Raw genomic sequence first — 72,089 nt, forward strand, 5'->3', positions numbered from 1 at the left:
TTTAAGTGTCATAAACATTTAATTATTAGTTTTTCAATTAAACTCATGGATGGTATTGTGTCTTAGGGCTCTTTGGATCATTGTAATCAATCTCAGACACCTGTGATAATTAGTTTGCCAGGTGTGCCCAATCAAAGGAAAACTACTTAAGCAGGATGTTCCACATTATTAAGCAGGCCACAGGTTTCAAGCAATATGGGAAAGAAAAAGGATCTCTCTGCTGCCGAAAAGCGTGAAATAGTGCAATACCTTGGACAAGGTATGAAAACATTGGATATTTCAAGAAAACTTAAGCGTGATCATCAGACTGTGAAAAGATTTGTGGCTGATTCAGAGCACAGACGGGTTAGTTCAGATAAAGGCATAATGAGGAAAGTTTCTGCCAGAAAAATTAATAGGATTAGGAGAGCAGCTGCTAAAATGCCATTGCAAAGCAGCAAACAGGTATTTGAAGCCGCTGGTGCCTCTGAAGTCCTGCAAACCTCAAGGTGTAGGATCCTCCAGAGGTTTGCAAGTGTGCATAAAGCTATTATTCGGCCACCCCTAAACAATGCTCACAAGCAGAAACGGTTGCAGTGGGCTCAGAAATACATGAAGACTAATTTTCAAACCGTGTTGTTTACTGATGAGTGCCGTGCAATCCTGGATGGTCCAGATGGATGGAGTAGTGGATGGTTGGTGAATGGCCACCATGTCCCAACAAGGCTGCGACGTCAGCAAGGAGGTGGCGGAGTCATGTTTTGGGCTGGAATCATGGGGAGAGAGCTGGTAGGCCCCTTTAGGGTCCCTGACGGTGTGAAAATGACCTCTGCAAAGTAGGTAGAGTTTATGACTGACCACTTTCTTCCGTGGTACAAAAAGAAGAACCGTGCCTTCCGTAGCAAAATTATCTTCATGCATGACAATGCACCATCTCATGCTGCAAAGAATACCTCTGTGTCATTGGCTGCTATGGGCATAAAAGGAGAGAAACTCATGGTGTGGCCCCCATGTTCCCCTGACCTCAACCCTATTAAGAACCTTTGGAGCATCCTCAAGCAAAATATCTATGAGGGCGGGAGGCAGTTCACATCAAAACAGAAGCTCTGGGAGGATATTCTGACATCCTGCAAAGATATTCAAGCAGAAACTGTCCAAATACTCACAAATTCAATGGATGCAAGAATTGTGAAGGTGATATCATGGCCTGTTACGTTTTTTTGGATTGAAAGAGCTTTTGATTTCTGTAAATATGACCTCCTGATGCTGCAAATTCAACAAATTACCATTTTAGTGCTCTTTACACAAAGACAATTAGTACATGAGGTGATACATCATTAAGATAAGCCGGGCTTATCCCTGGCTTATCTTAATGATGTATCACCTCATGTACTAATTGTCTTTGTGTAACATCTAAATGTTGTGCTTTTTTCTAAGTCATTCATTTGTAAACTGCCTGAAGAAGGAGCCTCTGTGCACTGAAAGCCGCATATAGAACTTTTATGGTTAGCCAATAAAGGTATCATACCTATTATACTTTTGTCTTTTTTGACACAAAAGTATTTAACATTTCATATTGTCTCTGGCTAACACGGTACTACACAATTTTTTACTGTACTTCATAATAATTTGGAATGCGGTGTATAAGATGAGTGGGACAATGGCTCACAAATAACAGAGGAATATTCGGCATGGAGACATATTTTATTGACATCATTCTGTAGGTTACCATACTGACACATAGAAAACGGCACATTATATACTTCATATATACATATTTACAGTTTTAGCACTTTCATAACGATACGTAAACCTGAGAGGATATTTTTGGCAACTTACCCCAAAACAAACAAAAAAAATTACAATTACATTTTTTTTTAAATCTGTTGGTATATACCCACCATGGACATAATCGGTTTTCATCCAATCTGTTCAACATTTGTAATAATGGTACCCAAACAACCAGATCCAGCCAATACAATGTTTAATTTAAGAATTCTATTAGAAATGGAAAAAACTCAGTAGTTGGTAAAATTTATTATTTTTCTGGCATTTTCCTTTGCATACATTGCTAAACTTTGATGTTATCATGACATACACAAAAGTGGCAGAGGTGAATTGGTCATTAAGTTCTTTGCGGCTGCATGGATTGTCCCAACTGGACAGTCCCAGTCTATATTCAATATTTGGATATAGACCCCATTCAGAACAAATGTTTATTAGCCAAAGTGTCTCCCAATATCGAGGACTTTGTGCCTATACATTACATGTTCTCCCATTAATTTAGGCGATATATAATATATTTCTCCCGAAGAAAATGTTTGTCCACCCTCGTCTTCCCCTGGTGATCGCTGGGAGTTTCTGAAACGATCATTCGGATCAACAACAGTAGAATGACGTGTAGTCCTATATATAAATAACCATAGATTTTGACTGATTTACACCTGACAAAGTCAGCTCTGCTACATCTTTGGCAGCCTGTGAAGTTAAATTAACATCTGTTTGTGAATATCTGTGCATGAGATCATTTAACTTTTTGTGGAAAAATCTTTAGGTCTATGGCCAGCTGTACACATCACGCAATGAATCAGGTTCTTTGTATCTTCAGTATTTATCTGTGGTGCTCATCTTTAATACTACATCCAGGGAAGGGGTTAACCATGTATTGGACTGTGGCTCTAATGACAAGGAACATGCCAGAAAGGTTCATGGTCATGAGGGGAAGGACTGTGACAGCGATTGGACTCCGCCCAAACAGGTCTCCCCAGAAGCCGGTGACAGAACTTAAATTTAGGAGACTAAATGGAAGGGTGAGCAGGAGGGGGTCATCTCTGAGACAAGCCAGCGCTGGAATATTGGTGCTGATGGAAAAAGCAGAGATTATCTCAGACAACTTTGAGTGGGCTGTGTGGAGAGGAAGAGCAGACCAGCAACGTGAGGTGCTTGCAGGGTAGCAGGACGCAGAACTGCTCCTCCAGATGTAGAAATGCAAACAATATGTGCAAGTTCAAAGCAACGTCAACACAGCCATACATTACAAACCATATCCACCGACATACGTCTCCCCTGACACATTTTGGGATGAACAGTCTTGTCTCTATGAGGTTTGAGGGTGCCCCCCTAATATTTACACAATGCTGACAAGGCCACAAGATATACAGGTTTGCAGTAGATTTTTTTCATATAGAAAATCGAATTAAATAGACTTATTCATCATCATACGCAGGAAAATAAAGTCAATTGGAACGGTTAAATTAGAACCCTCATTGGAGGAGGGGACAGTCAAGAAAATAATTTAATATATTTCACAGTCACATAGTGTGCGGGGGTTATTTGTGTGTCTTTTCATTATTCTGATGCATCCAAAATGTAAAAAAATGGAGCAAAGTTGCAAATAGTCTTGAGTAAAAATATCTTGTCTTTTTGTTTAACTCCATGGTAACAGACTACAAACATTATGTGTAGTCTGATCCTGTAGTCATGTCTTCTATTCCTGCCACCTCTTCTACTTTCTATATCGTAGCAAGGAGTAGGAGCAGATGGAAGAGAGTAAAGGTAGTATTCCCGGGCCCGACACGCGCCGTGTAAACGAGCGCTGATCATTGATCGGCGCTCGTTGGCTCCTTTCACAAGGAGCTACTATTGGGACGAGCGCTCGTTACTCCGATCGCTCGTCCCCATACAGTTCTATCGTGTCGGCAGCGCGTCTCCCTGTTTACACACGGAGATGTGCTGCCGACAACGATAATAGTTTATGCATTTAAAACGATGCGATCAACAGACTACACACAGGGTATTTTATTTGCAATCTGTAACTAGGGAGACACGTAAGTCTGAATAGGAGCTATAAAGACACAACAGTAGGATAATTTTTAACGAAGAATATTTGCAAAGTTGCTTCATTTTTTTAAATTTTAAATACATTGGAGCAATGCAAAAAAAATGGTTGCAAAAGTGTACATACCCTTTAAGAAGTCATAAAATACTAGCTACAAATAAATGCCTGAACTAGTGGCGGACGTGGTGGATCTAGGCTTGACCTTCTGTCACATGTTCTGTTATCTTTATCATACCCATTTAGGTTCACTTATTTTTATCCGCACATTAGGCTGGATTCACGCCGGACAGAAATGCTGCAGATTCTCCGGATTTTGCTGCGGATTCAAAAGCGTGAAATCCGCAGTAGACATCCAGAGCAGAAGGAACATGCTGCGGTTTTGAAAATCGCAACATGTGGATGAAATTTGTTTAAATCTCATCCACATGGCTCGGACTGTTTTTCTGGACAGAAATTCTGCGCAGAAAATTTGCAGCATTTCGATCCCATGTGAATTCAGCCTTAGTATGTGCCTGATCCGTCACCTGAATCGGTGATAAATCTGAGTTGGCTTTTGAAGAAGTTTGGAGAAGAACTGAAAGCACAAAGAGGCCAGTCCAAATTATTCATTAAACACTGAAATGACTAATGACCCTTCGTTCATGTCCTAAAACCTGTTCTAAATATAACAGAGTGCGCCCTATAATTTAAACAGGGGCCCTGCCTGCTGTTTGCTATACACTTTATGCTACGATTAGTCATAACATTAAAACTACCTTCCTACTATTGTGTACTACATGGCTACGCAATCTCAAACTCAGCAAGCTGCGATGCTCTGCGTGTCCTGCCACCTTTCTATCATAGCCGGCAGTAATTTTTTCAGCAATTTGTTCTACAGTAGCTCTCCTGTGGGATTGGATAGAGCGGGCTAGCCTTCACTCCCCATGCGTATCAATGAGTCTTGGGTGCCGATGACCCAGTCACCGCTTCACATGTTGTCCTTCCTTAGACCACTTTTGGTAGAAACCAACCACTGCATACTGGGAACACCCAACAAGAACTTCCACTTTCGAGATGAACCGGTCTTCTAGTCATCACAATTTGGCCCATGTCAAAGTCACTCATATCCTTAGGGTATGTTCACACGCAGTGTTTTCAGACGTAATTCTGGCGTCTTACGCCTCGAATTACGCCTGAAAAAACGGCTCCATTACGCCTACAAACATCTGCCCATTGCTTTCAATGGGTTTTACGGTATTCTGTTCCCACGAGGTGTAATTTTACGCGTCGCTGCAAAAGACGGCGCGTAAAAAGACGCCCGCGAAAAAGAAGTGCATGTCACTTCTTGGGACGTTTTTGGAGCCTTTTTTCATTGACTCGCCTTTTTTCTGCTTATAACACATCAACTTAAAGAATTAACTGGTCACGTTCTGCTAATATATCTCACCCCTTGACAGGCGCCATTGTAACAAGATAATGTTATTTACTTCAGATCGGTGTGTGTTATCTGTGCTTTTACATAGGACTGCAGTTCAACGGCAAACTAGGCTCTGCTACATCTGTAAAGACACACTTATTGTATGTGAACTTAGAATGGCCACTAGCAGTAATGAATATTGTTTATGGGGTTTTAAGTTATATGTACCAATATATTGGTATATGGGTAAGAGTGGACTAGAAATAAGTGGGGCATAGTAGTCACTTAAAGAGAACCTGTCACCCCTCCTGACATGTCTGTATTAGTAAATACGTGTATCATCCATGAAATAACAATGCTGGAGCACCGGTTCTTAAAACCCTGTCTGCTGGTGTCTTGCCTCTATAATTCCTCCTGGAAATGTATGGCAAATTGGCAGCCGGGCGTTACCATTCTCCTTGTCAATAGAGTGTGTCCCTACACAGCGTGACACTCTCAGCCTTCATTGGACAGTGTCAAAGTATGTAGGAACATTGATCAGCGAATGATAACACCATGCTGTCAATGTATTCATACAATTCCAGGAGGAATAACAGAGGCAAGGCACAATACAAAGTTCTAAGTAAAAATACTCCAGCATTGTTATTTTATGTGGAATGCATGAATTTACTCAGAAATGTCAGGAGAGGTGACAGGTCCTTTTTTTTAGTTCCGGATAGGAGAGAGGGGAAACCAATATACAAAATGACATATGCAACTTTGCCGAGCAGTTTAAATAAATGACTGCAGAATTCCACAAACCGACCTTTGGGTTTCTGACAATCACAGCAACATAAATGTATTCTTAAGTTATAATAAAAACTTCCTATGAACTTTGTGTATACATTTGTTGTATCCATATATTCATTGGGTTCTGTTGATCTTGTTCAGGAATCAACATACCTACAATCAATGTCTTCTCTATTAGTTTATAGAGTTGAAAATCTTCATCAGTAGGAAGGACTTGATACCCCCACCTCTGGGCAATGAGGATCGGGAGCCATGCTGCGGAGGGTTTGGCCAATGTAACGGAAAAGAGGTATATATGAGTACTTTCATGTGTTGCGTATTATCCAGATCAGGTTCTCTAAGAAGACACCTCAGAACATTGGTCTAGTCATATAATACTGCTGATTTCTGGATCGTCCAGTAGTTCATTAATAGTAATATTTTCTAAAATGTTCTGAAGTGCTACGAAAATCCTAGAATCTAAAGCTTATGTCCAAAAGCAGAGGTACAGTATTTCACCTTGGGGTTCTCGTCTCTTGGTCTTTCTCAGAACAGTTCCTTTGCTACGTTGGCTGATAGATGTCTTTTTATTCCTTTACAACATATCTCAAAATCTGAGCTAGACCTTGTTCATGGTTTCCTTCCACCCCCACAACCATTTCTACTGAACATCTCCATTACTCCACGTTCACTAATGTTGATCCCTCTCGAAGATAAACTTGGACCTTACGGCCCTAGAGAACAAAGATAAATTTGCACCTTGAGTGCCCTAGAGAACATGCTCCGAGCTGCTATCAGGATACTCGAAGCTGTGCTGACGTTCACTCAGGGTGATGTGCTCCGTGGTACTGCTGCCCATCTTCTCATGGTACCACATGCTGTCAGTGTTTCGTGATTTTCCGGCTCCGTTGTTACAGCTATCAACCAGTTTGTGTTTTTCACAGATACTTCCGACCCCGGGTCGTGGAGTTTGGCTGTACGTATGTTTATATTCCTCTTCAATGTCTTTACCAAGTTTCCAACGTTTCCATTTTTTCAGAAGCTCGGACTGGACCTGTGGGTGGACAAATTGAGAGATGGTTAAGGATAAAAAAGGAACTTATGTCACTAGTTCTGTTCTAGCCTCCTCACAAATCACTGTAGTGGACTGCCAACAATCCAACACACGTTTTCCTCATCTACTATTTCTTAACCGGTATTATATGTGCCTTCCTGTCTGTCTCTTCAGCTTTCTTCTCGTGCTAATCCCTGGTGATTCTGATCTTCAATTCCCTTGCAAAAATCTTCTTCCTTTCACTCTGTGGGGATATTTTCCCTGAATTCTCTCTACACCTTTCCTACTTGGTTTACATATGGCGAACGTCTTCTGGATATAGACATATTGGATATGTGGAAATATCTAGCACCCTTTTGATTTCGGGAAGGGTCAAGTTGTCTTTCTTAGCAACATTATATAGAAGTACAGCAAATGCACGCTACTTAAAGGGCATTTTAACATGTATCAATGGGCCTGGGGGCTTAAACCGTGACCATGGCTCTTGACACCAAGCCCAGTGGATTTGCCACATGGGGATTAGCGATCAAAGTAACAATTGTTCGTCCCACACTAAACAAACATTTCTCCATTTAATGGGAGCAATGAGCGCCAATCTGTATTGTTGATCGATACTCGTATAAAAGTGGTAAACACGGGCGATAGTCCTGCATTCTGACTAAGAGGGTTGCTGAGAGGACATCAGCACTGGTTGCATAGGGTGATTGGTATTTGTGCATTTCTGTGCTGGGGCTATTGATAGGTAGAGCACAACTCAACATGCTCAATAGTTCTTGTTTTTAGGAATCTAGCTTATAGTGGCCCGACAATGTTTGCAGTCCTTGACATGGGCCAGACAACTTTACAGTAGGTAAAGATACAATGACAAGTGATTTCCAGCTTTTTAATATTTTTATTTATTTTCTTAGGTTTTCTCCATAATGTTTGGTTTTAACAGTAGTAGATCAACAGATCTTCAAAGCCTTAAGGCCCTTTCAAGGTGATATTACAGGGCACGACGTGGGCCGTGTAAACGAGCGCCGATCAATGAGACAGCTCATTGATTGGCGTTCGTTTGCTCCTTTCACAAGGAGCTAGTGTGGGGACGAGCGATGGTTACTACAATTGCTCGTCCCCATACATTTTAATCATGTCGGCAGCGCGTCTCCGTGTTTACACAGGGAGATGTGCTGCCGATAAGGATAATAGTTTCGCCATTTAAAATGATGCAATCAGCCGATGAACGAGCGTTTGCTCATTCCCGATATATTGGCCTGTGTACAAGGGTCCAGTGATCAGCCGGAAAAAGAGCATACATGTAAACAGGGGATGTGCTGCCGACAATAATGCAAACTGTTTGGGGATGAACAATCTTGTTTGTCCCCATACAGTACAATGATTGCTCCATCAATAAAGTTAAACAAGCGCCGATCGATGTGCTATATTGACGATCGGCATTTGTTTACCGCCATAAATCTGACAGTGTAAAACCACTTTAACCCCACACATAAACTAAAAATATAGGTGTGAGTTAAACACTATATATTATTCTCCCATGTCACAAGGACTTAAGGACCCACTGTTTGTGATAGTCAGGATAATAAAACCATTAATGACTACCCTGGTCCTACCATGTCCCAGCCAGTAACAGAGACGACTAATGAAGCCCTACAGTGTTAGGATCTCACCATACAGCTTCTCATATCTCAGCTTCCTGGGCTCTTGTAAGTGGACTTAAGAGGGAGGAATATAGAGGTTAACAGTAGTCATGCCTGAATTTTCAGATTTTGGCTTGACTTTTATTTTTCCTATATGGATCTCTTGCAGGTGAGGCTTCAGCATCTGGCAGCCCAGCCTGTCTTCCCTGCATTGTCTCACGCTGTAGTTTTTAAACTTCGGGTGAAAGCGCTTGTATGCTTCATAAATGGAGCTAAGCTTTAATTTAATGTTTGTTTTTTTTTGCAATGGGAAGGTTCCAATAATAACCTGCACAATTGTGAAGAATTCAGAATTCTAAGACTTTGCTGTCTAAGCTAGCCATAGACATAATATAGTTGCCTAAGTTGACATAAGATAGTTCCTTGTCTCCCCCTTTAACACGCCTGTTTGGCTCAGTCTGTAAGAAGGAAGAAAAGTGTCACCGCTTATTTCTATAAAAAAAAGGAATCCAACCCGTCTGACCATCAGGGAGCGTTCAGGCTGTTCCCATAGATATTGTGGGATAATAGGTTGAAGTTGATGGATTTGCCTTTTTTTCAGCCTTATAAACTATGTTACTAAATTCTTATATGTTTTTAGCAAGACACATTAGATTGTTTGCTGATTTTTTTCAATTCTCCCGACTTTTATCTAATGTGTATTGGGGGTCTCTTGACTGTCCTCCGACAGCAGATGGGGAGAATTGGGCATGTTGGATTGAAATAGGAGGTCTGATAGCTGATCATTCCACTTTGCACGTTAAAATAAGCATGCACACTTGGCTAAACTGAGCGTGCATGTATATGGTAGAGTCGGGTGCAACACTATTACTAGGGAATTCAACTTTTTATGACAATTTACTGAGGTAGTTATCTCTATCTAGTCTAAAATGTCCCGCCACCCATTCTAAATTTCACTTATTTACCTCTTTGTTGACAAAACAATACAGCACAGCTACCAGCATACCCTGCAGACAAGATAGTCAAAATCAATGACAATCATGGTACATTGAACAATGCTGTGGGGTTCTGGTAAAGAGGCGAAAAGATTTAGAGAACCTACCTGGAATGAACTAAAAAAAAGATCGAAAAAGAGTTTGACCAGCCTCAGGGTCCCTTGTGCAGTTTCATCTGTGATCAATGCAAATACCACCTCGTGTATTCCAAGCAGGGGGATTAGGGTGAGTGTCGACCTGGCCAACCTGAGGAAAGACATGGTAAGAAACATGTGAAGCTCTAGCTTGCACAACTAGGTGTCTTCCCATAGAAATGAGTCCGTCAGTTGTAGACATAACACTGTGGCCCGGTAGTCTCAGAGCAATGCTATCGGCTCATGGTATCATTCTGCTGAGCTCACATATCTCTCACCTGAGTTTATAGTCTGTATACCTCATCTGATGAGCTCTCATCTTGGACAACAGAATCTGGATAATCCTCATGAATATTAAGAAGTTGATCTAAAAAAAATGAGAAAACCATAACTACACAGGTAAATAGTGTGGTACCGGCGTTTCCGGGGTACACCAGAGGAAAGAACTGTGATGGTGCACCCTCCACATATTTGCATGTCCACTTTCAATTGCATTGTAACACTTGATTTTTTTATTGCACACATTAGCAAGAAGATCTCGAAAGGGGGTTTTAGACTGACAGATATCGCCCGTGTTTACCATTTTTAAAACGACCCCCAATCGACAATACAGTTTGTCGATCGGCGCTCGTTGCTCACTTTAAATTGAGCAATGATCGTTTAGTATGGGGACGAACGATCGTTACTCTGATCGCTCGCCCCCATGAATTTTCATCATGTTGGCAGCACAAGACTCATTACCGCATGTGCTGCCATCAACGTTGATATCTAGTGCTGCATAAAAGATGTGAATAGACGATGTACAAGTGTTTGCTCGTTCATTGGCTGATCTCTGCCCCATTCGTATGAACTCTCATTCACCCAGTCATTGCTCCGTGTAAAAGGGCCTTACTTTTTTTTTGTGAATCAAGAAAGAAAAACCCTAGTGGCATGTGATTGGCTTGAAAGTTATCTCCAAATGGGGTGGTCGTCTACTGGACACTCTGGACCAAACTGTTTCAGTGCCTGGGCCTAGCGATGTATCCTTGAACATTCACGAAAAAGAAAATTTGGGGCATTTTTTACATAAAATGAGCTAGTTTAGTGAAAAAGACCACCAAATATAGAGGACACGTCAGATGACAAAGCCGCTACCCACTGACAAATGCTCCATCTCACTTTCCTACAATTCTTCTACGACACACCACTGGTACATGGATAAAAGTATGTAACCGCTAGATCATCACTAATGATTATCAGATTACCAGAGATGGAGGCCTAAACTACTAGATCAACAAAAACGATATCCCTAAGAGCAAGTTCCCACCAGGGTACTATAAGGGTATGATCACACGCAAAACGAAAAATGGCTGTAAAATATCACGGAAAAACAGACGCTGATTTTCAGCCTTTTTTAAGCATCAAACGTTTTTTCATGCGTGTTTTGCGGCCGTTTTTGGAGCTGTTTTTCTATTGAGACAATGAAAAACAGCTAAAAAAGTGACATGCACTTTTTTTTACGGGGCGTTTTTTTACGCAACGTTTTTTTTTTCAAAAGGCCACGTTAAAAAACGCCCCGTCAGAACGAAACACAGTTTTTCTCATTGAAATCAATGGGCAGATGTTTGGAGGCGTTCAGCTTCCGTTTCTTCAGCCGTTTTTCGGGGCCGTGTGAACATACCCTAATACTGGACTGCAAGGGTTTGGGCACCATAATTTGGGGTCACTGTCTAATGCCACTAGGCAACTAGAGTCTATTTTAAACTAATATTGGAAAGGTACCCATCTTGCCAACTTTTACTTGGGAATGAAATGATTGTAGCTACTTTAGCATCAGAAATATTTGTTATTGAAGGTCTACCCGAGGTTCACCAAACTATAAAGCGAAGGACCATGATTTATAAATAACAGTTTGTATAGAATTAGATTGGGATTATAGATATGTTGGGCTTGCATGAGGAGTTAAGAGCGCTGGTGCCTGGTGGCATACATGGGTACAGCGTGATGATTGGAACAAAGCTTAACCTTTTGAAAACCTAAATTGAACTATTAGCCCATCAATGAATAATCACTAGTCACATTTTATTGGGGAGATTTTCAAGGTTTTTATAAAGTACATATATAATATCTCACTATTACACTGGGTACCGGTTGAGAGAATAGGGTGGTAGGACGTACACTGGTGGGGACACCACTGAAGCCTGTAAACTCAGTGGACATAGCTTCTACTGTCTGATAGAATGAGATATAATAGAATAGGCCCTTCTGCATGTAAGGGAGCGTTTCTAGGATGCAATGTAAGGTAGCATGCTACAGCCTTCTTTTACAGATGTCAATTTGCCATTCCCTCTACAGGTCCCACCATCTGTGCATAGATATGGTGTCAGTATGGGTTCTACATTAGGAAGTTGCACCCTGTCCTGATTCCAGCCCCTTGGACACTATTTTATTATAATGAAGGACCCCTATTTGAGCACCCTCTTTATGACCTCCATGTAGACACTTAGGTTACAATTAGATTTTACACTCATGGAAAATTTTCTGGTGTGCCCAATGTATGTGGTATAATTTAAACTATTTCTATTACCAATATAGCAAGGAACACAGCAGACCGTAGGATCCACCAGAATGCCATGTTGTTATTTGTGGTCCAACACCTATGGAGGAATAGAAAAACCATAGTTAATGGCTGCTTTTCGAGAGTAGTGAAGAATACTGCTGGTATGTAAAGATGATTTATATGATAAAACTATAAACTTTGGTGCTAAAAATCTGTGTTCCTATTCTAAAAATTCAATCATATCTCCTCTGGTGGCAATCCATAGAAGTAAGCGGCCACATGGCAACAATTACATGGAGACCCCTCTTCTATAACTACAAGGCCTGATTCAGACGAACATGCCCGTTTTGCGTCCACAAGAAATGGACCGTATTTTATGCATTTCAATTCGGTGTGCCATCAGTGTGCTTTCCGTGTGGCATCGGTGTTCCTGTTTTTTTTTTTCTTCTCTTTATTTTTTTAGCAACTGGTGTGTGAAAAACACGGACAGCACACAGATGTCATCCATGTGCTGTCCGTGTTTTTCACGCACCCTTTGACTTCAATGGACGACGGGGTCCGCAGAGTTTCACGCAATGGACCCATTCTGCGTGAAAAATTGAAAAATCACGGACGTGTAAATAACCCCATAGAATTGCAGAGGTCCGTTTATTTTAACGGACAGCACACGGACGTATAATACACTCATCTGAATAAGGCCTTACAACCCTTCATCCAGATATGATAGTGCTTGCTTGTTCTCATTCCTTAGGGATGAGGACAGGATGATGTGTTCCTTCCCTGTCTGTCCACATTGTCTATGAGGTAGGAGAAGGGGAACCTCAGCTGGGGACCTCATTCACTGGATCTCATGCAATGGGAGCTGCTTATAGGGTATGTATGTTCTAGTCTCGTGTATCCTAGTAATGAAACTTGGTTTGTAAAATTATAGGAATGTCTTATAATGCTTTTCCGCCAAAACATGTTACAAACTGTGTATATATTTGCAAGAATACCTCCAACGTAGTTAAAAATAATGTGCACTGCAAATTAGCAGTTTTGCATATTTCTAGGTAGAACTTAAGCTAGTTATAGACATAAGAAAACAGCTATCTTCCTTGTCCTGTCTGAGATTATTGTGCTGATCCTATCCCAGTCTAAACAGCAAAGATCAAAAGTGAGCTGCAGAAAACAGGAAATGTCAGCTTATTCTGTGTACTCTAGTGGCTATTGAGAAAACGGGAACATTTCAATATGATATATACTGTATATATACACACAGTCGAGTCACATTATTATGACCAGCAACTGATATCCAGGGCAACCGCCATGTGCAGCACGGACAGCAGCTAGATGGGCTGGGAGTGACTCAATAAGGTGCTGGTGGGTTGTCTCAGGTATCTGGGGCCGTGCTCACTGCAGTGCATCCCACATTTATTGGAGGTCGCGTGGGGGATGGGGGATCCATAGAGCGAACAAGACGATCGAGGTGGTCCCACAGATGCTCAATTGGGTTCAAGTCTGGCGAATTAGGGGGCCAGGGAAGTACTTGGAAGTCTTGGTTGTGCTCTTACAACCACTGTCAGACATTTCTAGCTGTGTGACATGTCGCATTGTCTTCCTGGAGGATTCCATCTACCCCAGTACGTATGGGTGAACGCGATCTGCAACGATGGATTCATACCCAAATTGGTTCAGAGCCTTCCACATGGATGAGTGGCCCAGAGAATGCCATGAAAAAGTTCCCCAGACCATAACACTGCCGCCACCAGCTTGTGTTCTTCCAGCAATGGTTGCAGGGTGTTTGTTCCCTGATGTTTCTCGCCTGACACGCCAACGTCCATCCGTTCAATGAATCAGAATATATGACTCATCGAGAAGGCAGCCCATTGCCAATCATCAGTGATTCCGATACTGCCCTGCAAATTGAAGCATTTTTTTCCGATGCCCCTTTGTTATCACATGAGCAGTGACCATCCGTCTTTTTCGGAGCCCCATACGCAGTAGGGTTCAGTGAAACGGTTTATTTTCATGGTAAGCTGCTCCACTGTAGCGTGTCGTTCAGCCCTTGCACATCTTCGTAGCTGACGTTAACCTAACATGATTGGCACGTGGTGCTCCACAGTGTCCACGTCGGTCATTCCCAATGTTGCCATTTGTCCACTCAGTGCTGTACACTTTCACCACAGCAGCATGTGAACAGTTCCCAAACTGCGCTGTGTGAGAAATCCCGCCACCCTTGGCCCGAAAGTCAATAATCCCTTTTTTGCAACTCTAATAAATCCCCCTTTTTACCCATGGCAACAACGAGTGATATGTGATCAGACAGCTTATCGCACACCTTATAAACACACCAAACCCACGACACATCACTTCCTTCATGGGCTACGCGCTACCGACGTTGAAAGTAGGAGGATCTCATAATAATGTGACTCGACTGTGTATGTATATATATATATACACACACACAAAATATATATATATATTTATATGCTGTATATATATGTATACATATATATGTATATATATATATATATATATATATATACATATATACATATACATATATATGTATATATAGAACCTGATTTAAAAAATATGACATTTTGTGATGATATGGTCCCTTTAAGGGTTACATGATGAAACAGCATTGCCTGCTATTCATAGTAAAAAAATTTGCAACCATGGTAAAAAAAAACATATGTGGCAATTTTACCACCACACTTGGGCAATGCTGCGGAGATCTAGCACAGTGCAGAAGTGCAGTGGAGAGATGTGCTAGATAATATCTGTACTAGAGATTCATGGCTTTGAGAGACGTTTGTTGACATTTGGCTGCGCTCCAGAGCTGCTCAGGAAATGGGCCAGTCCCTGTGACAAGCAGTAATGAGTCGTATCATCCGCAACGGCTTTTAAATAAACAGAACTCTTTTATGTGATCCCTGCATTACGTCTCGGCTGATATTATTTCACTGCTTATACCAGATCTTAGGCATAGGTAGAAGTTGTAGAAGGGGCTCAATGTATGGAGACACTAGTGGCGTTGAAATCCAGGGTACAGAGTTTGTAATCGAATCTAGGTCCCTGTGCCTTCCGCTTACAGGGACACATTAAGATCCCTTTACTGTGCAGATGAGTTGCCTTAAAGGGTCAGTTCACACGTTGCGTAAATACTGCAAATTTTCCACATCAGATTTTGTTATACAGTAGCAGCAAAGTAGATGAGATTTGAACAAATCTCATCCACACGCCACGTAGATGATAAGCAAAAAAAAAACGCGCAGAAATTGACCTGCGCTGCGTTTTTTTAATCCGCAGCATGTCAATTGTATTTGCGTAGTCGCTGCTTTTCTGTTGCAGGTTTTCGCCATTGACTTCACTGGCGAGGTAAAACCCGCAACAAATAGCAGATGTTGCAACTCAGGAAAAAAAAAATCTTATACTTACTCAGAATTCTGTGCTTCTTCATACAGGCCGTCCTCCTGGGATGACGTTTCATCCCTGAGATGTTTCATCACATGGGATGAAACGTTAACCCAGGAGGCCGGCCTGGATGAAGAAGCACAGAATTCTGGACAAGTATACCCAGGGGATGGCCTGGAGGACGGCAGAGGGACGCGTTTTCCGCAGTGGACATTCCAGTCGAAAAACTGCACCACTCTGGAATTCCCTGCGGCGCCCAGGGCGGATAAGCTGTGTGTTTTTACGCAGCATATCCGCCCTGCGTGAACATAGCCAAAAGATTGTTTTTGGGCTTTTCCTGGCCAGAACTTGGCAGAGCTCTAAATGTTCAATGAAACTTTAATGAGATGACCACCAAAAATTTTATTGAAAAAGGCCTTCTAGAGAAGTGAACAAGAAGTTTGAAGAAAGATTGCAGTTTTCGGAACACGGCACCTGACCAGTAAGTAATCAAATCGATGTATAAGATTTGCAGTATTTTTATTTTTATAAAAGACACTACGCGTTTCAGGATCGGACAGGTCCCTTCCTCAGGTTATAACTGCAATCTTTCCTCAAACTTCTTGTTTTCGTCTTCCCGGGTATAGAGGTTTTCACCCGTGGGATAGCAGCGGGTGGCAGCCGACACTGCAAAAAAAGATCGTCTTCAGTATCCATGCAAAGCAGTAGCATTGTGCCTACACTCACACAACGCTATTAGGTGAGTAACCTAACTCACTTTCTATTACTGTTGTAATTAATTCGATACAGTATTACCTTAGAGGAGCGCCGTTGTCCCCCCCCCCCTTTTTTTCCCTCTTTACACATATTCTAGAGAAGTGGGCCTCTATTAAAACCATAGCTATAGTATAAGACGGAATTAAAAACCTGACAAAAAAAATCTGGTCTAGTTAAAAAAAAAAAAAAAAACAAATCTTATTCACTGTATGATGAAGAAATTCAATATACATTAGGCCTTATTAAAAGAGTTTAAGAAAAAATCTGGCCAGTCAATGGAAATATTCTTAATTTAAGTTCACATACAAAGTGACAGCATAAATCTAAATTGAAACACAAAGTATATTAAAAGATTGCAGAATTTTGTATTAAACACTAAATAAAGCTTTGTTTATATAAAAATGTAGATTATTCATTTTTTTTTAAATAATGCCGTAATGGGTTTCCATTTCTAATTCGGTTCATGAGCCCAGATCATTTTAAAATAGCATTGGAAGTATTTTTTTACTATTAGAAAGTAAAAAAAATCTGAATCAAAGTAAAAAAAATAATAAATATGCAGAAGACCTCATACATTTACTTACAGTACATTTTCATATGTATATTTCACAGCCACCCAAGGAATGATGAATAAAATAGGAGCCCCTGCAAAAAAAGATAATGGGATATAATATGCAATATTAACCCCAAAAGGATGAATCAAAGATTTTTTTTTATTCATAAGGAAACAGAGATTAAAGGGGCAGCGTTCCCAAATGCGATCTCCTGATTTAATATAGAGACGTATAAGAAAAAGATCCCATTGGCGGAGATCATGAGTTTGGACTTCCTCCAATTTTCCAAGCTTGTTTCCCTCCCTTTCCATCTCTTGTAGGAGAGATGTCTGGCATGATCCTCAGGCTAGCCACCCTGCCTCTATTGTCATGTTAAATGTGGCGAAGAGAGCCCTGCGCAGGTTGAAGGGGAATAGGACTGGACATAAAACCATAAAAACCTGCAGAAATTCACCACCTTTTCTTTGTGAATCCTTCAGCAGAACACAGACACCATTATGGCAGCCTTTATTCTGCAGGTGGAATGTTATAATAGGTATATATCAGAGAATTGCTGATTGTGCAATTGTGTTGTGGGACCCAGCTGAAGAATCGGTAATCCAGGGTGAATTGCTATATGGCTAACTTAAATTTCTCCAGGATTATTTCATCTAAATCGTAGAATACGTGGTCAAAAGTATGTGCACCCCTTTTAATTAAGGGGTTTAGTTTGAACTAGCAATCCTTGCTAACAAATTCATAAAATCATGCATACAGCCATGCAATCTTCATATGAAAACATTAGCAGTAGAATGGGTCATACTGAAGAGCTCAGTGACCTTCAATGTGGCACTGTCACGGGTTGTGACTTTCCAGTAAGTTCATCAAATGTCTGACCTGCTAAGGCTTCCTGGGTTTGTACGTTTTATGAATTGGAAAGTTAAAGAAGTCCAATAACTCAACGAAATAGCCGTTTCCGTTTCATGGACTGGATTTCCATGGGAAGCGCAGAAGCCTAAAATAGCCATTTGCAATACAAAGCATTGGCTAGAGTGGTGTAATGCAGCGGTGGGATGCAGCCGGATCTCCTGAACCGTTTATTGAAACAACAACCGGTTCAGAGTACTTGGAAGAAGTGGTATGCCACCCCGGTCCCCCATGGATTCAATTGTATCCGCGTCCTTAAGATGGTGCAAGGTACCTGAAGCCGTGTTCGACTCCCTATACTGCTGTATGTGGCCTTCTTTGCGACACACGCAACACAATGACATCATCATGCCTGCTCCATTCCGCAACAGAGTGGCTTGAAGAAGCCAAGCCTTCCCTGTGTGGCAGAGGCGTGGGATCGTTGGCAGGTAAATATTCCCAAATGGGGGACTTTTAATTGAGGGGCAAATTGAAGAAAACTTTTTTTATTAAGGGTTTCATATTGTGGGGCATATTTTTATTCAGGGACACTGTGTGGGGCATATTTTTATTCAGGATTACATTATAAGGTATTTTTTATTCATTGGCACAGTGTGGGGCATATTTTTATTTTTTATGCATGTGCACAATGTGAGGCATATTTATATTCAGGGTTACAGTGTTAGGTATACATTTATTTATAGGCACAGAGTGGGCATATTTTTATTCCGGGTTACAGTGTAAGGCATACATTTATTCATTGGCATACTGTAGGGCATATTTTTTCTTTGATGGACACAGTGTGAAATATACATTTATTCAGGGGCATAGAGTGGGGCATATTTATTTAGGGGGCACTATATGTGACATTGTTATTTTCAGAGGCGCAGTGTGAGGAGCAGAAGATATCTGGGCAGTAAACTCTGCAGAGACGAGTAATGTCCAGGATACGTGGGTATGACTGTCAGAAGGAGAAGAAAAAAGAACGACTTGATTCAAGGAAGACATCACCTGTGAGTCACTGAATGCCAATATATTATATATATAACCACAATAAACACTTATGTTATCACGACTGACAGTATACCAGGTAATGCTTAAAGACCAGTTGCATCTAAAATCAGGATTGCTTGTAAATAAAAGCCCTTAAGTCATCTTCTGCCAGGGTGTTAAAAATACTATAAACTCCTTGGTGTCGCAGCCATTTTTTTGATTTTCCTTTTAGTTTTTTCCTCTCTCTTTTTCTTAAAGCCATAACGTTTAAATTTTTTTCATCAACATAGCCATATGCGTGTTTGGTATTTGTGGGAAGAGTTGTAGTTTTTACTGTCACAATTCAAAGTACCCAATAATATACTGGGAAACTGGGGTGGGATTGGAAAAAAATATGTGAATCCTGCATAGTTTTTTGGGTTTTGTTATGGCATTCACTAAATACTATTTATTCTGCAGGTCAATATGATTACGACGGTACCAAATTTATATAGTTATTTTTTCTTATGACGTACTACTACTTTTTTTAAAAAATATCTCTTTTGTGTCACCGTTTTCTGAGACCCATAACTTTTTTATTTTACTGTTGATGGAGCAATATGGCTTATTTTTTGCGGGCCAATCTGTAGTTTTTATTGGTACTATTTTGGGGTCTGTATGTCTTTTTGATAATTTTATTACATTTTTTTGGGGGAAGCAAGGTGATCAAATAGATGACAGAAGGTTACCACATAGGAACGGCATTAGTACTCTTCAATTCTGACTTTTTTTTTTGCAAATCTCTTTTTATGGAACGTGAAAGTAACATACAATGAAATGACATTCTGACCCTAGCAGCATTATGATCTTGGAGGACGTAGGTCTATAGCTCTCTTGAATGACCTCCTTACTCACCCCATCCGATGCAAACGTACAAAGCAAAGTAACTTCTCTCTGAGAACACAGCTAAGACCAGCAGGTTGTGTAGATATATCCCCTCCACCAGCAGCCAGCAGTAATTAGCAATGATTCCATATTGCATGAGAACAGTAGCAGCTCGACACCCAGCCTGTGAATGTATGGGTAAGGGGTGGAAGAAAAAAGAAATGTTATAGAGATAAATGGAGAAAACATGAGAACTAACAATCATAAGTGATGGCTTAGGCTTCGTTCACACCTGCGTCGGTGTGTTCCGTCGTTCTGCTCTGTCAGAGCGGACACCGCCGGCGGCCGACGAAACCCATTGACTTTAATGGGTCCAGTGAGCTTTCCGTCGGGGTGTCCATGATTTTACCGTTGAAAATAAAGCGGCATGCTCTGCTATTGTCTCCCATAATCTCTGCCGGATCTGCGACGTAGACCCTTAATGGAGCCTCCAATGCATGTGTGAACGAAGCCTTGCATGTGAAGCAGGAAAAGTTCTACAGGAACTTTTTTGTTTGGGCATTCTGAGGCAGCTTACCATGGTGTTGAATCAAAGAAGTATTAAGGGGTCTATGATCAATACTTTCTGCCTGGTGTGTTACCACACTGAAGGGAGGGGATCACTCCAATCATCTCCCATGACTTAATCCACCACTGATCAGAGGTAATTTGCTAAACAATAGGGTGGACAATATTTAAGCTTGTTCCCTAAAAATTTACCTTTGAAAAGATTTTAATACTGCAGATGTGATGAGGGATTGCGAGGACCTACCCTGCTGTCCGGATCATGCAATACAGCTTTGAGCTGATCAGCCGGGTTATATCTGGCAGTCTGGTTGCTAGGGATACACTGCTTAAAGATGGATACTACTGGCCGCGCCAATCCAGTACTGAAACGTTTTCGAGAGACTTGATAGGAAACAGTGCCCAACAGCTACAGCCTTCATATAAGGTTGTCAGGCAGAGTCCCCGTAGCAACCAGTCTGGTTCAGACTTCATAGGTCTACAGCTCAAGAATCTTTGTATAAAACAAGGCCAAGAGTTGGGTCTGATTACATGTATACGGTATATAGAATGACTTCACACGTCATATAACCTTCTCACCTCACTGCTGAGCCAGACATGTAGGTATTCCTCATCAATTTTCTCACTGTAGCGAGTCTTCAGCATGGTGTCAATCACTAGAACTGACACTCCCCTCAGAATGAATGAGATGAACAGGTTGATGTGAATGTAATTCCTCATACAGTGGAGTTTACTGCAAGAAATGGAAGTGTGGGTAGTGTTAAGGCTGATATACTAAGTTATTCAACCTGGCAGAAATGTGCTCCCTGTTGTGTATAGTAGAAAGGTGATCACAGATACCAGATATTTGTGAGCAGATCCTTCAGATTCTGGCAAATCTGACTAAGATTGTTGTGATCTGACGATCAAACTTTATATGACTTTAGCAGTCGGTACCATCTCTTTTTGGTGGATTGTTTGTATGACCTGACCGGCCATTCACTTTCTGTCTTATGTATATGGCCATCTTAACGGGGTTGAGGAGTTATTATAGATTAGATTTGTGTAATTTCTATGATGGGTCATAAACATGAGATTGTCCGCAGATCCCACCAAATTGGTTGGATTTGCCAGCAAATATCTAATGTCAGACAACAACTATCAGCCCTGGTTTTCTCATAAACATTCATGTGCAGATCGATCAACCATGGATGTTATTTCATTAGGGGAGGGAGATAAGTGCCTGCCAGCGGAAACAATAAAATTGGATTGGCTAAAACTTGTCAGATCCTTGTCGCATCCCCAGCGGAGACATCAGGGGAGAATTAGACAGCCCCATAAACATAGGACTGTTAGTAAATTCCGTAAAAATTGGCAAGATCCGCCTTGAAAAGTCTAATGTCTATGGCCAGATCTAGGCGTAAAGATCCACAGATGAGAGATTAGTAATATAATTGGATTTGTGAAGATTTTATTGGAAAAAAACGAATAGGAGCCAGTAGATGTGTTCTCATAACAGCCACCTACCTGAATCCCACAAGGATAGCAAGTGCCAGTATGAGTGCCCCCACAGACAAAGAATATCCTACAGTGTACATGATCTTAAAGCTTTCATATGCCTTGGCAAACCTTTCCTGTAAGTTAAAGACAACAGGTCTGTTATATATAACAAAGTCAAAAGGGCAAGCTTAAATTCACAATTCACAAAAACACCAGTAAGGGCCTGTTCCCATCCCCGTCACCCTACCATTCATGGGTTCTGTTAGACCTTTCCCTCAGAGGAACCCATGCCTTTCGTTTGCATTACCATTGATTTCAATGGTAATGCTTACATAGTTACATAGTTACATAGTTACATAGTTACATAGTTACATAGTTAGTACGGCTGAAAAAAGACACATGTCCATCAAGTTCAACCAAGGGAAGGGAAAAGGGAAGGAAAAATTTCTACACATAGGAGCTAATATTTTTTTGTTCTAGGAAATTATCTAACCCTTTTTTAAAGCCATCTACTGTCCCTGCTGTGACCAGCTCCTGCGGTAGACTATTCCATAGATTCACAGTTCTCACTGTAAAGAAGCCTTGTCGCCTCTGCAGCTTGAACCTTTTTTTCTCCAGACGGAGGGAGTGCCCCCTTGTTTTTTGAGGGGGTTTTACAAGGAACAGGATTTCACCATATTTTTTGTATGTGCCATTAATATATTTATATAAGTTAATCATGTCCCCCCTTAGTTGTCTTTTTTCAAGGCTAAATAGGTTTAATTCTTTCAATCTTTCCTCATAACTTAAATTCTCCATGCCCCTAATTAGCTTCGTTGCTCTTCTTTGTATTTTTTCCAACTCCAGGGCATCCTTTCTATGAACTGGAGCCCAGAACTGGACTGCATATTCTAGATGAGGCCTCACTAATGCTTTGTAAAGTGGTAATATTACATCCCTGTCCCGCGAGTCCATGCCTCTTTTAATACACCACAATATCCTGCTGGCCTTTGAAGCAGCTGATTGACACTGCATGCTGTTATTGAGTTTATGATTTACAAGTACACCCAGATCCTTCTCAACAAGTGAATCCGCCAGTATAGCTCCCCCTAGGACATATGATGCATGCAGGTTGTTGGTACCCAGATGCATAACTTTACATTTATCTACATTAAACTTCATCTGCCAAGTGGACGCCCAAACACTTAGTTTGTTTAAATCTGCCTGTAATTCATGAACATCTTCCATAGTCTGAACTATATTACATAGCTTGGTGTCATCTGCAAAAATAGAAATAGTGCTATTAATCCCATCCTCTATATCATTAATAAATAAGTTGAATAATAGTGGTCCCAGCACTGAACCCTGGGGTACACCACTTATTACCGGGGACCATTCAGAGTAGGAATCATTGACCACAACTCTCTGGATACGGTCCTTGAGCCAATTCTCAATCCAATTACAACCTATAGTCCTTAATTTACCCATTAGGCGTCTATGGGGGACAGTGTCAAATGCCTTTGCAAAGTCCAAAAACACTAAATCCACAGCGGCCCCTCTGTCTAGACTTCTGCTCACCTCTTCATAAAAACAGATTAGGTTAGTTTGACAACTTCTGTCCTTAGTAAAACCGTGCTGGCTGTCACTTATAATGCTATTTATTGTCACATAATCCTGTATATAGTCCCTCAATAGCCCCTCAAACATTTTCCACACGATGGCTGTTAAGCTTACTGGTCTATAATTACCTGGGGAAGACCTAGAGCCCTTTTTGAAAATAGGCACCACATTTGCCCTGCGCCAGTCCCTTGGCACTATACCAGTCACTAGAGATTCTCTGAATATTATGAAAAGGGGGACAGAAATAACTGAACTAAGCTCTTTAAGAATTCTAGGGTGTAACCCATCTGGTCCCGGGGCCTTGTGCACATTTATTTTATTTAATTTAGCTTGGACCATATCTACATTCATCCAATTCAGTATATCAACTGATATATTAACAGCACTGGCACCCGCTACATCAGCTGCTCCTTCTTCAGTTGTATATACAGAGCTAAAGAACCCATTTAATAACTCTGCCTTCTCTTGATCCCCTGTGACCAACTCCCCATTACCACTATCTAGGGGTCCTACATGTTCAGACCTGGGCTTTTTTGCATTTATATGCTTGAAGAATTTTTTAGGATTTGTTTTACTATCCTTGGCCACCTGCCTTTCATTTTGTATTTTTGCTAATTTTATTACATTTTTACAGATTTTATTAAGCTCTTTATATTTTACAAAGGCTGCAGCTGTACCCTCAGATTTGTATTTTTTAAATGCCCTTTTTTTGTCATGTATTGCCCCTTTCACAGAAGGTGTAAGCCATGTGGGGTTTAATTTGAGTCGTTTATACTTGTTACCTATAGGAATACATTTTGCACTATAATAACTCAAAGTAGATTTGAAAATCTCCCATTTATCATTTGTTCCATTATTTGACATTAGTTCTTCCCAGTCTATGTCCTGAATTGCAGCCCTCATCCTGGGGAAATTGGCTTTCTTAAAATTAAATGTTTTTGCCCTCCCAGCCTGCGTTTGTTTTTTACAGTATAGGTAAAATGTAACTATATTGTGATCACTGTTACCGAGGTTTTCACGAACATTGACATTCCCAACATTTGCTTCCATTGCAAATGGTTTCCGTTTGTTTCCTGTCCGTAAGGTTTCCGGGTTTTTTAGCAGAAACAATAGCTTAGTCGACTACGCTATTGCTTCCGCGGAGGAAATGGAAACCTTACAGAACGGAAACAAACGGAAACCAATTGCAACGGATGTATTACCATTGGAATCAATGGTAATGCCAACGTAAGCTATGGTTTCTGTTTTGCTTTCCGTTCTTGGGTTCCTCCGACGGAAAGGTCTAACGCAACCCATAAACGGAAGGGTGGTGCTGATGTGAATGCACCCTTCATTCCACTAACATGAAGTTGCAGTGTCTACCACAAGTGTTTATGGAATCATTCAGACGTTGCTTAGGTCTGCAACCTTAGTCATTGACATCAATTAGCCAATAACACGATCTGTTAGAAAGGACAACCACCATATCAGTCTGTATCCCTCTGTGTTCTTGTAGTTCTTTTGCTGTACCCGATCTTTTTTGGGCTGTCTATTTATCTGCCTTGTGCTGATTGGTCAGCATCAGGGGCAGGGAAGCTAGCTCCACCCCATTGGCTAATTAAGCAAAATAGCCTATAAGGAGCCAACACAACAGTGGGTCATATCTATGGAACGGAATGTCCATGGAAAAAAAAAAAACAGCGCCAGAATCAGGGAGACAGCGCTATTCAGTTTACCAGTTCAACTTATATAACCTAGTGAAAGGTCTGCTTCATCTCAGAAAATATACATCAGAAAAGAACAGCTGCATTATAGTTCCATTTGTGGACAACCGTCTATTCAGTCATTTATTGATTCAGAGGAAAACCCATAGATATAGTGTTTTGACATCAGCTTAATATAAGGGCTATAGAAGGTGGCCAACTACTGTGTTTGACTGCTCTTGATGGCAGGTAGGTCCAAGCACAAGGGGACAATGGACAATGAACACATTAGACCTACCAGCGCCCTTTCTTCCTTGCCATAAATTAAGCTCTAAGGTCAGGAAGATTTATTTGTCTCCAAATGTCATACTATAGTCACTGTAATTTCAGATTTTAGGCATTAATGCCTACTGTCTATAGGTATCAGTATTTTATAAGCAAAATGTTTATCTGCCATAAAGTTTATTGGGACCCTCTTACAGAAGCTTTCTCGTTACAAAGCCAGTAGAAGAACAATTCTGCGTTCTTCAAGAATTGCTTGTTTATATCTACCTTTTCTGACTTAACAACAGCAGGATGTAACAACTCAAACACTTAGTTTTTTGGCAGACTCAGGACCCAGCCTAAAGCTCATGGGTGGGAATGGGTTGAAGAATGTCATCATGGCAGAAAGCCCGCCACTCGTCAGAAATTGCCAGCTAGAGGAACAATGAGCATTAAAGTTCCGATAACGTATCAGAAATGAGAATGTAAGTGGCCGTCACCTCATGCAAGGCTGGAGCTTTAAGCAACATGACTGGTGCTATATAACATACACTATATGGTCAAAAGTATTCGAACACCTACATATTACACCTACAGGAGTTTTTCAGATATCCCATTCTAAATCCATAGGCATTAATATGGAGTTGGTCCCCCTTTGCAACTAAAACAGCTTCTAGTCTTCTTGGAAGGCTTTCTATAAGATTTTGGATTGTGTCTGTGTGAATTTTTGCCCATTTATACAGAAGAGCATTTGTGAGGTCAGACACTGATGTTGGACGAGAGAGCCTGGCTCACAATCTCCGTTCTAGTTCATCCCTAATGTGTTCTGTGGGGTTGAGGTCCGGGCTCTGTGCGGACCAGTCATGTTCTTCCACAACAAAACTCAATCCAACCATGTCTTTATGGACCTTGTTTTGTGCACCGGGGCATAGTCATACTGGAACAAAAAAGGGTCTTCCCAAAAATGTTCCAAACTAGTTGGAATCATACAATGGTCCAAAATGTCTTGGTATGCCGAAGCATTAAGTTTTCCCTTTACTGGAACTAAGGGACCTAGGCCGACCCCTGAAAAATAACCCCATGGCGTTATCCTAAGCCACCATACTTTACAGTTGGCACAATGCAGTCAGGCAGGTAACGTTCTCTCTTCAGACTGTCAGATAGAGAAGGGTGATTTATCACTCCACAGAACACGTTTCCACTGCTCCAGAGTCCAGTGGTGGTGGCTTTACACCACTCCATCCGACGCCTGGCATTGTGCTTGGTGATGTAAGGTTTGCCTGCAGCTGCTCGGCTCCCATGCCACAGTTTTTGTGCGAAGGTCAATGCCAGAGGAGGTTTGGACTCTGCAGTTATTGAATCAGCAGAGTGTTGGCGACTTTTATGCACTATGCTCCTCAACATTCGGCGACCCCGCTCTATAACTTTACCTCTTCTGTCACTTTTTGGCTGAGTTGCTGTGGTTCCTAAACGCTTCCACTTTGCAATAATACCACTCACAGTTGATCTCAGAATATCTAGGAGGGAAGAAAATTCAGGAACGGACTTGTTCCAACGGTGACGTCCTATTACAGGACCGCGCTGGAATTCAGTGATCTCTTTAGAACGACCCATTCTTTCACAAATGTTTGTAAAGGTAGACTGCATGGCGAGGTGCTGAATTTTATCCACCAGTGGCAATGGGACTGTATGAAATGCAATGATCAAGAGGTGTGTCCCAATACTATTGTCCATATAGTGTATACAACATTAACAATTGATATTTGTAGGACACTTTATATAATTGTACCTGGTCCTCTACATCTGCTTGGTCAAGTTCACATTCCTGGGCATCACGTACTGGATGGCCGTGCACCGTGGCTGCCCATTGCCCATCTGGTCCACAGTATTTGTACACATAACCATGCTGCACTGAGAGGGGACAAGCATGTTATTGTATAGCAGGACTAATTTTCAGCTTATTAAACCTATTGAAGGAGTTTTACCTTTCTTGTACCAAGGCAAGAACCAGGGGCAAGAGACATTGACAGTGGTATTAGGTTGAGCATCTGGCCAGCAGGAGAACTTATCAAATGTCCTGTTGCAGACCAGTCCTGAGGAAACACAGCAGTGACTTTTGTTTAAGAAGTGCAGTAATATATGTAATATTAAATATTGGACTAGTTAACTATATGATATAATGACTAACTAACCAATTAAATCGATATTTTTATTTTTTTTGGTCATTACAAACACACAGAGTGTTCGTGCAACCACTCAATATCAGGAGTATTGCCGGATTTATGGGTAAACTAAATTCCGTTTTCATTGAGTTTTCAGGGAGTTTGCCTGTCTGATCTAGTTTTATCCAGTCTAAATTTATGACTGCCTTCCCCAATGTTGTCACGTCACAGCCCTGCTCTGTGCCTGTGGGTCCTGCTGCAAAATCTGCCACGGAACCACGGAATTCCTCTCTCCCATTGACATCAGGCGGAATCTCTCCAAAGATTGAGCAGGACTCCGCGTGAAAAATTTCTCTGTGTTAACATCCCCTTATAGTGTGCGGAGTCCACCAAACAACTTCCCATATGTCAACCTTATAGCATAAATTTGGCTGTTACATGGTGGCAGCATTGGACTGGGGTTACTTGGGCCCACCAGAAGAGATGATTCCGAGGGCCTACCCTCCATCTATATAGAACATGTACATGTCCACTTTTAATTTCATCATAATCCTTGTTGTTATCATTGTAAACTCAGGACATATCATCAAGAAGGTCTTATAGGTAATTTGTGAATCTACTCATAAGAAATAGGCCCTAGTGGCAAGTGTTTGGCTCCAAGTCACCTCACAATGGGGTTGTCTTCTGCTGGACCATTAAGGCCCATTATTGTGTTAGTGCCTGGGCCCACTGGAGAATCCTCTGGTTCTCTGGTGGGCCAGTCCAACCCTGCATGGGGGAGTGGGGTATTGCAGTCTCACCTAAATTTGTAGATAGACCTGCACAACCAAGGAGATGCCTGTAGTTTCCTACTGCCATACTACAGCTGGTTTTATGTTCTTAAGGTGGTGGAGTAATCTCTCTATGTTATTTAATCTTTCATATATGTATATTGTATCATGAACGATACAACGTATTGTGTCTTCATTATGTAATGATAAAGAGTTGTAACTCACCTGTTGAAGGGGGTTCCATGGACATATTCTGTTGGCACTCGGTCTCATACTTCCTCCAGCTGTCATACAGGTAATCCATTATCTGAGCTGAGATAGCCTGTGTCGAAAACAGACATTGAAACCAATTCATAGACATGTAGAAAAGTGGTGTTATGCAAAGGGTAATTGCATCATATGGGATTGCTTCCTAAATGGCAGTAACCCGATCCCTGGCTCATTCTCATGTACTGTACATATACAATGATTCTGGCCAGTGTTCTAAGCTATCCAGTATAAAAAAGTATACATTAAACGTATACATGTTTTTAACATGTGAGTCTATAGACGACAGACGTCCGATGGATGCCTCTGATGGGTTCCATCCGGCAGCGATCCGTTACCCATAGACTCTTATGTTGAATAAAATGTATACATTTAACGTATATGTTGTTTTACTGGATGGCTATGACCTATATGTTTTTTTTTAATGGAAGTAAATGGGCAACAGATGGCTGATGGATGTCATCTATCGGAGGCATCTGTCGGAGGTATACTTTTTCTACATGTTTGTTTAACATCTTGCGCCATACATCTCGGATTAAGTTGGATTTAGAGAGAAATTATGGGAGGACACATCTGTAAACCTGAATGTGAAGCTCCACCTTTGGCGGCTAGAGAATAGATTTAGTGGAGTCGTATGAATAGCAATTCAATAACATAAAGTTGCAGGAGTGTGATAATAAAAACCTGCACTGAACAGCACAGCACTGTCCTACAAAATCCTGTAGATATGTGTTTAGTTTGGGTTTTCGCAAATTGGTGGTCAACCTTAGGGTATGTTCACACGGCCAAATTTCAGACGTATACGAGGCGTATTATGCCTCGTTTTACGTCTGAAAATATGGCTACAATACGTCGGCAAACATCTGCCCATTCATTTGAATGGGTTTGCCGACGTACTGTGCAGACGACCTGTTATTTACGAGTCGTCGTTTGACAGCTGTCAAACGACGACCCGTAAATTTACTGCCTCGGCAAAGAAGTGCAGGGCACTTCTTTGCCACGTAATTTGAGCCGTTCTTCATTGAAATCAATGAAGCACGGCTCAAGGTTTACGAGCGTCTCAAACGCCTCGTAAATTACGAGGAGGAGCTTTTACGTGTGAAACGAGGCAGCTGTTAACAGTCTGTCTTTTCACACGTAACTGCCTCTCAGCGTGTGAACATACCCTAACTTGTTAACAGACAACATCCCAACTTTTGTCAGTAGCCCCCACCCACTCTAATTGCTTTACTGAAGCTGAAATGCAGGTCTAAGCCAGCATTAATGGGGTTATGTGGGGACCAAAAATTATTAGCGGTGTAGTCACTGCAGTATGTTAATGCACTCGCTAATATACATTCCGGTCCCCCGTCGCGCTGATTATGAGATGTTCATAGATTTTTATAGCGCTGCCGGGGGACCGGAAGTCTAGTTGTACAGCCTTCTTTAATGACGATATGACTCTTCGTCATGTGACCGATCCCGCAGTACTCTATGTACTCGATGTACTACTGTACATAGAGTACAGCTGGGCCAGTCACATGACGAAGAGTCTAATCGTCATGTAAGAAGGCTGTACAACTAGACTTCTGGTCCCCCGGCAGCGCTATAAAAATCTATGAAAATCTCAGAATCAGTGCGGCGGGGGACCGGAATGTATATTAGAGAGTGCACTCACATACTGCAGTGACTACACTGATAATCATTTTCGGTCCCCACATAATTCCTTTAAACATAAGATAACTACACATTCAATCACAATATGCTTGGTTATACTTTTATGGCACTTCTTCAGAGAAGAAACCAAATGAGGATCATGGGTAAAAATAAAGCACACATTTTTTTCCCAATAGTTGAAAGGTGCGGTCTGCCGATAAAAATAAAATATGAACATGATTGTATGGACAGTGTAATTCTTGTTCTCTTGCAGTGAGCAGGACATTTATAACTTTGCTGTATAACTAATCTTACACAACTTGGGTAGTGTTTCTTCCTTGTTGAAACTCTATATTATGTGGAAAAAGCTACCGCTAGGACATGGCTGGCCTCAATATCTAAATAGGTCAATATCAATTCAATTACCATATATGCAATGGGTCGATAAGCACGGAAATTGCCCTAACAAGTTTCAGAACATTTGGGATAGGTGTCTGCAATCCCCAGTTTATGTAAACCTACATCAGAGTATATCTTACGACTTGACCCCTTGTGCCCTGGGCTATTTTTTGTTTTCTCGTTGTTTAATATCTCTGTACACTGTTGACTAATGGTTACATGCTGTTCTATGTAAAAATTTTGGTAAAATTGCGATAAAACTGTGACAAAAAATGCAACATGTGAACAGAGTATTTCTTTCTGCTTTGTACAATATAATAACACCGACCCCATGAGCCAAAATCCATGCGAAACAGCAGACACCAAAGAAGAACTCATACAGGACAAAAGATATATCTATAAAATTAGATTTTTATTAGGTCCATAAAAATATATATGCGAAAGCATATAGATAAAAGGTCACACACAGACTGGAAAGAAATGGTGGGTATTCCTGAAGCCAAGAAAGAAATGCCACATTACTAATACATATACAAGATACATATAGAGAATATCAACAGACTCACAATGGACCCGTATTTACGCCAGTATTTACGGGAGGAAAAAAATAAGTTTGTGTGCATGGGGCCTCATACTGGCAGACATGTATGCAAAGATGTAATAAACAAGAAGGAATACAAAAGGTCTCAGATATAGGAGACAAAAAGACCCCCAATGGGGAGTAAAAAGTGCAAGTGCAACAATCAATAAGGCCTCACGCCCACTTCAGTCTTTTTCTTTAGGGTGGTAGCCGTTTTTCTGACGGCTAGCACCCTGACCCATTCATTTCAATGGGGCCATGCACACTTCAGTTTTTTTGACGGTCCCGTTGCTCCGTTCCGACAGAAGTCGAGCATGTCCTACTTTGGTCCGAGATTCCGTGACCGTGAGGCCCATGCAAGTCAATGGGGCCGTCAAATAAACTGAAGGCACAGATCTACTTTTTTAAATGTCTTTACCATTTAGCCTTGGAAGGTTTAGGGCTTATTCAGATGAACGAGTGTAGACTCGGTCGTGAAAAACAGCCGTTTTTCACGTCCGAGTCGCACCCGTGCAGGAATTCATTTTCACGGATCCCTCATAGACTTGAGCCTGTTGAGGGATCCGTGAAAACGGTGAAAATAGGACACGTCCTATTTTTTCAAGGGCCCTTCACACGGTCCGTTAAAACAACGGCCGTGTGAACAGTCACATTCAATTGCATGGATCCGTGTGCTGTCCGTTTTTTTAAAGAGACAGCACACGGACGTATAATACGCTCGTCTGAATAAGCCCTGATGTTGATGTTAATACCAAATGTGAATTGCAATGCACTTTAATGCAGCTTTTTCGTAAGGCCTGCAATTTATTAGAAATACATTGTCTGTGAACTGTCACTTTTATTTACATCCATGTATGATACATGTCGCTGTGTGTGCACGTCTCCCTCTTACATAGAGGATGTGACCTGCTCTCCTGGTCATTCCCTCATGAGCACATTTGGAGGACTTCCAAGAAACACTGGTCAATCTGTGTGTTCAGGCCGATCACTGGGTACATAGTGTGAGAAGCAGAAGAATATCTTTCCATTCATTCTTGTACCTGGCAGAGAAATATCAGCAAGAGCAAGATACGGAGGAGGGCAATCAGGGGCATCACTGGGCACTGATAACCTCATCTGGAGGGTCTTCTGCTCTCTTCTGATGGAGCTTTCAGGAGAAGTGCACAAGACAGAGGCTAGAGCTAAGGAAGAGGGATAGAAAAAGTTCACACTTGACTACAGGAATATCAAAGCATGTCATCAACACTGTCTACTGTAACTTTTCTTGCCCATTTTTAAGGGCATCGATCACCAGACAGACCTCCCTACTTCTAAAGAATCGACAAGAAGCCCCAATAAAAAAATGCTAATGGGTTCACTGATCAATGTGTTTACCCAGTTGTAAGGAATCCATATGTAAACTCTCTTAATGCTTAGATTGGTCATGGCGGCTCAGTGACAGTTAATAATATACATTGTGCGAGCTTTACCCCGCTCCCACCAATGGACAAGAGAGCCATTTATTGGGTGCAACTTCTCTTTGATAAGATGCCCTAATTTAAAGGTATTATGTGGGGACCAAAAATGATACTGCAGTGTAGTGACTGCAGTATGTGAGTACACTCACTAATACATATTCCGGTCCCCGTCGCGCTGATTCTGACATTTTCATCTCATTTTATAGCGCTGCCGGGGGACCGAAAGTCTAGTTGCACAATATTCTTTAATGACAATATGACTCTTCGTCATGTGACCGTACCCGCTGTACTTTATGCACTCGATGTACTACTGTATATAGAGTACAGCGAGGCCGGTCACATTACGAAGAGTCATATCGTTATTAAAGAAGACTGTACAGCTGGACTTCCGGTCCCCCGGCAGTGCTATAAAAATGTAAGAAAATCTCAGAATCAGTGCGACGGGGGACCGGAATATATCGTGTGTACTCACATGCTGCAGTGAGTACACCGCTAATCATTTTTGGTCCCCTCATAACCCGTTTAAAGAAGTATCTGTCTGATTGTAAATGCCCTTTTCAATGCCAACTTTATAAAAATAAATCAATGCTATGCCCTAAGGCAAGGATTGACAGTCTTTCATGTATGGGTGTGCATACAGAGATAGCTGTCGAACACTAAGTAGGATCATCTTAATCTGTTCACATCGGAGAGCATGATCAACTAGACAGGTTCTCTTTACAATTATGCTTACAATGCCCTATTAGGGAATATGGACTCAGATGAGCTGACACATGAAAGGGTGGACAACCCCTACAAGTTACCTTCTTCTGATGTCTGAGTGACAGCCAATATGGTCATTACTGCAACTTCCCCATGGGTTCAACATTTTTTTTTACAACTAATGAATGACAAAACAGTCTAGGTATACAGGTTTTGGGGTGTACCACTACATAACTAGGTATGTGGGGTCTTTAGGGATCTAGGAAAACCTGGGGACTCTTGTGGGAGCTGTAATGGCAGCCATCTTGGTTTTCAGTAAGCTTCCTCAGAAACAAATATAATAAGAAGTGAGAATACAATTTGTAACAGAGGAAAACTCATAGATGTATATATTCCTCAGTTATAAAATATACAATCAAACATCATGATTTATAATGTACGCAATTGTTTTTCAGTAAAATATCAATGGAGAATCTCTTCCTTCATGTGTCAAAGATTAATGAGGTTGAACATGTGTTTTACAAAAGAGCTTTATAGCACTAGATAAAAAAAGGAACATGACTATATATAGCTCCCTGGCTATTGTGTTCAGGAGACATAATTCTATTTGCTCGGATAAAATGTCATAATTTCACAATGCGTATTTGTATTTGCAGACATGTCGAATTTTCCTAAGGTTCTGTCCACCGGCAAAGCTCCACCTTTGGAGAATAATATAGTATGGAAATTACGAATAGCAATTCCTCAATTCATATGCTAATATCTTTATCTCTCTTTAGTCAAGGATTATTTAAATAATAACACACAGAGCTGCAGGTGATTTGTGAGATGCTCCACCTTTCCCTGCAGGTGTAGGTTGCTTTGTGGAGACAAGGTATCATTGGGATGATCCTACAGCTAAAAAGAACAATTTCAGTAGTCACATCAAATTAGGAAATTTTCAAATATGCAATTCTATACTATGGCTTTTAACCCCTTGGTGACACGGCCAATTTCAGTTTTTTAGTTTTCGTTTTTTCCTCCCGCATTCCAAAAGCCATAACTTCTTTGTTTTTTTTGTTGACATAGCCGTATGAGGGCTTGTTTTTTGCAGGACAAGTTGTAGTTTGTCATGGCACCATTTATTGTAACATATAATGTACTGGGAAGCTGAAAAACAATTATTTGTGTGGTGAAATGGGAAAAAAACTCGGATTACGCCATTTTTGGGGGGGTTTTGTTTTTGCGGTGTCTATCAGGCGGTAGAAACAACATTATCACGTTATTCTACAGATTGATACGATTACGCTAATACTACATTTATACGTTTTACCACTTTTTTTTAAAAAACAACTATTTGCTAAAAAAAACAAAACATAACTTTTTTATTTTTCAGTCAATTTAGTGATGTGAGGGCTTCATTTTTGTAAGGCGAGCAGTAGCTTTCACCGATACCATTTTGGAGTGTATTCAACTTTTTGATCACTTTTTTATAATTTATTTATTTTACGGCGTTCACCGAGGGGGTTAAACAACGCTATATTGTGATAGTTTGGACTTTGAGGGTATTTTTACACAGCTATTTTCGGCCATTTTTCGGGCCGTAAACGCCCGAAAAACGGCCGAAAAATCGGAAGCAGAACGCCTCCAAACATCTGCCCATTGATTTCAATGAGCAAAACAGCGTTCTGTACCGACGGGCCATTTTTTTACGCAGGCGGTTTTGAAAAACGTCCGTGTAAAAAAATCGGCTGCGAAAAATAAGTGCAGGTCACTTCTTGGGACGTTTTTGGATCCGTTTTTAATTGACTCTATAGAATACAGCTCCAAAAACGGCCGTAAAAATCGTGAGTGGCTTAGAAAATGTCTGAAAATCGGGAGATGTTTTCCCTTGAAAACAGCTCCGTATTTTCAGACGTTTTTGAGTTTGTGTGTGAACATACCCTTACAGATGCGGCGATACCAGTTATGTTAATCTTCTGTTTTCTAACAGTACTTTAGGGGAAAATGGGGATTTTAGGAACTTTTAATACTTTTTTTAACTGTTTTTAACTTTTTTTATTTGTCCCCCTAGGGGACTTGAACCAGCGATCGCTTTGTTTTTTCATGCAATTTATAACGGCAGAAAATTAGGCCTAACAGTAAATTGTACTAGACTAAAATAGTAATTATAATACCAAACATATATAACATACAACATAAAAACGAATGAAACACGAAATAAGAGGAATGTCCTGTCAATAGTAGAGGGAACAGGTTTATTAACGAAGTAAAGATTAATTGCATCTCAATAAAGTTGGAGAGTTGAGGCAGGAAGGAAATACTGGACACTAGAGCCAGGACTGTTCGTGTTTACGTCATCAGTATTCTATATATTTACGGAACCATTTACTAGTTTGTAATAATCCCCACCACACCCAGAGGAGAAGGTGAACCAGCGAGGTCCAGGAGAACCAGGCAAGCTGTTTTTCCCATATGGGATTGTGTAAGTACTAAGCACTGACTCTTTATCTGGCTAATTTCATAAACTACTACACCATCATGCGCAGGTATTTCCCCCTATATTTGTATTTCTTTATGGACCTTGTGCACTGGGGCGCAGTCACAGTCATGCTGGAACAGAAAAGGGCCGAACCCCAAACTGTTCCCACAAAGTTGGAAGCATATAATTGTCTTGGTATGCTGAAGCATTAAGATTTTCCTTCACTGGAACTAAGGGGCCCAGGCCAACCCCTAAAAAACCACCACATAGCGTTATCCCTTCTTCACCAAACGTTACAGTTGGCACAATGAAGTCATTCAGGTAACGTTCTCCTGGCATTCACCAAACCCAGACTCGTCCATCAGACTGCCAGATAGAGAAGCGTGATTCATCACTCCACAGAACACGTTTGCACTGCTCCGGAGTCCAGTGGCGACTGCGTTCCACCACTCCATCCGACGCTTGGCATTGTGCTTGGTGATGTAAGACGTGCATGCAGCTGCTCGGCCAAGGAAACCCATCCATGAAGGTCCCGGTGCACAGTTTTTGTCCTGATGTGCATACCAGAGGTTTGGCGAGTTTTATACAATATGCGCCTCAGCACTCAGCGACCCCGCTTTGTAACTCTACATGGTCTCCATTCGATTTGCTGTGGTTCCTAAACACTTCCACTTTGCAATAATACCACTCATATTTGTTCGTGGAATATCTAGGAGGGAAGAAATTTCACAAACTGACTTGTTACAACGGCTGTATCCTATTAGAGTACCACGCTCTAATTCAGTGAGCTCTTTAGAATGACCCAAAAGCATAGCTCGTGGTTTGGGGTTGGGGGGCTGGTGGCCCCGGGCCCAGTAAGATGGGGAGGCCCAGGGGCGGGCTGGGCCGCGGTGACTTGTCCCTGTGTCAACTGTATCTGTGTCCTCAGGACGCAGATACTATTAAATCTAATGCTTGAGCAGGGAGCAGTCAGCTGCATTCACTGTGTAACGGCGGACGTGAGCGGCTCGGCACAGACCGGCGCGATGCATTGTCGTCATCGCGCCTGTTTGCGCCGAGCCACTTATAGTACAGACCGGAGGAGCAGAGGGATTGCCTCCATTCATCGTGGGAACGGTGATAGAAGGGTAATTATTTTATTAGTTTTTTATTAGGCACTTTGAGGGAATTATACTGTGTGGGAGCAGCTGTGGGGACATAGTACTGTGTGGGCGACGCTATGAAGGCATTATACTATATGGGGGCATTATACTGTATAGGGGCAGCTATGGGACATTATACTGTGTGGGGCAGCTATGAGGGCATTATACTGTGTAAGGGACACTATGGGGGCATTATATTGTGTAAGGGCCACTATGGGGGCATTATACTATGGGTGGGGCAGCTATGGGGGCATTATATTGTATGGAGTGTACTATAAGGGTATTACACTGTGTGTGGGGCAGCTTTGGGGGCATTATAATGTTTTGGGAACCACTATAGGGGCATTATACTGTGTGTGAGGCACTATAGGGGCATTATACTGTGTGGGGAGCCACTATAAGGGTATGTGCACACGTAGTGTTTTCAGGCATCTTTCGGGGTGTTTACGCCTCGAAAAACGCCTGAAAAAACGGAAGCAGAACGTCTGCCCATTGATTTTAATGGGAAATACAGCGTTCTTCTCCAACGGGGCGTTTTTTTACGCCTCATTTTTTGAAAACGGCACGTAAAAAGACGACCATGAAAAAAAAGTGCATATCACTTCTTGAGCCGTTTTTGGAGCCGTTTTTCATTGACTCAATAGAAAAACAGCTCCGTATTTTCAGAAGTTTTTGAGTTTGCGTGTGCATATACCCTATGGGCATAATACTGTGTATGGGGCAGCTATGAGGGCATTATACTGTGTAAGGGACACTATGGGGGCATTATATTGTGTAAGGGCCACTATGGGGGCATTATACTATGGGTGGGGCAGCTATGGGGGCATTATATTGTATGGAGTGTACTATAAGGGTATTACACTGTGTGTGGGGCAGCTTTGGGGGCATTATAATGTTTTAGGAACCACTATAGGGGCATTATACTGTGTGTGAGGCACTATAGGGGCATTATACTGTGTGTGAGGCACTATAGGGGCATTATACTGTGTGTGAGGCACTATAGGGGCATTATACTGTGTGGGGAGCCACTATAAGGGTATGTGCACATGTAGTGTTTTCAGGCGTCTTTCGGGGTGTTTACGCCTCGAAAAACGCCTGAAAAAACGGAAGCAGAACGTCTGCCCGTTGATTTTAATGGGAAATACAGCGTTCTTCTCCAACGGGGCGTTTTTTTACGCCTCATTTTTTGAAAACGGCACGTAAAAAGACGCCCATGAAAAAAAAGTGCATGTCACTTCTTGAGCCGTTTTTGGAGCCGTTTTTCATTGACTCAATAGAAAAACAGCTCCGTATTTTCAGAAGTTTTTGAGTTTGCGTGTGCATATACCCTATGGGCATAATACTGCGTGGGGGCAGCTATTGGGTATTATACTGCAAGTGGCTGTGAATGGAAGTTACATAAACAGTGTAGCATTATCGGAAACAGCGTAGCTCGCTATGCTATGCTCTTTCCCTAACAATAATTCACTTCTGTGGAAATTTACAGAAACAGAGTAGCACAGCGAACTACGCTGCTTACGTAAGCCTTACCCCATCGGATGCCCTTCTGCAGTTGAAAACATGTGTTGGGGGCCCACTGGCAGGGCTAGCCTTAGGTTGGATGGCGCCTTGTGCGAGACTCTCTATTGCTGCCCTCCACAAACAAAAATGAACCACATCTATAGACAAGCGCATACTGGAACATAAATACTGTACATACATATTTAGACAAACAGGCAAATATATATACAAACATTCTGGAATATATACATATATAAAGGTAAATATATAGACATACATACACATACTGTATATATACAGTCACACACAGGCACATAAATACGCTGAGAGGAAAATATAAAAATACATAAAAGGCACATATATACAAGCACAAAGACACATTCACATACATACCCATATATACACAGCGCAGATAATGTAGTAGATATCATCTGCAGTCCTATGTAACACCACAGATAAGAGTGATAACTCTCTGAGTACTGATAATGTAGTAGATATTACCTGCAGTCCCAAGTAACTCTGTGTACAGATAATGTAGATGTTACCTGCCGTCCTATGTAACACCACAGATAACACACGGTGATAACTCTGAGTACAGATAATGTAGTAGATGTTACCTGCAGCCATATGTAATACCACAGATAACACAGTGATAACTCTCTGAGTACAGATAATGTAGTAGTATTACCTGCAGTCCTATGTAACACCACAGATAAGACACAGTGGTAACTCTGAGTAAAGATAATGTAGTAGATGTTTTCTGCAGTCCTATGTAACACCACAGATATCACACTCTAATAACTATACCCACACATATATAAACACACAGAGACATACATATATACACACTAACATAGAGATATATATATACACGCAATCTAGCCCAGGATGCCCTGGGCTATAAAAAGGGCTCTGCCCTCTTGCTCTTTGCCAGAGCGTTGTTTGTCTCCCAGTGTCTTCCAGTTTCCCAGTGTACCTTGTTCTTGTATCCCGTATCGTGTTTCCGTGTTACCCAGTTCTAGTGCCGTGCTGTGCTGTTGCCGTGTTGTGCTGCGGTCTACGCCTGTTTTGCTACGAATCACCTGACATCTTCCCGCTGCCTAAATAACGGAGGAGTGTAGGAAAAAAATGTAAAGTGCCCCAGGGTTTGTGCATCCCTCCCCATTACATGCTGCACTCAGCTGCACATGTATGGGGAGGTGAAAGGTTTTCTTTAACGCCTTTGGAGTGAACCCATTAACAATTCAACAGAGTGGCCCAAAGAGGCATAACTTGAAGCTTCTGTGCCCAAAATCTGTAACAGGGCCCCTAAAACCATATGCCCCTTGGCACCAGAACCTTGGTGTGACTGCTACTTATGCACTACCTATAAATAGTGCCCCCATAATCCGTGTTAGCAGAGTGCCCCTAATAAGCTATAGCGCCAGCGCAGTTCTCCTCATAGCTTGTATCTGCACAGCACTGGCACTGTTTTATTTACTGTAAATAGGTTCAATATTCTGTGCTGTTTAATTTTATAATACTTATTTTTTTAAATATATTATGTCCGGGATCTGTTTTCACTGGCACAGAGCTCAAAATCCACTTTTTCCCTCGACACAGCCATGAGGGGTATTCTCATCGCAGACATTTATGGCATATCTACATAGCTCTTGAGTTCCAGAAACAGCGTAATACGCTAGTTCCGTAACTCCCATTCACTTCTATTAAAGTGATGGAAACAGCGTAGCTCGGCTGTTTCCGTACTCCCGACCGCCTCTTAACTGTCCGGAGCCCAGCGACATCTCAATATATTTTCATAATATATGACTGAAATACTGTTGGCTATGATATGTTATGAACTTTTTTATTTTTCCGTAGATATAGTCCTATGAGGGCTTGATTTTTGCGGGACGAGTTGTAGTTTTTCGTAGCACCATTTATTGTGTCATATAATGTACTGGGAAAGGGGAAAAATTATTTGTGGAGTAGAAAACGAAACAAACAGCAATTCCTCCATTGTTTTTTGCGCTTCGTTTTTACGGAATTCACTGTGCAATTAAAGCAAGATGTTAACTTTATTCTGCGGGTCAATATGATTACGGCGATACCAAATATATTGAGATTTTTCCATATTTTACTACTTTTACAAGGAAAAAACTAAGTGTCAAAAATAAAATTTATTTTGTGTCGCTAAATTCTGAGAGCCATAACTTTTTTATTTTTCTGTCGATTAAGTGGTATGAGGTCTTATTTTTTGCGGGATGAGCTGTAGTTGGGGTACATACAAGGTTTTTTTTTCATATTCAAAGTTTTATTGGTTTTGAAACAAACAAGTAGAAAACACATTTGGAGGGAGGGCCTCCACACAGTGAAAATTAAACAAAATAACAACAAGGGCAAAGCCCAAACAAGAGGGTGGACATCACATCCCATGATTAACGGTAGACATCAGCAGCAAGTGTAAACATAGTGAACAGGTGCATTGCATAAATTGGAGACAGAACATTTTGGTCTACATACGAGGTTTTGATCACTTTTTATTACATTTTTTGTTGCAGATGAGGTGACCAAAAAATAGCAATTCTGGCGTTTACATGTTTTTTTGTTACGGCGTTCACCGTGCGGGTTAAATAATTATATATTCTAATAGTTCAGACTTTTATGGATACGGCGATACCAAATATGTTTATTTTTTTACAATGCTCTAGAGGAAAAATGGGAAAAGAGGGGTTTTCTGAACTTTTAATATTTTTGGGTTTTTTTTACATAAAAAAAAACTTTATTGTACTAATTTTTACTCTTTTTATTAGTCCCCCTAGGGGACTGCAACCAGCGATCGTTGGATCGCTTGCACTATTTACTGCAATACTAAGGTATTGCAGTATATCGTCTCTCTGACAGGCACCTATTAAGCCCTGCCGGAGGCAGGGCTTAATAGGTGTATGAAGATGGTGGACCTGGGGGCGTTAATTAGGCCCCAGGCTGCCATAGCAATCATCGCCCCGCCCCCTTGCGATTGCATTGCATGGGGCGCGATGATCTGCTAGAGGGGGTCGCCCCTCTTTCTAACGATATAAATGCCGTGGTCGCTATTGACCACGGCATTTAACGAGTTAAACGAGCAGGATCGCGCTCGAGCATGATTTCGCTCATTATTGTGAAGTGTCGGCTGTAACATACAGCCGACACCCGCATCGTATGGAGCGGGTTCACTCCATGAGCTCGTTCCATACTTCCCTACTCGGCTATGCTGTAACCATACGTCAAATGTCGCGAAGGGGTTAATATACAAGCTTGTATCTTCGAAAAATGGCATATGGCTAAATGTAGCATGACAGCAGTTAGGGCAACAAACAGTTAGGGCATGTTTACACAGCAGAATTTTTGCGGCGGAATCCGCCCCGGATTACGCCGCAAAATTCTGCTTCCCATTCATTTTAATTGGAACCGGACGCTTCTGTTTCCCACAAGCTGATTTTTTCATCTAGCGGGCAAACGAAGCATCCTATCTGATCTTCGGGCGGATTCCGCCTGAACCTTCCAGTGAAGTGAATGGGAGGAGGAACCTTCCTGCTAACGGTAGGAATAATTCCGTGGCAGATTTTGAGGCGGGACCCACCAAGCAAAATCTGCCATGTGAACTGACCCTAAAGGTGGTTTTACACGTGCAGATGTTGCAAGTGTTTACCACTTTTAAAATGAGCGCCGATCGACACGACAATACAGCTTGTCGATTGCCGCTCGTTGCTTCCTCTTAACGGAGCAAAGATTGTTTAGTATGAGGCGAGCGCTCGTTACTACGATCATTCGCCTCCATACATTTCCATCATGTCGGCAGCACATTCTCTGTTTACACAGGGAGATACGCTGCCGACAACGATAATATTTATTGCTGCATAAACGATACAATCAGCTGATGAACGAGCGTTTGCTTGTTCATCAGCTGATCTTTGCCCTGTTTGCACAGGGCAATAATTGGGAACGAGCGTTCATTTGAACTCTCTTTCACCCAATCATTGGGCCGTGTAAAAGGGGATGGATACTCTGTGTAAAAACCAGGTAGCGTATCCGACCTTTTTTCGTACAAAACCTTTCATACTTATGTAGGTCGTTGTTATGGCGATCCATCCCTCCATCGCAGTCTGGTCCGGCCTCCCTGGATTACGCGGCAGCCCATGTGACCGCCGCAGCCTGTAATTGGCTGCAGTGGCAGTCACATGGGATGTAACGTCATCCCAGGAGGCCGACTTCTCATGTCATCCCGGCCGGCCTCCTGGGATGATGTATCATCCCATGTGACCACCGCTGCAGCCTGTGATTTTTCTAAGTGGTCACATGGGATGCAATGTCATCCCAGGAGACCAGACTGGTGTGAACTAAACCGGATGTATTTTAATCTGATTTGGGCATTGGGTCAGTATTTGAGAAGTACACGTGTTCCTTGCACCACATGGTAGAGCCTTAGAGTTTACTTAAACAATAGACTTGTTCATTAGGCAGGTTAAACCCTTTCACATTTCTATGTTTAATCCGGCTAGAGAGAAGATTTGACACACGTAATATTGGTCTAATACACCCTCAGGGGTAGCATTCTTGGGCCAGCTCAGACCAGATATAACTGCAGGCACCTCCAACCAGATAGGAGGCTTTAAATAGAAAGAGAAACTACTTCGTAGAAAGTCTCCAGTGTTCAAGATAAGGTCATGGCGTAAGCCATTACCCTCCTAAGCGCACACAGGAAACATTCCTAATTGCTAAATAATTGCTCAAGAGTTTTCAGTGTTAGATGTGACCTGTCACCTCTGCAGAACTTGAGCTCCTTAAACCAAAACATGAAGCCAGGACACCTGTAGAGGGGCAGTATGAGTGACGATCCGAGTTCAGGAAACATTTCAAGCGGATTATGGAGAGAAGCGACAGCTCCCTACTACCAAGCCAACAATGAACATCCCCCAAGTAGTGCCCCCTGTCCACCTGCACCTTGGCTTTGGTCTTGAGTATTAACAGTTATTTCCAGTAACGGAAAGAAGGTCAGTGGTTGGCAGCAGCAAATTATAGTCACATACGTAGGTTGAAAAAAGGCATAGGTCAATCCAGATTAGTTAGAACCCCCAATGCCATTCATCAGTAAATAATCATCTAGCCTTTTTTTTAAATGCCAACATAGTATCTGCCATTGCTACCTCTTGGGGTTGGGCATTCCATAGTTTCACCACTCTAACTGTAAAGAACCCTTTCCTATATTGATGTCTGAAACGTCTTTCTTCCACACACAATGAATGTCCCCTGGTCCTTTGTAGAGTCCTTGGAAAGAACAGATTACGTGCTAGTTCTTTGTATTGACAACAGATATACTTATACATATTAATAAGATCACCTGTAAGGCGTCTTTCTTCCAAGCTGAACAAGCCCAATTTTTCTAGCCTTTCATTGCAAGGGACACCCCCATCAACCATGGAGAACCAGTAAGGTCAAGTAGGGATATTAAATATGGTCAACTAAGTCCATAAAGACATCAATGAATAACCATATCCCCTGCCATATCTATGTCGAATTCTTGAATGAACTAACAAAATTATTTCAAGGGGTCAGTTGACTTGAAAAACAAAATGCATGTCATGCCAGTTTAGGTCATTGCTGCTGCAAAAAACAACATCTCAACCGTAAGGAAGAACAGTCATTTGTATCTACGGTCCAAGTTCCCTCAGGGTATGTTCACACGGCCTATTTTCAGACGTAATTCGGGCATTTTACGCCTCGAATTACGCCTGCAAAGATGGCTCCACTATGTCTGCAAACATCTGCCCATTGCTTGCAATGGGATTTACGATGTTCTGTTCAGACGAGGTGTAATTTTACGCGTCGCTGTCAGAAGACGGCGCGTAAAAAGACGCCCGCGTCAAAGAAGTGCATGTCACTTCTTTGGACGTTTTTGGAGCCGTTTTTCATTGACTCCATTGAAAAACAGCTACAATTACGTCCGTAATGGACGCTGCGAAAAACGCGAGTACTTGCAAAAACTTCTGAAATTCAGGAGCTGTTTTCGCCTGAAAACAGCTCCGTAATTTCAGACGTATTTTGTTAAGACGTGTGAACATACCCTCACTGTTACAACATAGAATAGTACATGTTATAAAAATGTATTGTACTAAGAAGTAGAACACTGTTATTTGAGACCTTTAAGTGCTGCTCTGGACGATATCGGGCCTTAGCCCCTTAGCCATTGTATACTAAAGTCCCTATTACACGGGCCAACAAACGAGCGTTCGTATAAACGCTCGATCCCGGTCATAGCCTTGTGTAAACAGGGCAATGATCAACTGATAAAAGATCAAGTGCTCGCTCGTTCATCGGCTGATCTGCTCTTATATGCAGCATTAAAAATCATCGTTGTCGGCATCTCATCTCCCTGTGGCTATACTGATCATCTGCAGGAGATGCCCCTACGAATTCTGTGTGCAGAGAAAGCTGGTTCCCACCGCTCAGAAGCTTTATTTTTCATCCCAACACTAGACATCTCCGATCTCTTTCTTCATTTTATCCTTGATAGTTACGGACTATGAGGTTCTCCCAGAACTTTCTTTTGCACCTGCACCCTTGTGGTTTTGTTTTTTTAAATAATTCCATATCATTGTGTTTTTATGTTTTGTTATAACTTTATATTATAAAACATTTAATAAATATTTGCCTGGATGCTGTAAAGGATCTGCCAGGCACAGCGGGGTTAACTCCCAGAACTAATCAGTCAGCACCTGAGAATACATCCCTGAGACTGACTCCTGCTTCCACCATTCAGGCTGGCAGGCTTAGGAGTGGGAGAGCCTATCGTAACCTGGCCAGACTCAGCTAGCTCCCGCCCTCGGTCTATTTAAGCCTGCACTTCCTGTCCCTCGGTGCTTGTTATTGCTTTTGTTTCTTTCCTTGTGGTTCCTGGCCCAGCTACAGCTCCTGCTATTTTTGATCCTGCTCCATACCGACCCTGGCTTACCGACTACTCTTCTGCTTTTCGTTTTGTACCTCGCACACTCCTGGCTTGACTCGGCTCGTTCACCACTCTGGTTGCTCACGGTGTTGCCGTGGGCAACGGCCCCTTTTCCTTGCTTGTGTTCCTTGTATGTTTGTCGTGTTTGTCGTGCACTTACTGAGCGCAGGGACCGCCGCCCAGTTGTACCCCGTCGCCTAGGGCGGGTCGTTGCAAGTAGGCAGGGACAGAGTGGCGGGTAGATTAGGGCTCACTTGTCCGTCTCCCTACCCCCTGCCATTACATAATAACAAGCCCATACCTAGTCTACCCCTGGTCCCTGACACCACTATGGATCCCCGTGAGACCCTGGCTCAGCAAATGCAGGGTCTCTCCCTACAGGTCCAGGCCCTGGCTCAGAGGGTCAACCAGCCTGATGCTACCCTGGTAGTTCCCCGCACCGCACCTCTTGAACCCCACCTCAAGCTGCCCGACCGGTTCTCAGGGGACCGGAGGACTTTTCTCTCCTTTCGGGAGAGTTGTAGGCTTTACTTTCGTTTAAAGCCTCATTCCTCAGGTTCTGAGAGCCAGCGGGTGGGTATAATTATGTCCCGGCTCCAGGAAGGGCCCCAAGAGTGGGCCTTCTCCTTGGCTCCTGACGCCCCTGAACTTTCCTCCGTTGATTGTTTCTTTTCTGCTCTTGGACTTATTTATGACGAGACTGACAGGACTGCCTTTGCCGAGAGTCAGCTGGTGACCTTAAGTCAGGGTAAGAGACCTGTTGAGGAGTATTGCTCTGACTTTCGGAAGTGGTGCGTAGCTTCTCGGTGGAATGACCCTGCCTTAAGGTGCCAGTTTAGGTTGGGTCTGTCGAATGCCCTGAAAGACCTGCTAGTTAGCTATCCCTCTTCTGACTCCCTAGACCAGGTTATGGCTTTAGCGATACGACTTGACCGACGTCTCAGGGAACGACAACGTGAACGTTTATGTATTTTCTCCTCCGACTCCCCCATGATGCCTCCCGAAGCTCCGTTGCTTCGTTCCTCCCCGAAAGATTCAGAGATACCTATGCAACTCGGGGCCTCCGTGTCCCCCCAACAACGTAGAGAATTCCGCAGGAAGAATGGTCTCTGCTTCTACTGTGGGGACGACAAGCATCAAGTGAACAACTGTCCTAAGCGTAAGGTTGCAGCCAGAGAACTTCCGCGTCTAAGTGATCATCGGGGAGGTCACTTGGGCGCACAGGTATTTCCCGTAAATATGAAACGTACTAAGATCTTGCTTCCCTTTCAGGTCTCTTTTGGTGGTAGGTCTGCTACCGGCAGTGCTTTCGTGGATTCAGGGTCCTCTACTAATATCATGTCTGTGGAATTTGCTATGTCCCTTGCTATGCCTCTTATTGATTTGCCTAAACCTGTCCCGGTAGTGGGTATCGACGCCACTCCTCTTGCTAATGGTTATTTTACACAGCATACCCCTGTTTTTGAACTCCTTGTTGGCTCCATGCATTTGGAGCAATGCTCTGTACTGTTGATGCAGGGATTATCGTACGATTTGGTTCTAGGTCTTCCCTGGTTGCAGTTGCATAATCCTACGTTTGACTGGAATACTGGGGAGCTAACCAAATGGGGTAATGAATGTTGTACGTCATGTTTTTCTGTTAATTCTATTTCTCCCCCTAAGGAGGCGAATACGCTACCCGAGTTTGTTCAGGACTTCGCTGATGTTTTCTCTAGGGAGGCCTCCGAAGTGTTACCTCCTCATAGAGAATACGATTGCGCTATCGAATTGGTACCAGGAGCTAAGCTTCCTAAGGGTAGGATATTTAATCTTTCTTGTCCCGAACGTGAAGCTATGAGAGTGTATATCCAGGAATCCCTGGCCAAGGGTTACATTCGTCCCTCTTCTTCTCCGGTAGGTGCTGGCTTCTTCTTCGTGGGGAAGAAGGATGGTGGTCTTAGGCCATGCATTGACTACCGTAGCCTGAATAAGGTCACGGTAAGGAACCAGTATCCCCTTCCTTTGATTCCTGATCTCTTTAATCAGGTTCAGGGGGCCCAATGGTTTTCTAAATTGGATCTACGGGGGGCGTATAACCTTATTCGTATCAAAGAGGGGGATGAGTGGAAGACTGCGTTTAACACGCCCGAAGGCCATTTCGAATACCTCGTCATGCCCTTTGGGTTGTGTAATGCCCCTGCGGTCTTCCAGAATTTCATAAATGAGATTTTGAGAAATTACCTGGGGATTTTTCTGGTAGTGTACCTTGATGACATACTAGTGTTTTCCAAGGACTGGTCCTCCCACGTGGAGCATGTCAGGAAGGTGCTCCAGGTCCTTCGGGAAAATAAACTGTTTGCCAAAACCGAAAAATGTGTGTTTGGGGTACAGGAGATTCCATTTTTGGGTCAAATCCTCACTCCTCACGAATTCCGCATGGACCCCGCCAAGGTTCAGGCTGTGGCGGAATGGGTCCAACCTGCCTCCCTGAAGACGTTAAGGCCTACGTCGCCGCTTGTGAGGTTTGTGCTAGGTCCAAGACTCCCAGGTCCCGACCAGCGGGCTTACTGCGTTCGTTGCCCATTCCCCAGAGACCTTGGACACATATCTCCATGGATTTTATCACCGATTTGCCTCCATCCCAAGGCAAGTCGGTGGTGTGGGTGGTGGTGGACCGCTTCAGTAAGATGTGCCACTTTGTGCCCCTCAAGAAACTACCCAACGCCAAAACGTTGGCTACCTTGTTTGTCAAACACATCCTGCGTCTCCATGGGGTCCCTGTCAATATTGTTTCGGACAGAGGGGTACAATTTGTTTCATTGTTTTGGAGAGCCTTCTGTATGAAGTTGGGGATTGATCTGTCCTTCTCCTCTGCCTTCCATCCTGAAACCAATGGCCAAACGGAGAGGACTAATCAGTCTCTAGAACAATACTTAAGGTGTTTTGTCTCTGACTGTCAATTTGATTGGGTCTCTTTCATTCCCCTCGCCGAATTTTCCATTAATAACCGGGTCAGTAACTCGTCAGGGGTCTCTCCTTTTTTTTGTAATTTTGGGTTTAATCCACGGTTCTCCTCCGTTTCACCTGGTAGTTCCAACAATCCTGAGGTAGAGGTCGTTCATCGGGAACTGTGCACAGTCTGGGCCCAGGTTCAGAAAAACCTAGAGGTGTCCCAGAGCGTACAAAAAACTCAGGCTGATAAGAAACGTTCTGCTAACCCCCTGTTTATGGTCGGGGATCTGGTGTGGTTGTCGTCTAGGAACTTGCGTCTCAAGGTTCTGTCCAAGAAGTTTGCTCCCCGGTTTATTGGGCCGTATAAGGTCATTGAGGTCCTCAATCCTGTCTCCTTCCGGCTGGAGTTACCCCCGTCTTTTCGGATACACGACGTGTTTCATGCCTCCCTCCTCAAACGCTGCTCCCCGTCCTTGGCTCCCTCGAGGAGACCTCCTGTTCCCATCCTCACCCCGGAGGGGGTGGAATTCGAGGTGGCCAGGATTGTGGACAGCAAGATGGTCCAAGGCTCCCTCCAGTACCTGGTCCATTGGAGAGGATACGGGCCCGAGGAGAGGACTTGGGTACCCGCCCGGGATGTTCACGCTGGGGTATTGGTCAGGAGGTTCCACCTGCGTTTCCCCAGTAAGCCAGGTCCACTTAGAAAGGGTCCGGTGGCCCCTCATAAAAGGGGGGTACTGTAAAGGATCTGCCAGGCACAGCGGGGTTAACTCCCAGAACTAATCAGTCAGCACCTGAGAATACATCCCTGAGACTGACTCCTGCTTCCACCATTCAGGCTGGCAGGCTTAGGAGTGGGAGAGCCTATCGTAACCTGGCCAGACTCAGCTAGCTCCCGCCCTCGGTCTATTTAAGCCTGCACTTCCTGTCCCTCGGTGCTTGTTATTGCTTTTGTTTCTTTCCTTGTGGTTCCTGGCCCAGCTACAGCTCCTGCTATTTTTGATCCTGCTCCATACCGACCCTGGCTTACCGACTACTCTTCTGCTTTTCGTTTTGTACCTCGCACACTCCTGGCTTGACTCGGCTCGTTCACCACTCTGGTTGCTCACGGTGTTGCCGTGGGCAACGGCCCCTTTTCCTTGCTTGTGTTCCTTGTATGTTTGTCGTGTTTGTCGTGCACTTACTGAGCGCAGGGACCGCCGCCCAGTTGTACCCCGTCGCCTAGGGCGGGTCGTTGCAAGTAGGCAGGGACAGAGTGGCGGGTAGATTAGGGCTCACTTGTCCGTCTCCCTACCCCCTGCCATTACAGATGCTACTAGGAATAACACTGGCATAAGTTTTCGGGGTGTAGAGATAGCAATTTATCCAAGGTTCTTGTCCATCAGGGTACACAACAACACATCTGCCGCATTAGGGCATGACCACACGTGGCGGATTTCCTCCGCAACTGTCCGCATCAATGCCGCACAGAATCTGCGTTGCAGATTCTGCTGCGGATCTGCACAAAATGTGCAGTAAATTGATGCGGACTAGCTGCTGCGGACTGCGGGAAAAGTGCTTCCCTTCTCCCTATCAGTGCAGGATAGAGAGAAGGGACAGCACTTTCCCTAGTGAAAGTAAAAGAATTTCATACTTACCGGCCGTTGTCTTGGTGAGACGTCCCTCTTTCGGCATCCAGCCCGACCTCCCTGGATGACGCGCCAGTCCATGTGACCGCTGCAGCCTGTGCTTGGCCTGTGATTGGCTGCAGCCGTCACTTAGACTGAAACGTCATCCTGGGAGGCCGGACTGGAGACAGAAGCAGGGAGTTCTCGGTAAGTATGAACTTCATTTTTTTTTACAGGTTGCTGTATATTGTGATCGGTAGTCACTATCCAGGGTGCAGAAACAGTTACTGCCGATCGCTTAACTCTTTCAGCACCCTGGACAGTGACTATTTACTGACGTCTCCTAGCAACGCTCCCGTCATTACGGGAGCCCCATTGACTTCCTCAGTCTGGCTGTAGACCTAGAAATACATAGGTCCAGCCAGAATGAAGAAATGTCATGGCAAAAAAGCAAGACGCATCCGCAGCACACATAACATGTGCATGACAGCTGCGGACTTCATTGCGGAACTTAGAATCTCCATTGAAGTCAATGGAGAAATTCCGCCATGAGTCCGCCACTGCTCCGCAACAGACAGAGCATGCTGCGGACACCAAATTCCGCTCCGTAGCCTATGCTCCGCAGCGGAATTTTACGCCTCGTCTAAACGAACACTGCTAAATTAAAGTGTAAGTCAATGGACAAACGGCTCCGCTGCGGATTAACGCTGCGGAGTGTCCGCAGCGGAATTTAAGTGAAATTCCGCCACGTGTGAACCCAGCCTAAGAGGACAGAAGATTAGGCAACAGTTCCAAAAATATTTTGGTCAAATTTGTTCTTTAATTATACAAGATCAGTTCAATTACCAAAGGCGGGGCTGTGACAACATAAAATTGAGAATAGCTGTAACACTACATCAAGTAATTTGTACTATAATGCAATGTCGCACTTAGGTTTCCTGGGCCCATATCCAATGGAGGTCCAGAGGTGGGAACTCCCATCAGTTAAATAACCACTAAAGCTCTCCTTTTCTCCTTAAAGAGGTTGTCTTAAAGGGTAACTAAACATTTGACAAACTTCTGACGTGTCATAGTGACATATAGAAAAGTATCCGGCACACAAATGTGGTTCAATTTTGCGATTTTATTAAATTCGATGCCATGGGCAATGTGCGTGCAACGTTTCGGTTCAACGACCTTCGTCAGGCACTAGATCCCACTTGGCGTATGATTCTTGAGTTATATCGTGCTGCAGTCAGTATGGTGGCTTGCCGCTTCGTTTGTGGGGGTCCGAGCACTGAGACCCCCACCAATCGCTAAAACTAAGCAGTAGAAGCGTTCGTGTGAACGCTCAGCCGCTAGGTTGCTGGTCGGCCTTTTCAGGAAAGCCGATGTATCGGAGTACGGGCTCATAGAATTTCTACTGAACAGTTGACCGTGTTCTACCATTAGACAGCAGAGCGGGGTCCAAAGAACGTTAGTGGCAAATCGGGTTCACCTACCTGTTCTGAGTGAGGGAGGGTTGTGGTGGTGGTGGGAACCAGCCCCAGAGGTGGGGGACTATTTTGTTGCTGGTAAGGGGTCCCCTCTTCTTTAGACCTTGGATAAAACCTTTGGGGTAGAAAAGGGGTCTGGCAGGTTACCAAGTATTGGAACCTGCCAGGGTTGTTGGACAAGCGAATGGACACCAAGAAATAGCATTCTGTACTCTATGTCTATGGGCAGCTTTAAATTAATTTCAGTAAGAAATATATCCCGTTTTTGCAACTTTATAAAATGTAAACTTGAGCAGGAAAACCACAAACATAAAAAATAAGCATAATGAAAACCAATACATCTAAGCCTTGCTTATTCAGATTAAAAGGTCACTTCTTTACAATCCCCTACAGTTGTGACACACTATTTAGACATACAAGACCTGATAGGGTATAACAACACATAGCAGAAAACCGCACATTTAATGCACCACAGGTAAAAAAAAACGTATTTACATGCGGTACTTGTTTCAGTTTAGAATACAAAAGGAACTGTTTCCACCTAAAGCCCTGACCGCAACTGCCAGAAGACAAGAAAAACTATTTACAAAATTAATGTGGCAGAAACGGGCGCCAACAAGACACATTTTAACTTATACATTTCTTCTGTTTATATTCCGTTCCTGGTTTTGGTTTAAAAAAATACATGCCAAAACTGCTTCCAATCTGTATTGTGTGAATAAGGCCTTAACATTACAGTAATTTTTTTTAAAGTGAGAGAGGAACTTGGATTACTCGAAGGAATACCACACAATTATGGAGACAACATACAGACTTTTCCCTTGGGCAGAGTTAAAGGGGTTATGTGGAGACCAAAAACTATTAGCAGTGTAGTCACGGCAGTATGTGATACACTCACTAATATACATTCCGTTCCCCCATTGCGCTGATTCTGAGTTTTTCATAGATTTTTATAGCGCTTTCGGGGGATCGGAAGTCTAGTTGCACAGTCTTCATTGGTGACGATACGACTCTTCGTCACGTGACTGGCCCCGCTGTGCTCTATGTATTAATGCTCCTGCTTGTACATAGAGTACAGCGGGGCCGGTCACATGACTAAGAGTCGTATCATCATTAAAGAAGGCTGGACAACTAGACTTCTGGTCCCCCGGCAGCGCTATAAAAATCTCAGAATCAGCGCGACGGGGAATGTATATTAGCGAGAGTACTCACATACTGCCATGACTACACTGATAATCATTTTTGGTCAAATAACCCCTTTAATTCCACCTATTAGTATGGTGTTACTAGGGAAGCTGATAGATATTAACCACCTACTCCTTTGGAGATCACCTGATAACAGTATATCATTGTATAAACTCCACTGTTATGTCATTGCATTTAGCTGCCCTCTGGTTACCAGAACATTCACTATCTGCCTCTGCTACATCACGTAGTTACATACAGCCATAGTGTTCTTAAAAATGATTTGAAAATAGATTTTTGGGTCCTTGTTTTTCACCTCGGGGCCCCTGGATTTCTGATTTTTATCTTGCACATCATAAATGGCTAGCACGATTTCAGACTCTTGGAAATCCATACAGACAACTGGGCTCTTTGCCCCCACAGTAAGAAACTTCTTCAGCACTTACATTATTTAGAACTTCATGCTGAGAAAACATCACACACAAAATTGGAAAAAGTTAATTCAGAAGCAAAGACTACTATAACCAGCATCATGAAAGATATTACTGAATGTGCCGAGCATGCCTATAACCTAATCACCCACATAACTTTCTCACTTAAAGGGGGCGGTTTTTTGATACTGATGACCTATCAACCACCAATGATTAGCTATCGCGGCTGCTTCTGGGAATCGGAAGTTATGCAGTGGCTGGTGCTGGAAGTAGAGCCGGCCCTGACCATTGCATAACTCTCGGCGCCTGGCGGCAGCCTGAGCATCTAATTGGTGCGGCGTCCAGGTGTCGGATCCTCACCGACCATATACTGATGACCTATTCTGTGGATAGGTCTTCAGTATGAAAAACCGCCGCCAACATAGACAACCCCTTTAATAATCGATTGTGTCTGTTCTTTATTTAGTTTTGTGAGATTTCAGATTATTTTGCAGTTGCCTGAAACAAGTGCCAGACTATGAGATTGTCAGGACTTTAAAATGCCGGATTAAAGGAATTTTACTGTACTCTGAATAATTCTATCTAAATAGAAAATCCTTAAGCAGACAGGTTTTTCCGGCAATAAATGTACTTTACATTCCACTGGCCCATTACAGACTGAGCATACATTAGGGCTAGTTATATAATGTGGAATTACAATTTCACAGAATAATATCCTGAAACATTATACAAGCTCACATTAGGCTTTTTTTCCCATGCAGTTTACATGGTTTCAATGTGCAGTTCGTTTCCTGTAAATATTAGCTTTACACTTAAAATTTGCACAATTTTATGCTGATTTTTTCATTAGACTCATCATTTCCCATTTTCACTACTTGTTTTCCCAAGACTTCAATATCCCAAAGTGGCACCATACGAAAGGTGAAGTCAGCTGTAATATTTGCAAGTGGCTTCAGAGCAAATATACCATCAGAAGTGCACCCCGAATAATCCAGTAAACCAAAAAATAACCAGAAACCAGTAAAGTTGTCTGTCAGGTCAGCGGCACTGACGGGAACGGTGACAGCGGGTCCTGGGTGTCTCTGACACGCAGTATCGAGCTGTTACCGATCACATCTAAGTTCATAACTTAGATGTGATCGATTACAGGTGGATCCTGCGTGTCAAAGACACGCAGGACCTGCTGACACTGAACCCGTCTGTCCCACTGACCTGACAGACTCCGGTCTCAGCGCTCTGTATACAGGATACAAAGTAGCGGTATCTCAAAATGTCAAAATAATTCATTAGAAAGTTGCACCAAACCCATCCTTCACCGGCATTCGTCACCCATAGGCTATAACGGTATCTGTTTAACGGATACATAATAAAAAGCTATTGAAAATACCATGCCTGTCTGTGATGCATGCCATACAGTGGCATATTTCACCCAAAGGTCCCCATGTTAACAAAAGCTATACCGGGTGGGTAATATGTTTTTTTGCAGGATCTACCACACTATTCGATCCTTAAAAAAATGTTATTCCAGCCCGACGGAGGCAAAAAGGACACTCTTTTTGCCTCCATTGTGCTAAGGGAACCCTATGGACACGTTTAGCATGTACATCGGGAGCTTTCCTGACGTACACTATAAACTTAGGGCCAAAACGTGGTTAGTCTGTTACTAAAACATCTCTTTAACAATAAGCCAGAGGATGTATTCGCACCAACTTAATGGCCCCCAAATTACTGATTGGGGAATCAAAATGAGGTGCAAGCCATATGTAAAAACACTGTAGGGGGAATTTATTAAGACTGGCGTTTTATACGCCAGTCTTACTCTAAAGAGTGCTGGAGTAAGATGCCCATGCCTCTTAATAAATTAGGCGCATCACCTGCCATCCGTGTGCCAGAAAGTCAAATCTGTGACAGCTACGAGCTGGTGTAGGTTTACACTATAATTTACGCCAATTTCTGGTGTAAATTATGGAAAATTTGTTGAGCCGTGAAAGACCCCGCTCCCTCTTCTAAGCTCCCCAACATTCTGGTAAAATGGTGCGAGTGGCGTTAGCAACTTTTGCTGCATTTGCCCGTTTTCTACTCCAGAAAACTGGCGTAAAACTATTGATAGGTCCCTCCCCCTCTCTGTCCTATGATAGTCTCCCTTTAAAGGCTATGTACACCTTTGAAATATATATATATATATATTTATTTTTAAATAAAAATGTTATGTGTGTGTGTAAAATTACAGCTTATAAAAGTTACGCTTCTGAGTAACAGGACTTAAAGATGATTTAAAGGCTATGTATACCTTTGCAATATATATACATATATATATATATATATATATATATATATATATATATATATATATATATATATAATCAGTGAGTATCAGTGAGTTTGGTGCAACTTTCTAAATGCTTTTTATTAAAAAATATTTTAGATTTTTGAGATACAGCTGATATGTATCCTTTATATAGAGCAGCTATATTGTGCGCTGAGACCTGAATCTGTCAGGTCAGCGGCACTGACGGGTTCAGTGTCAGCGGGTCCTGCGTGTCAGAGCTGTTACCGATCATATCTAAGGATCGAGCTGTTACCGATCATATCTAAGGATTGAGCTGTTACCGATCACATCTAAGGATCGAGCTGTTACCGATCACATCTAAGGATCGAGCCGTTACCGATCACATCTAAGGATCGAGCTGTTACAGATCACATCTAAGGATCGAGCCGTTACCGATCACATCTAAGGATCGAACCGTTACCGATCACATCTAAGGATCGAGCCGTTACCGATCACATCTAAGGATCGAGCTGTTACCGATCACACTTAAGTTATGAACTTAGATGTGATCGATAACAGCTCGATCCTACATGTCCGCAGGATCCGCACACCACTGAACCTGTCAGTGCCGCTGACCTGACAGATTCAGGTCTCAGCGCAGGCTACAGTATACGAAGCAGCTATATCTCAAAAAATAAAAATTATTTTGAATAAAAGGTATTTAGAAAGTTGCACCAGTCACACTGATAGACATTTTTTTGTTTAAAAAAGTATATATTTCAAAGGTGTACATAGCCTTTAAATCATCTTCAAGTCCTGTTACTCAGAAGCGTAACTTTTAGAAGCTGTGGTTTTACACACACACGCACGAACGCACGCATGCACACACACACACACACACACACACACACGTACACAAGTAGGTAATGTATCATTTCATACACACAGTTCAATAAACCACACATGTATAGATTTGCACTCCTTCATATCATACACACATACACCTGGCGTATCCCAGCTTCTACCCACACTACTTTTAGAGTCATTAGGTGATCAGTAACCAGTAGCTCATTGCACAACTCAGGAAATACACTACGAACAAAATGCATTATAAATTAACAAAGTCCAAACAAGCGCCCGTAGCAAACACATAGTTGCCAGTTCCGGAGCAGCAGACTTGGAATGCTCAGAGGGTTTTTGGAATTAGTTGACCAAAAGTCAGGTCTTTGGCATAAAGCAAGTCACAAACTCCGGGGGGGTTCAAGTACTCGCATACATAGTGCAGATACCGAAGCTGGGTATGCAGTAGTGCAGACGACCGTTGCAGAATAACAACAATATCTCATACATGTGTGACAGTCATTCGTTGCGACAAATGTTTTCAATGCATACAATCATTATTCACAAAAACAAAATCCAATACACACAACCGATCAATAGAAAATCCCTCGACTTGCTGTAAAACATCATACGGAACCATCCTGGTGGGATAAATCAGATCATTTGAGAATATAGAAACTTATACAAAATATATACAAATACTATTCTGAGCCGGACACCCCTATCCCAAATGTCACAGTCATTGCCGGATCTACAAGCAGCCTACTGGGGTCCCCATGCAGACCACAACAAGACTCCCACAGTCTCGAAGCTACAAATCTAGTGAATGTCCTGCCACTCGTTCCTCATCATTCATTGATCTGGACAGTAGCTGCTTCCCACACAGGAATACGTGACTTCTAACCCAAACTCCCATTGGGAAAACTTCAGATACACAAATCTGTGGGAAAAATGGAGAGCGCACAAACACATTACTAGTCAAAGAACACATCATCCGAACCCCTTAATGCTGCATCGAAATCAGGGAACACCAAAAATTTCCGAAAGCCCTAAATACAACGGCAAATTACACTTTTAAAATGAATAGGATAAAGAAGAGGCAGCCAACCTGTAGGCAAACCTCCTGTTGTCGAACTACAAATGCCAACTGTATAAGACAGGGCTAGGACTTGTAGTTCTACAGCAGTCGGAGAACAGGTTGTCAAAGCCTATTATGATGCATATAGACATTACATTCACTACAACTTATCATCTCGGGTAGAACTACAAGTCTCAGGTGTACTCATTCATGGACACAGATAGGCACTTAGAGCAGAATATAAAATAATAACATAAGAGAGCCTGTGCAATGCTAAAATACAAAAACAGACAAAAACTAGTGGGACTCACAAAGTTCTCGGAGCAGTTTGCAATAGGCACTTGTGGAATTATACACCCATGAGAGTTTTATGAAGTCATCCCTCAGCATCCATCCTGGAAGCTGAGCTCAGTCATGTCACATAGTGCAGGGTCGGACGTTTCTTTGCTCTGTCTCTTTCTTCTTTTACACCTAGAGCAGGTTAGATGTCTCACCAGGAGCCGGTGTCTTTGCCAAAGTCTCGAACTTGACAGATGCAGAAAGCAGCCTGCCCAGTGGGTGGAGACACAACCTGTCATTTATGCCGGCTGAATGGCGAGAATGAGCAGACTCTGCTACTGGGTCCTAAAATCACTGATTCAACAAGAAATGTATTGCAGTACAAGAACAAATAAAGCCGGCCATGCACATAAGATATGGTTGTGTTTGAGCAAACAAGTGCGGAATAATATATACACCAACAGCGAAGATCATAGCAATTATTAAAGGGTAACTAAATGGTTGGCAAACTTCTGACGTGTCATAGTAACACGTCAGAAGTTTTGATTGGTGGGGGTCCTAGCACTGAGATCCCCACCGATCGCTAAAACAAGGCGGCAGAAGTGCTCGTGTGAACGCTGAGCCGCTTCGTGTCTGTTCAACTTTTTCCGGAAATCGATGTACGGAGTACGGACTCAATAGAAAGTCTATGAGCCCGTCCTCCGATACATCGGCTTTCCGGAAAGAGCCAAACAGAAACAAAGCGGACCCCCACCAATCAAAACTTCTGACATGTCACTATGACATGTCAGAAGTTTGTCGAATGTTTAGTTACCCTTTAAGGCACCAGACGCGTTTCATCATGTCCTGACAATTTTGGTTTATTTACACAAACGCGATAATTGGCCGTGTGACGGACGTTTTTTTTAAACAGCCGTCACATGGCTGCATTAAAATCAATGTACTCCCATGGGGCTATTCATATGGCTGTTTTTTTAATGGACCGTGTGAACGGCTTGTGAGAAAATAGGACATGTCCTATTTTTGCCTGTTTTCATGGATCCCTCAGTAGACTCAATTTATGAGGGATCTGTGTAATTAGGTCCTGCACAAAAGCAAATCGATTTGACACCCGTTTGTGTGAATAAGTCATAAGACTCAAGGGAAACAAATGTCCCATAGTTAAGATCACTGAAAAATACATCTTGTTTCCTATTTTAAATCTATTTTGTGTCGCATGGACACAGCTCATTCATTCTTCTTGGACTAATAGAAAAAAAAGTTTTGCAACTTTTTGAAATTGGGGAATAATCCCATCTGGCTCCATCTACAGACAAAAATTGCATGTAAATCAAATTGTCAATGTATTCCTATAGGCTGCAGCCCAGGCAGGACTTCTGCAACATTTTTCATACTTTTATGAATTAAACAAAAGATATAGGTAGATTAGCCATTTTGTGGTCAACTCATTACGAGCGATTATCGTAGAACATTTTATATAATCGTTCGAATGTAAGAGATAATTGCCACGCGAAGTAGCACGCAACGATCAAATGATAAATCGTTGGGTGGATCGGCCACATCTACCTGGGTGAAGGATTATCGTTCGTCGCTGCCACATCCCCTCGTCTAATCAGACATCTTCTATTCGTAAGCAGATGACCTCATAGGTGTGGGCAAATGAGCAACAAAGGCAGTCACGAATGAACAGCGCAAATCTTTAGCAATTATTGTCAGAGTGTAATAGACTGTCTTTTGAGCGTAAACGACTTGCTAAATCATCACTCGTCGCTCGTTCATGAAAGAATATCTGCCTGTCTAATAAGATCTTTAGAGGGGAACGAATAAATAACAATGCATGGCAATCCATTTTCCCATAGGTACCTCAGAAAACAGTTAAAATGCACCTGTCAGACTCACAAAACAAGAATTGTTTGTAAGCAGATATCTACATTTCCTCAAATAATAATGACAGATTGGAAAACAAGTAAAATCCTGAAGTGAATCTGATAGAATTTATGTCAATCTTCCTCTATCTAAATACATTAAAAATCATGTCCACTTTTAAACACAATTTTACATTTTATATATAGATATAATTCAGCGGCGGACATACTATTGGTGCAACCTATGTAGATGCACAGGGGCACAGTGGGTTAAGGTATTTTTACACGGACCGATGTGGGCCGTGTAAACGAGCGCCGATCAACGAGACAGCTGGTTGATCGGTGCTCCTTTCACACGGATCTATTATGGGGACGAGCACTCGTTACTACGAACGCTCATCCCCATACATTTCTATCATGTCGGCAGCGCGTCTCCCTGTTTACACGAAGATGTGCTGCCAACAACAATAAACGTTTCTGCATTTAAAAACGATACGATCAGCTGATGAACGAGCGTTTGCTCGTTCATCGGCTGATCGTTGTCCTGTTTACACAGGGCAATGATCAGGAATTATCGTTTGCCCAATAATTGCCCACTGTAAAAGGGCCTTAAGGGGGACCACTGTAACCTTAAAGCAGCCTTTAAATGCCTGAGGTAATGCATTTTATGGCTAAAAATTACTGATGGATTGTTAGTGCGACATAAGGTGGTGATCTATGATGAGATATTGGAGAGCAGGGCCAGACTGGCAGTTCTGGCAAATGCCAGATGGGCCGGTGAACAGTGAGCCGCCTGCTGGCCGCTCAAACAATCGGTGTCTCAGGCAGCAGGGTACAGCATTTCTAAGGGGGCGGCACAGCAGCTAAGAACTGCTGTCCGACTGTAATAGCAGCCGTGGTCTGTGCTGCTATCTAACAAATCTCCCGCTTCAGCCCCCCTTCCTATTCTTCACACAACCTCCCATCCTGCTGCTGTTACCAGTCGGGACGTGAGGGAGGGGGAGACGAGACGGGCTCTGTGTCGGGCTGTGAGCAGGAGAAGTGCTGGAGTGAAGAATCTCACCCCATCAACCAGCTGAACTCCCTTCACAAATATCCTACAGAAAAAGTAAGTGCATGTGTTTTTACAATGTGTACTTTATATGTGTAGAATGTGTGCATGTAATGTGCATACTTGTGTGTGTTTGTGATGTGTACATGTGCATATATAGTGTATGTGTGTGTGTGTATATATATATATATATATATATATATATATACAGTGTGTGTTTGTTTGTGTGTGTGTATATAGCGGGGGTGTATATATAGTGTGTGTTTGTGTGTGTATATAGTGTGTGTGTGTGTGTGTGTGTGTGTGTGTGTGTGTGTATATAGTGTTTGTATATATATATATATATATATATATATATATATATATATATTGTGTGTGTGTGTAGAATGGCTCGAGGTAGAGGGTTGAAATTTGGTGCGATTTAATGGGGTCATAAAATCTACCAGTTAACGCCAAAAAAAACACGCCCACCCCCTTGGGGGCGGTTAGGTTGGCGGGGTCAGCAAAATCTTAAATGGCATGGGGGGTTGAGTGGGGGCTCATTTGAAAGCTCTTTTCAATACAAAAGTTATGCTGTAAACGATTTTGAGATAGTTTTTTTTATCACTGAGATATTTAACGTTAAAGTTATCAGTTTCATTATTGGCTACCACTGGTGTTAGCATTACCCAAAATGTACCGTGCGGGTAAAATCCTAAATGTGTGTGGGCGCGTGTGCGTGTGTGTGTGTGTGAGCTTGGCAATGTCACATCAAGGTGACTATAAATTATGTATTATTACAATCGGCCTCGGCGATATAAAATGGACCTTGTTTATGATTGTAACATGATTTCATGTGTACACATTTCGGTAGTCCATCTAGGAGCAACTTCTCCTAACCATCCAGGAGCAATTTGGTGATGAACAATGCTATTTCCAGCATGATGGACCATGTCACAAGACAAAAGTGAGAACTAAGGGGCTCGGTGAACAAAACGTTCAAATTTTGGGTTCATGGCCAGAAAACTCCCCAGATCTCAATCCCATTGAGACCCTGTGGTCACTCCGCAAAAAGTGGATGGACAAAAAAAATCACAGAAATTGTGATAGATTCCAAGCACTGATTAGGTAAGAATTGGTCATCAGTCAGGATTTGGCCCAGAAGCTGACATCCAGCATGGCAGAACGAATTGCCGAAGTCTTGAAAAAGAAGGGTCAACACTGTAAATATTGAGTCTTTGCATGAACTTGATGTATTTGTCAATAAAAGTTTAAAAACTTATGAAATGTTTATAATTGTTCTTCAGTAACCATAGAAACATCTGACTAAAAGATCTAAAAACCCTGAAGCAGAAAACTTTGTGAAAAGCAAAATCTGTGTCGGTCTCAAAACTGTTCTCAGATTTGTTATCTATGGTGACTGTAGCGTCCATGGCCACGGGCCGTCAGGTTTACTCACCTCCCGACGGCCGCAGCCATGGATCCGTGAGACGCAAGCGCTCACTTCCGCTCCGGTCTGCTTTGTCCCGTAGGGTGCGCGCGCACGCTCCCGCATTGTTTCAGGAGTTCGTTAATGATATCTTCAGAGATCTCCTCTATGTCTGTGTTATTGTTTATCTCGATGATATTTTGATTTTTTCCCCAGATTCGATGACTCATCAGAGGCATGTCCGTCAAGTTCTACTACGATTAAGGGAGAATCGTTTATACACCAAGCTGGAGAAGTGCATCTTTGAGAGTAGTTCTCTGCCCTTCCTGCGCTACATCATTTCGGATCAAGGTCTCAAGATGGATCCTGAGAAAGTGAGAGCTATCCTGGAGTGGCCACGCCCTCAAGGCCTAAGGGCCATACAGCGGTCCCTGGGATTCGCCAATTTCTACCGGCAGTTTATTCCAAACTTCTCATCTCTGATGGCTCCCATCTCTACCCTTACCAAGAAGGCTGTGAACGCCAAGGTGTGGACTCCAGAGGCAGGGTCCGAATTTATTAGCCTCAAGAGAGCCTTCACTTCAGCTTCGATCCTCCATCATCCTGACGTATCTCGGCAGTTCTCACTGGAAGTGGACGCTTTTTTTGTTGGTGCTGGTGCACTTCTGTTCCAGAGGAGCTCCAAAGGAAAGACAGTAGTATGTGGCTACTATTCTACACTTTTTTCTTCTGCTGAGCGCAATTACTCTATTGGAGATCGGGAGCTACTAGCCATCAAATTGGCTCTGGAGGAATGGAGACATCTTCTAGAGGGCGCAGCTCACCCCATCCTGATCTTCACCGACCACAAGAACCTTACCTACCTTCAGTCTGCTCAACGACTGAATCCCCATCAAGCCAGGTGGTCGCTGTTCTTCACCCGTTTCCAGTTTGTGCTCCACTACCGTCCCGCGGACAAGAATGTGAGGGCCGATGCCCTGTCCAGATCGTTTGAGACGGAAGACACGGTGGAGTCCATTCAGACTATCATAGACCATAGACCCGTCCTGCATTGTCACTGCTAATCCTCTGCCGGTTAGAGACATCCCTCCGGGTAGGACTTTTGATCGGTTGGCGGATAGGAGTAGAATTCTCCTCTGGGCACACAGTTCTAAGCTGGCTGGGCACGCTGGTGTCCGTAAAACCCGAGACCTGATTGCTCATCACTTCTGGTGGCCCACGCTACCTAAAGATGTTCTGGACTTAGTCTCTTCTTGCACGGTGTGTGCTTCCAACAAAGTTACTCTCTCCAAGCCTGCCGGCCTGCTTCAACCTCTGCCTATACCCAACGCCTCCTGGCAGCACATTGCGATGGACTTTGTCACAGACCTTCCCCCCTCAGCAGAATGCAACACTGTCTGGGTGGTGGTGGACCGGTTCTCTAAGATGGCACATTTTATCCCGCTGACCGGCCTACCTTCTGCTCCCCGACTGAGAAGACTCTTCATTCAACACATCTTTCATTTGCATGGCTTGCCTCTTCACATTGTGTCCAACCGGGGGGTTCAATTTACTTCAAAGTTCTGGAGAGCCCTCTTTAAACTCCTGGATATGAGATTGGACTTTTCCTCAGCCTATCACCAACATGTCCAATGGGCAAGTTGAGAGGATGAACCAGATCATGGTGAATTATCTCCGCCACTTCATCTCTTCAGAGTACGATAACTGGGTACAGCTTCTTCCATGGGCCGAGTCCTCGTACAACAACCACACAAGTGAGTCCACCACTTCCACTCCATTTCACATTGTGTACAGTCAGCATCCTAGAGTCCCCCTTCCAGTGTCGACCACTTCTCAGGTACCCGCTGCTGACTCTGCATATGGGGACTTTCTGCAAATCTGGCAACAGACCCGGTCCTCTATTTTGCTGGCAGTCGATCGCAAGAAGCGAAAAGCAGATACAAGGATAAGTCTGGCTGTCCTCTCGGAACATTCGTTTGAGGGTGCCTTCATACAAGTTTGCTCCCAGTTTCCTTGGTCCTTTCGAGATTCTGCAACAGATAAACCCTGTCTCCTATAAGTTGCGGTTGCCTCCTACCCTCAGAATCCCCAAATCCTTTCATGTGTCCCTCCTGAAGCCTGTGGTCTTGAACCGCTACAGCAAGACTTCTAGTTCCACAGTTGCTCCCAGCGGCTCTTCTGATGTGTTCGAGGTGAGGGAGATCCTGGACTGCAAAAGAGTAGGAGGAAGGACTTTCGATTTGGTGGACTGGAGAGTGTTTGGTCCTGAGGAGAGGTCCTGGGAGCCAGAAGAGAACCTCAGTGCTCCTGCTCTTATTAAAAAATTCCACTCTCGCTCTGGCCCCAAGAAGAGGGGGAGTAAGAGTATGTTCACACGCTTAACAAAAAACGTCTGAAAATACGGAGCTGTTTTGAAGGGAAAACAGCTCCTGATTTTCTGAAGTTTTTTGAGCAACTCGCGTTTTTCGCTGCGTTTTTTACGGCCGTTTTTGGAGCTGTTTTCAATAGAGTCTATGAAAAACAGCGACGCGTAAAAATACACCTCGTCAGAACAGAACATCATAAAACCCATTGCAAGCAATGGGCAGATGTTTGGAGGCGTAATGGAGCCGTCTTTTCAGGCGTTATTCGAGGCGTAAAACACCCGAATTACTTCTGAAAATAGGCTGTGTGAAAATAACCTAAGAGGGGCGAAACTGTAGCCTCCATGGCCACGGGCCGTCGGGTTTACTCACCTCCCGACGCCCGCAGCCATGGATCCGTGAGCGCTGGTCCCCATCTGCTTCCTAGGAGACGCCAATGCTCACTTCCGCTCCGGTCTGCTGTGTACCGGAGGGTGCGCGCACGCACGCTCGTGCCCAGCCTTAAAGGGCCAGTGCGCATAAGAGGAAATCATCATCATCAACTGCCCATGATTTCCTGGTCTATAAGAATGCCCCAGCCCTTCTGATCCTTGCCTGAGTGTTGTTAGCTATCTCAAGTCTGTCTTGCAAATGGTCCCTTAGTGTTTCCCGTTCCAGTTGTTACCCGTGCCCTGTTACCTGTTCCTGTATCCCGTGCTGTTCTTCTTCCTGTGCTTACTATTGTTGGAGTCGTGTCACGTCCTGTGTCATCTGCCACGTCCAGAGGAATTTGCCACGTCTGGCGCAACCTGCGGCATCTGTGTCATCCGCCACTTCCCGTGTCATCTGCCACATCCAGAGGAATTCGCCATGTCTGGCGCAACCTGTGGCACCTGTGTCATCCGCCACGTTTGGCGTTACTTGCTGCACCCATCTCCATCAGTGCCAGAGATTCGGCCACTGCCTGGACTATACAGGTACCCTTGTGCGGGACATTGTATTGCTGGGGTTCCCTGTTGTTTGGCCAGCTGCCTCCCCGCTACGGCGGTACGGCCTAGTGGGTCCACAAACACGCAACGTGACAGTGACCCGGCTCTAACAAGTGGTACATAAAGTTGGTTTAGACTTAATCCATTAAAGGGGTTTTCCACCTTCTGACAACTGATGACCTATCCACCGGATAGGTCATCCGTATATCATCGGTTGGGGTCCAGCACCCGGACCCCGCACCGTTAAACCGCTCTAGTGGCCTGCGGGCACCGGATGTTATGGCACATAATGCGATGTACAGAGCCGGAAGCAGTTGGCTCCATACATAGCATAGCTGCCGTGCTGTAGATGCTCGGCTGCTATTCCGTGGCCAGAGCCAACTGCTTCCAGCATGTAAGTCCAGTGCACAGAGGCACCGGACCAGCTGATTTGTGCGGGGTCGGGGGGTCGGACCCCCACAGATCATGTACTGATGACCTATCCGGTGAATAGATAAAATGATCATCTTGCCTCCATTTGTTTGGCTTTCTTTCCATGTAAAAATAATAAAACTGTTCTTGCTTTATATTTGCTCTGTCAAGATAGTCTTTAAAAAGAAAAAAAAAATATCACGTCTTTGTAATTTGATTGTGTCATTTATTTTTCTACTTGACTTATATTGAGGTTCCTACACCCCTTAAAGAAGCGCTCCGGTGGAGACATGATGTCTCCTTCTGCCTTTCTGTAACAAGAAATATACATTTTTTAAAAAGCACGTCAGTCCTGCGACTATCTTTCTCAGCTGCCTGCGATAAAGCGTTTTACTAATAAGGTGCTAGTGGCATTTATTGTTGTGTCTGAACACATAAGCTCCAGGACGACGACTCCACCAGATCACATTTTTCACCTCATAAAAAAAAGCGCGGTAATCTGCCTTTCAACAGAAGTCACTTTTGACCACATCGTCTCATGAGTGCGCTGTGACTGGGGGGCTTGGGGCAAAAGTGCTGAGTTCAGGAACACTACGGTGTTAGCCCATGTACCTGGGTTTGCTGCATGCAACTTGTGTAGTAGATGGCGGTGTCCTTACTTATACGAGTGAGCTGCTTGTGTTTAAAGGTGACAATGTTTTCCCAACAATTTTGGCAAGCGGTTGACGCTCAACAGGGCAATGCATTTCTCCTTTAAGAGGATGCCTCGCCTTGTGATCCTGCACTGGTGAAAGACTTTCAAAACTGAGACACAAGGAGGAGATCCTGGGGATAGAACTAACATGTGCCTGACACCTCTAGTTCATCAGCAGAGAGCATTACCAGTGTGCTGTCGAGGGCTGGCCACAAGATCTTCCAAAGATTACATGTTCTTATTCCTGGTGGAAGTAATGATTACATTTGGTCTTATGGGAACAATAAGAAGGTCCTGAATTCAAAATGAGCTGGTGGTCTGGTGCTTAAGCTGCACTCTAAACAGTGAGTGTCTTCTGTGCAGCCCCTGGTGCAAATCCTGATGTGTGTCCTTGCCTAAAAGGGAGCTCTGCAGTGTTGTGTTTATAGTGGTCTGGAGGCAGCGCAGTGAGATTGTTGCTGCATAAGAATGTTACTTATGCAGCTGTCTCTAATGTAATGTAATGATTTAATTTGGTGCTATGGGAACAATAAGAAGCTAAGAGGCCCATGTGAGCTGGTGGTGTGGCGATTAAGTGGTGTCTGAACAGTGAGTGTCTTCTGTGCAGTTCTTGGTTCAAATCCTGGTGTGTGGGTTGTATAAAATGGTACTCTGCTGGGTTTTGTTTATAGTGGTGTGGAGGTGGCACAATGACATTGTTGCTGCATAAAAAAGCTAATTATGTAAAGAAAGTTACTTATGCAGCTGTCTCTTTTGAGACAGCTGTATATATAGAGTGGATTTATTGCAGATTTCAGCAATATACTCATCACTCAAACAGGTATCATAAGTCATTCCCCCATAGGTGGCACTTTGGGAAAGGGGTGCAGCCCATGGTCACCATGGGGGTTAGGACCCACATTGTAAAGAAGTGCTTTCTGCACTCAACTCAGATCACACAAGCTGTGAGCTAGCTGCACAGCAGCTTTATAAAGATTCATTTTTAACATCTTTTAAAAACAGGTAATCGTACTTTTAACAAGAAACATTTTATATCACAGTGGAGAGGGGGCAGTATGACAGTGTGGTGGCTTGGGGCTAAAGTGCTTAGGCCTGGATTGCTATGGAATTTGCCCATGTCCCTAGGTTCAAAGCATCCTGCATGCTGCTTGTGTGCTAGATGGCAGTCTCTTAACTTATACGAGCTTGTGCTTGTTGACGTTTTTCCAATAATTTTGGCAAGCCGCCGACGCTCAACAGGGCAATGCATTTCTCCTTTAAAATGATGCTTCGCCTTGTGAACCTAAACTGGTGTAAGTCTTTCAAAACTTCTAGTTTATCAACAGAGGACATTACCAGTGTGCTACCTCTGCTGTCGAGAGCCAGCCACAAACTCTTCCAAAGATGAAATGTTCTTATTCCTGCTGGAAGTAATGATTTAATTTGGCCTTATGGGGACAATAAGAAAGCTAAGATGCCAATGTGAGCTGGTGGTGTGGTGGTGATTAGGTGGTGTCTGAAGGGTGAGTGTCTTCTGTGCTGTACTTGGTTCAGATACTGGTCTGTACATTGTCCAAAATGGTACTTTGCTGGGTGGTGTGGAGGCAGCGCAGTGGGATTGTTGCTGCATAAGACAGTTAATTATGTAAAGAAAGTTACTTATGCAGCTGTCTCTTTTGAGACAGCTGTATTTATATAGTTGATTATTACAGATTTCAGCAATATATTCATCACTCAAACAGGTATCATAATCCTTCTATCCATAGGTGGCACTTTGGGAAAGGGAGAAGAGCCCAAGGTCACCAGGAGGGCAACATGGGGTTAGAACCCACATTGTATAGAGGTGATTCCTGTGCTCAACTCAGATCACACAAGCTGTGAGCTTGCTGCATGGCAGCTTTACAAAGACGTGTTTTTCACATCTTTTAAAAACCGGTAATTGGACTTTCAACAAGAAAAGCTTTATATCACAGTTGAGTGGGGGGCTGTATGACAGCATGGTGGCTTGGGGCTTAAGTGCTTAGGCCAGGTTTGCTCTGAAGTTAGCACATGTCCCTAGGTTCAAAGCATGCTGCATGCTGCATGCTGCTTGTGTGGTAGATGGTGGTCTCCTTGCTTATATGAGTTTGTTGCTTGAAGGTGACAACAGTTTTGGCAAGTGGCTGATGCTCAACAAGGCAATGCTCAACAAGGCAATGCGTTTCTCCTTTAAAAGGATTTGTCGTCTTGTGAACCTAAACTGGTGAAAGACTTTCAAAACTAATACACAAGAAGGTGATACGGGGGATAGAGCCTGCATGTTCCTGATTCCCCTAATTCATCAGCAGAGAACATTACCAGTGCACTACCTCTGCTGTCAAGTGCAAGCCGCAAACTCTTCCAAAGATGAAATGTTCTTATTCCTGCTGGAAGTAATGATTACATTTGGTCTTATGGGAACAAAAAGAAGGTCCTGAATTCAACATGAGCTGGTGGTCTGGTGCTTAAGCTGCACTCTGAACAGTGAGTGTCTTCTGTGCAGCCCTTTGTTCAAATCCTTATGTGTGTCCTTGTCTAAAAGGGAGCTCTGCAGGGTTGTGTTTGGAGGCAGCGCAGTGAGATTGTTGCTGCATAAGAAAGGTAATTATGTAAAGAAAGTTACTTATGCAGCTGTCTCTTTTGAGACAGCTGTATTTATATAGTAGATTATTGCAGATTTCAGCAATATACTTATCACTCAAACAGGTATCAGAATCCATCTCTCCATAGGTGGCACTTTGGGAAAGTGGGAGCAGCCCAAGGTCACCAGGAGGACAACATGGGGGTTAGAACCCACATTGGATAGAAGTGATTCCTGCACTCAACTCGGATCACACAAGCTGTGAGCTAGCTGCACGGCAGCTTTACAAGGATGCATTTTTCACATCTTTTAAAAATGTGTAATTGGACCTTCAACAAGAAAAACTTTACGTCACAGTGGAGTAGGGGGCAGCATGACAGCATGGTGGCTTGGGGCTTAAGTGCCTAGACCTGGTGTGCTATTGCGTTATCCCATTTCTGTAGGTTCAAAGCATCCTGCATGCTGCTTGTGTGGTTGATGGCGGTCTCCTCACTTATACGAGTTTGTTGCTTGGTGATGTTTTTCCAACAATTTTGGCAATCGGCTGACGCTCAACATGGAAATGCATTTCTCCTTTAAAAGGATGACTTGCCTTGTGAACCCGCACTGGTGAAACACTTTCAAAACTGAGATACAAGAAGGAGATCCAGGGAAAAGAACCAACACATCCCTAACACCTCTAGTTTATCAGCAGAGGACATTACCAGTGTGCTACCTCTGCTATTGAGAGCCAACCACAAACTCTTCCAAAGATGACATGTTCTTATTCCTGCTGGTAGAAATGATTTCATTTGGTCTTATGTGGACAATAAGAAAGCTAAAATACCAATGTGAGCTGGTGGTGTGGTAAATAGGTGGTGTCTGAATGGTGAATGTCTTCTGTGCAGTGCTTGGTTCAAATCCTGATGTGTGGGTTGTCCAAAATAGTACTTTGCTGGGTGGTGTGGAGGCAGTGCAATAAGATTGTTGCTGCATAAGAATGTTAATTATGTACAGAAAGTTACTTATGCAGCTGTCTCTTTTGAGACAGCTGTATTTATATAGTAGATTATTGCAGATTTTAGCAATATACTCATTACTCAAACAGGTATCAGAATCCATCTCTCCATAGGTGGCACTTTGGGAAATGGGGAGCAGCCCAAGGTCACCAGGAGGACAACATGGGGGTTAGATCCCACATTGGATAGAAGTGATTCCTGCACTCAACTCGGATCACACAAGCTGTGAGCTAGCTGCACGGCAGCTTTACAAGGATGCATTTTTCACATCTTTTAAAAATGTGTAATTGGACCTTCAACAAGAAAAACTTTACGTCACAGTGGAGTAGGGGGCAGCATGACAGCATGGTGGCTTGGGGCTTAAGTGCCTAGACCTGGTGTGCTATTGCGTTATCCCATTTCTGTAGGTTCAAAGCATCCTGCATGCTGCTTGTGTGGTTGATGGCGGTCTCCTCACTTATACGAGTTTGTTGCTTGGTGATGTTTTTCCAACAATTTTGGCAATCGGCTGACGCTCAACATGGAAATGCATTTCTCCTTTAAAAGGATGACTTGCCTTGTGAACCTGCACTGGTGAAACACTTTCAAAACTGAGACACAAGAAGGAGATCCAGGGAAAAGAACCAACACATCCCTGACACCTCTAGTTTATCAGCAGAGGACATTACCAGTGTGCTATCTCTGCTATTGAGAGCCAACCACAAACTCTTCCAAAGATGACATGTTCTTATTCCTGCTGGTAGAAATGATTTCATTTGGTCTTATGTGGACAATAAGAAAGCTAAAATACCTATGTGAGCTGGTGGTGTGGTGATTAGGTGGTGTCTGAATGGTGAATGACTTCTGTGCAGTGCTTGGTTCAAATCCTGATGTGTGGGTTGTCCAAAATAGTACTTTGCTGGGTGGTATGGAGGCAGTGCAATAAGATTGTTGCTGCATAAGAATGTTACTTATGCAGCTGTCTCTTTTGAGACAGCTGTATTTATATAGCAGATTTTAGCAATATCCTCAACACTCAAACAGGTATCAGAACCCATCCCTCCATTTGTGGCACTTTGGGAAAGGGGGAGCAGCCCAAGCTCACCAGGAGGACAACATGGGGGTTAGAACCCATGTTGTATAGAAGTGATTCCTGCACTCAACTCAGATCACGCAAGCTGTGAGCTAGCTGCACAGCAGCTTTCCAAGGATGCCTTTTTCACATCTTTTAAAAATGGGTAATTGGAGCTTCAACAAGATAAACTTTATATTACAGTGGAGGGGGGGGGGGCAGTAAGACAGCATGGTGGCTTGGGGCTTAAGTGCCTAGGCCTGGTTTGCTATGGAGTTAGTCCAATTCCTTAGGTTCAAAGCATGTTGTGTGGTAGATGGCGGTCTCCCCACTTTTACAAGTTTGTTGATTGTGTTTTTTGACATTTTTCTACCAACTTTTTTGCAAGCAGCTGACTTTCAACAGCGCAATGCATTTCTCCATTAAAAAGATGCCTCGCCTTGTGAACCTGCACTGGTGAAAGACTTTGAAAACTGAAACACAAGGAGGAGATCCTGGGGATAGAACCAACATTTCCCTGACACCTCTAGTTTATCAGCAGATGACATTACCAGTGTGTTATCTCTGCTTTAAATAGCTGGCCACAAACTCTTCCAAAGATTACATGTTCTTATTCTTGCTGCAAGTAATGATTTCATTTGGTCTTATGGGGACAATAAGAAAGCTAACATGCCAATGAGAGATGGTGGTGTGGTGATTAAGTGGTGTCTAAATAGTGAGCGTCTTCTGTGCAGTCCTTGGTTCAAATCCTGATGTGTGTCCTTGTCTAAAAGGGAGCTCTGCAGAGTGGTGTGGTAGCAGCGCAGTGAGATTGTTGCTGCATGAGAAAGTTACTTATGCTGCTGTCTCTTTTGAGACAGCTGTATTTATAGTGGATTATTGCAGATTTCAGCAATATACTCATCACTCACATAGGTATCCTAATCCACTCCTCCATGGGTGACACTTTGGGAAAGGTGGAGCTGCCCACGGTCACCAGGAGGACAACATGGGGGTTAGAAACCACATCGTACAGAAATTATTCCTGCGCTCAACTCAGATCATGCAAGCTGTGAGCTAGCTGCACGGCCGCATTACAAAGACAGATTTATTTTATTGTTTTTATTTTTTTTTTATTTTTTTTTTTACCTCTTTTAAAACCTTCAAGAAGAAAAACCTCAGATGACATTGGGACATGAAAGAACTA

The 72,089-nt window shown here is 43.0% G+C and overlaps 1 protein-coding gene across 2 annotated transcripts; it reads right to left on the bottom strand.

Annotated features, from left to right (window-relative positions):
- Window positions 1-1,664: 1,664 nt before the first annotated feature.
- GCGR (glucagon receptor) lies at window positions 1,665-57,757 on the bottom strand. 2 transcript variants are annotated; one of them, XM_075846688.1, is made up of 14 exons: window positions 57,549-57,757; window positions 32,236-32,376; window positions 28,540-28,636; window positions 27,368-27,475; window positions 27,172-27,293; window positions 21,865-21,971; window positions 20,938-21,091; window positions 19,825-19,978; window positions 17,083-17,143; window positions 12,368-12,437; window positions 10,101-10,168; window positions 9,775-9,913; window positions 9,638-9,679; window positions 1,665-7,035 (listed from the first exon to the last, which is right to left on the bottom strand). In XM_075846688.1, exons 2-14 carry the CDS (start codon window positions 32,287-32,289, stop codon window positions 6,751-6,753), a joined length of 1,461 nt encoding a protein of 486 aa, XP_075702803.1. In that variant the 5' UTR covers window positions 32,290-32,376; window positions 57,549-57,757; the 3' UTR covers window positions 1,665-6,750. The 2 variants fall into 2 exon arrangements, with proteins under 2 accessions (XP_075702803.1, XP_075702802.1); XM_075846687.1 differs by having other exon boundaries at window positions 10,080-10,168.
- Window positions 57,758-72,089: the final 14,332 nt, after the last annotated feature.

This window comes from Rhinoderma darwinii, chromosome 13, assembly GCF_050947455.1.
Source record: "Rhinoderma darwinii isolate aRhiDar2 chromosome 13, aRhiDar2.hap1, whole genome shotgun sequence".
Taxonomy (NCBI): domain Eukaryota; kingdom Metazoa; phylum Chordata; class Amphibia; order Anura; family Rhinodermatidae; genus Rhinoderma; species Rhinoderma darwinii.

Bases quoted from the DNA above. Each gene is read 5' to 3' on its own strand.
- GCGR (XM_075846687.1), bottom strand. From the start codon at position 32,289: ATGCCCCTGATTGCCCTCCTCCGTATCTTGCTCTTGCTGATATTTCTC. The intron at 28,637-32,235 runs GTACAAGAATGA...TTTTCGACACAG, and splicing joins TGCTGATATTTCTCTGCCAG to GCTATCTCAGCTCAGATAAT. The intron at 21,972-27,171 runs GTACAATTATAT...TTTAACTTACAG, and splicing joins AAGCAGATGTAGAGGACCAG to GAAAGGTTTGCCAAGGCATA.